The sequence below is a fragment of the Aethalodelphis obliquidens genome, unplaced genomic scaffold, assembly GCF_003676395.1.
Source record: "Aethalodelphis obliquidens isolate GAN/ISIS:26980383/991018 unplaced genomic scaffold, ASM367639v1 scaffold28, whole genome shotgun sequence".
Lineage (NCBI taxonomy): Eukaryota > Metazoa > Chordata > Mammalia > Artiodactyla > Delphinidae > Aethalodelphis > Aethalodelphis obliquidens.
This window is the reverse complement of record NW_020837972.1, coordinates 53,774-111,203: the sequence shown is the minus strand read 5'-3', so window position 1 is coordinate 111,203 and position 57,430 is coordinate 53,774. Positions and strand designations below refer to the sequence as shown.

At 49.6% G+C, this 57,430-nt stretch overlaps 1 protein-coding gene, 2 pseudogenes and 4 gene segments (V, D, J or C); all 7 read left to right on the top strand.

The window, feature by feature from the left end:
* Positions 1–15: 15 nt before the first annotated feature.
* Positions 16–7,097, top strand: LOC113629654 (uncharacterized). Its single transcript, XM_027124186.1, has 3 exons — positions 16–403; positions 1,493–1,660; positions 3,069–7,097. The coding sequence occupies exons 2-3, from the start codon at positions 1,519–1,521 to the stop codon at positions 3,800–3,802; spliced, it is 876 nt and encodes a 291-aa protein (XP_026979987.1). The 5' UTR covers positions 16–403; positions 1,493–1,518; the 3' UTR covers positions 3,803–7,097.
* A 2,475-nt stretch (positions 7,098–9,572) lies between these two features.
* On the top strand, positions 9,573–10,159 carry LOC113630071 (immunoglobulin lambda variable 1-44-like). The segment is given in 2 exon segments: positions 9,573–9,648; positions 9,777–10,159. Coding segments are annotated over 2 exon segments (429 nt in total).
* A 9,702-nt stretch (positions 10,160–19,861) lies between these two features.
* On the top strand, positions 19,862–20,387 carry LOC113630070 (immunoglobulin lambda variable 8-61-like). The segment is given in 2 exon segments: positions 19,862–19,964; positions 20,065–20,387. Coding segments are annotated over 2 exon segments (369 nt in total).
* Positions 20,388–24,674: 4,287 nt separating this feature from the next.
* Positions 24,675–25,553, top strand: LOC113629653 (immunoglobulin lambda variable 5-39-like). The segment is given in 2 exon segments: positions 24,675–24,762; positions 24,879–25,553. Coding segments are annotated over 2 exon segments (576 nt in total).
* A 1,874-nt stretch (positions 25,554–27,427) lies between these two features.
* LOC113630069 (immunoglobulin lambda variable 1-40-like) lies at positions 27,428–27,978 on the top strand. The segment is given in 2 exon segments: positions 27,428–27,534; positions 27,644–27,978. Coding segments are annotated over 2 exon segments (390 nt in total).
* Positions 27,979–36,158: 8,180 nt separating this feature from the next.
* On the top strand, positions 36,159–36,709 carry LOC113630068 (immunoglobulin lambda variable 5-39-like; annotated as a pseudogene).
* Positions 36,710–42,672: 5,963 nt separating this feature from the next.
* Positions 42,673–44,173, top strand: LOC113629652 (microspherule protein 1 pseudogene; annotated as a pseudogene).
* Positions 44,174–57,430: the final 13,257 nt, after the last annotated feature.

Here is a 57,430-nt window from a genome sequence, read left to right as displayed (position 1 = left end):
AAAGAGAGATCTGGATATGCAGACTGAAAAGTCTCCCGACCATCCTGACAAGTATCTTATGGGAGACAGGTGGGATTTCTAATGCTCCTGCTGGCCTTTAGGGTTTGCTCCACTCTGTGTCAATGTGGGGCCTTTAAGATCCCAGATTTGTGTCTCGTGTGGACTGATCTGGTGTTGGTAGCCGATCTCCAAGATGCTCTTAATGGTCACTGACTCCTGGTATTCTTGCCCTTGTACATACTGATTAGAGATGACCTGTGAAACTAATGGAATATTGAGGAAATGACCGTGTATGACTTTCGATGCTACATCATAAAGGACTTTCATTGTGCTGTCTTAGATCACTCGCTCCGGGGAAGGCAGTTGCCATGATGTGAAGACTCTCAAGGAGCCCTATGGGGAGGTTCATGTGTCAAGGGACTGAGACCTTGTGCAACCAGCCTTGTGACTCAACCAAACTGGAAGCTGGTCCATCAGCCCCAGTCAAGCCTTTCTATGACCATCACCTGGTCAAAATCTTGACTGTAACCTAATGAACAAACTTGAGCCAGAAACACCCTTCCAGGCTGTTGCCAACTCCCTGATTGACAGAAACTGTGGAATCATACATGTTTTTGTTCTTAGCTTCTAATTTTGGAGAAATCTGATGTGAGGAAATAGATAATGAATACATTACGAGATGGACATGGTGATGTGGAGAGGGTGTAGGCATTGGTGGGGTTAAGCCTTAATGTCTACTGTTAGTGAAATGTGATGAGACCACACTGGACTCCCTCGCTGCATATGATGTCAATGGATTGCCTAATGGCTTTTCCTTATAACCCATGGCTTCATTATAAATGTCCCACATGAATTATGCACAACCATTATGCCTTGTCAAGCTTCTTTGAGTAAATCTTTTTTTTTTTTTTTTTGCGGTACGTGGGCCTCTCACTGTTGTGGCGTCTCCCGTTGTGGAGCACAGGCTCCGGACGTGCAGGCTCAGCGGCCATGGCTCACGGGCCCAGCCGCTCTGCGGCATGTGGGATCTTCCCGGACCCGGGCACGAACCCGTGTCCCCTGCATCGGCAGGTGGACTCTCAACCATTGTGCCACCAGGGAAGCCCCTTTGGGTAAATCTTTGACTATAAAATAGTCGAAGGACACGGCCCTCTTCCACACTTTGATATTTCAGTATTGAATTCCTTAAAACAAGGTACCTGACCCTCTTTATTATCTTTATTTTTCACTCCCCCACCTTTATCAGACGTAAAGATTTATGTAGACAGTCACCTTATGTATTCCTTTGAATAATAAGAAGCATCTGTGTACATTTCTGCCCCTTAACTAAAAGACAGAGATGTTGCTTTAACAAGAGGGGTCACCCAATGGTAAAGATGAAAAAAATATATATATAGCACGTCCGAATTCAATAGAGCTAGGGAGTGAAGTGAACTTCCCAAAGTAGATTTTAGAAGAGACTCTCATCTTTTTGTCTAACTAATCAGGAGAGAGTCAAGTCCTGGATTTTGATGGAATATGTCCATAATAGGAGGAAAAAACAACACTTTAGAGCTCATCAGCCAATATGGCATTGAAGACCCTCTTCAAGCCAGGAGAGCAAAGGAAGAGGAAGGAAGAGAGAGCCTCTGGTGTTGGCAATCTTACCACAAAGACAATGGTGAGTTTCACCTCGTGAATATCCGGGGGCCTCACGAAGTGAACTGATGAAGAACATTCGTATTTTCTGTTGACAAAGGCTGGTGTTGCCCCTGGGAACATCTTCACCTCTCTGTCTCTTGTCTCAGCCACAGCAGCCTTCTTTCATCTCCCTCACATCTGGCACACTACTGGCTTGTTCCACTCTTTTCATAAGTATTTCTGGAATGGATGGAAGCATTTTTCTAAGTGAGAAGTATCCATTATGCTGATCTTTTAGGGTCCTTTGTCCAGACTGTGCTGACTCACCCATCCATGGTGTAGGAATGTTAGGAAGAACTTTCTGAAACATGCTGTGGCCTGACAACAAAAGCATCCAAAAAATGCCAGACCCAGAAATATGAGACGTTTTGCCATTTCCCAATACCCTACACTATTTTGTGTCTCTGAATATTTGAACACTCTGCTACACCTTCTGAGAACCCTGCCCTTCTCTAGAAGTGTTGCTTGCTTTGTTGCTCCACAAACAAGACCACTACTCTCCAGTCCATTCCGACCCAGATGACCGGTCACCTCCTTCCTGTTGCCCTCTTGAATGGGCTGCTCAAGTCTTTGTTCCCAAATCCATCTGCTTTCCCACCTCGCTACAGCCTTCGTCACGTGGTATGGTGGTCATATTTCTTTCACCTTAAAATCTAGAAAGAACTCAGTTGAGAAAGATGTTTCTTAATATCAATTATCAATGGACACTACAGGGTGTGGTCCACAGATATTTCTGGAAAGACAGGGACCAGGCTTTCAGACCAACGCCATTAACATAATTTCCACGGAGAAACTGAAGTTCGAATTCATTGCGCAGTAGGGGGCGCTGTGGGATTTCCCCAGGTCTGCACAGTGGGTGCCCTCTGCTGTGTAATCACTCACACTCTCCAGGGCTGGGGGTGTGTTTGCTGGTGGAGACTCAGCTACTGTGTCCTCTCTGGGCTGGGCAGGGTCTCCTGCTCAATGGTCTGTGTCAGGTCCCAGCAGCTGCTTCCTCCCTAGTCACTCCCATGGGGCAGGCTCTGAGTCTGACCCATCAGCCCCTCTGTCTAAAGAACCAAGTGCAGACCTCAGCTGGTCCTCAGGGTGGAACAGAGGTCTCCAGTATGGGAAACAAATTTACATGAATAGCCCCTCCTCCCTGAGGCCACTGGAAGAGATAAGAGATGTCTGGGCAGCCCAGCTCCAGTTCAGGTGTCTCAGGAGGGCTGCATTCACCATGGCCTGGACTCCTCTCCTCCTGATGGCTCCTGTCTCACTGCACAGGTGGGGACATTCCTCAGAGACACAGAGCAGCCCCACAGTCTGTGTTAGCCTCTCTGGCTCAGAATCTCAGGCAACTCAACTCTGGTCCCTGCCCCAGCACCCATATGTGTCTATGTTTGCAGGTGCCCTCGCCCAGCCTGTGCTGACTCAGCCACCCTCCCTCTCCTCAAATCTGGGAGCATCAGCCAGACTCACCTGCACCCTGAGCAGTGGCTTCAATGTTGGTAATTTCTGGATACGGTGGTACCAGCAGAAGCCAGGGAACCCTCCCAGGTATCTTCTTACTTTCCACTCAGATTCAGACAAGCACCAGGGCTCCGGAGTCCCCAGCAGATTCACTGGATCCAATGATGCATCAACTAATGCTGGGATTTTGCTCATCTCTGGACTCCAGCCTGAGGACGAGGCCGACTATTACTGTGCTACATATCACGGCAACTCAAAGGCTTTCACAGTGCTCCAGACCCATGAGGAAGTGAGACAAAAATCTCCCCACTGCTCTGCTCTGCTCACAAAGGAAGCCTGGAAGTTTCTTCCACCTCCCCCAGCATCGGGTGGGCCCTCAGAACTGCACAGACAGAACCTCTCAGACATCCCTCAGTCCTGGGCCAGAGACCCTCAGGTTGTGGCCACGTCAGGGTCAGAAGAGACCTTGGCCCACAGGTCCTATCCCCTTGATTCCCCCGGTTCACTTCCTAGCTCCAAAAAGGCCTTAATCTTTGAGTCCTCACCTGTGAAAGGGAGATCAGGACACTGTCTGCTTCATAGGGTTGGGAGAGGATTAAATGAAGTCACAGATATGAACTCATTGCAGTGTGCGGCCCAGACCAGCTGCTGTGATCACCGTCACCACTAATTCAGCCTAGTCTAGGACCAGATGCTCCCAGAATGTTCTCTTCCTATTCCCAGACTCCCGCTCCTCCCCTGCTCCCCATTCTCAAGACTCACCCATCAAGAGAGGGAATTTAAAGAGAACTTGTTTTTCACTTGGAAAAATCTAGATTGAAAACCTGGATCTTTCAAATATTAGACATGCATCATGGACCTGCTTCTGAATTTCCCAGTGTGTCAGTGTCATTGTCTGTAGCATGGACACAAAGTACCCACCTGATCAGCCTGGTGGGTAGAGTGCATGGGATGGGGTACACAGAGTAGTGACAAGAATGGTCAGTGCTATCTTCCCTTCATGACCTCAAATGTCCACTGAACAGTGCTCTTAACTTGAGCCAGCCCTGGCTCCACTATCCAGAGAGCCTGGAAGAGACACCTCCCAATCATACAGACACTTTGGACTCAAGAAAAGAGTCCCAGACCAGGTGGGAGAGGGCGGCAGAGTGTGGGTGCAGCAGGTTGGGGTGGGTGCTCCTGGGTGTTCCCTGTGCTTCACCTGCAGTGTGCACCTGGCGTGACGGGTTTCTCACCCCCAAGAACGACTGTGGGAACTGCAACCTGTTGATGAGAATTATGACCCGGAGGTTCTAAAGAGAAGAGGGCACCAGTGTGATTTCAGGGTTCCCGGCAGTATTTCCAAGGCTTAGAAATGGAACCTACAATGGTGAATCCTGATTAGAAAATCCAAAGAACCACCCCCCTCCAAATTATAGATTTTCTCAACAGCTGCACTGGCTTGTCCCAGAAAGAGTGTGTGAAGATGCCCTGCAACAAACGGAGTGCTGATAGCCTGGTCTTGTGGGGCTATGTGGAGTGGGCAATTATGCACAGGGGGAAATCTTGTGCCCTGACCTTCACTTCCTTGTGACTGTGACCTCTCAAGGTCTTTGTGGGAACAGAGTACAGGCTTCCCTTGGGCCACCATTTATCACAGATTGCTCCACAGAATAGAACCCTGCAAAGGGCCAGAAAAAGCAGAGTAGGACAGAGATTTGGGTAAAGGGCTGTGTATGATTTACGGTTCTCTTGAGAGACAGAACCAATGGGATGCAACTCTATCTATCTATCTATCCATCCATCCTCAAGTGGGTTGGGCTGTGGACAAAGTGAGCAGGGACCCCAAATCTCACCTCTTCCTATTTTTTATATCTTTTAGGTTTCTGTTTCTTTCTAGGCTCTGCGGACACATCCATCCATGATGTTGGAGTGAGATCTCAAAAACAAGTTCATTTATAGCAGAAAATCAGCAACATATAAATGAACAAGAAAAGCTTGCTATGGCCTGGCAAGAAAAGCATCAAGGCAAGAGTCCTGAACATGTGGACTGGGGAGTGCCATCTTGACTCAGTGCCATCTGAGACGGAAACTCTGGCTTCAGGTTGGCCAATGGATGGTTCCTGAGGGTCCCTTAGACCCTGTCCTACAAAAAAGCTGGTCATTAGGACCAGACATGGGATGATCTTGACACAGAGTTCCAGACCCTGGAGGACTGGAGACTCAGCCATCCCCTGTCCTCCCACCGTCAGGCTATAAACGTTGGCTGCCTGTGTGTAACATTACGTCAAGGGTGACCTTGCTCCTAACTATGCCACCACCACCTGAGGACCTGAAGACTTTTCAAGGACTTGTGGCTTTGAGGGTGGCTGGACCATTTCTCACCCTCATCACTGCTCCACAGGCAGAAACTTTAGCTTCAGGACACAGAATCCTTCAGGGCAATTGATAGAAGGGCCAGAGGGAGGCTGACACTGGCCGTGCCCAGCACAGGAGTTAAAAACTACTGGAATAGACCATAGGTCATCCATTCAACCAGTACCTGGTCTTCATCTGTTAAGAACCCAAAGCTATAACTACTTTTTCTTATCTGTACTCAAACCCTTCCTGGTGGCCCTCTTCCTGTCTTCCTGAGGCCACAAGCCTTCACCAACTATTCTGGTCTCCTGGGCCTGACCCTCACCTCTGGGTTAACATGTTCCTTGTAAGCTCCCCGCCCTTAGATGCCAGACTTCCTTGTGAAGACTGGCCCTCCTGCAGACACAGGAAACCAGGGGTGAGGCTACTCCGAGAGTCGGCTGGAGGGAAAGGAAGGGACTCTGATGGCTGCGGATCCACATCCTTAGGACCGTGTGTCCCTGATCTCTGGGCTGCCAGGACTGCAGATGTGTGGTTCTTTAATTAGATCAGGAGAACTATGCTACAGTTCATGAGGGCAAAAAGGAGACAACAGTCTCCTTATCATTCAACCAAGGCACTGGCCTCAGGGCTTTCAGTTCCCGGGAAGATTCTAGAAATGGAAGATGAAGGCTGTATAGCAGGAGTTGGGAATCAAACATGAGAATCAGTAAATGTTAAGCTTTATAATAAATCAAAGAGAAATAAAAGGGAGGATCAGTCATGAGGGCAAAATGAATGAATTTGTTTCAAAAACCACCTTTTTTGGGGCTCCTTTCTCAATGCATAAGATTTGAATAGAAAAACACACTTTCCATTTTCAATAAATGCTTTAGAACCTGCCGCTTAAATTCTATCACCATTTCTGCCTTTATAAAAATAAATATAGAAATGAAGAAATACAGGAAACTTCCTTAATGGCTTAATGATTATGTATCTTTAAACTGGAGAAGAGCATTGTTCCTCCAGGCGAAATGCTAGAATTGTTTCCATTTTAATCTGACCACACATGATGGCTGCTGGCCTCTCCTGTGAAAGATTTTAACCTGGGATTTGCATCAAATCAATAATAGAAGTAAAAAAATATGAACATATTTTAAAACAAAGAATCAATTTACACGGAAGCCTAGAGATTGTACTGAAAATTCATTGGAATGAATATAAACATTTTCAAATTCTCAATTAATAAAAATACTATATAATTTTAAAATTATATAAATTTAAAAGTACTTCAAAGTGTATGTTGTTCCAGTCCCAGTATTAAAAAAAAAGTAGAAACTTTGACCATATATGCAGGAAAACAAATAAAAATTCAGCAAGGAACATAAAGGAAAATTTGAACAAGGGGTAAAATATTTTCTTACAGGAAAACACTGAGTAAGAATGTCAGAAGTGAGTAGATGGGTTATACAAGCACTTCTATTATTTATATTATTGCTTATTTATACATGTTTTCCCTTGAGAAGGTGCGTGGGTGGGTGTAAGCAGAGGTGACAGTGCAGAGCCCTCCGATGTCAGAAGGAGGGATGGGTAAGTGATCAATGTCAGTAACTGACACCACACAGGGGTTACTGTACCTTCTGGAATGTAAGTCCTAATAAAATTTTATTGTTTTTTAAAATTTATATTTTGTATGAATAATTATTGATTATCATCTTGTATACGGAAAATCTTTTCAAACATAATAACTGTTTATCAAATTCAAAAACTCTAAGTTTAACTTAGAGGGAAGATCCACCCTCATTACTCAGGACCGAAGGGTGTCCTGGGACATGGGACTTCCAGTGGTGAAACCAGGAACATCCAGGGTAAACAGGGATGAGTTATTTACCATATTATAATTGAACATGTGTAATAGATCTTCAAAATGCTTTTCCAGAAATCTCACTTCTGGTTGGTGGAATAATTTATCTGCTGAGAATGATAAGGTAGGTGATATATTACAAGTTACAATTAGTAAGTTATAATTCAAATTACATGATCATCTTTATAGCACATGAGAAAGATGCCAATATAATGAAAACTGAATTGGGCTAGTGCTCTGTGGGGAGAGCTATTATGCTCATCTCTGCAGGTGCTTATGCACGATGAGAATTTCCTGAATGAAAACTTTGCACCATCAGAGAGCCACTGTCCAGGTCTGAGAAAAGAGCAGAGATGTGGTAGATTAGATGGATTATGGAAGCCAAGTGGGTAACTAGAATAGACCTTAGGAATTTTAATTAAAAATGTGTAGGATGCCTGAGTTTTAACCTGGCAGAGTGGAGAGACCCTGTATAGCACATGGACTAAACTAGTAATAGAGCTAAACTAGTCATTTAGTAACTCTCATTCATTTCTGGTAGTCATGGAAAACGATATTGGCCAACTACGGAAGACAGACGAGATTTTTTAGAAAGCTAAGCATACTCTCACCGTACGATCCAGCAGTTGAATTAGGTGTTTATCTACATGAGTTGAAAAGGTGTGTCCACGCAAGAAGCTGCACACAAATGTTTACAGGCAGCTTTATTCATAGTCGTTACAATCTGGAATCAAGCAAAAGGGCCTCCAATAGCTGAAGGGATAAATAAACTGTGGTACATCCACCCAATGGGACATTATTATTCAGTGATTAAAAATAAATGAGCTATTGGGCCACAAAAAGAAAGGGCGATACAAAAAGTAAATGCATATTACTAAGTGAAAGAAGCCAAATCTGTAAAAAGTAAAATACAGTTACTGTGTGATTCCAACAATATGATACTACGGAAAAGGCACATTTACTGTCTAGAGACAGTAAAATGATCTAGAGTTGCCAGGAGTTCGGGGATAGGAAAAGGCTGAACAGGTGGAGCAAAAGGGATGTTTAGGGCAGCGAAAATATTCTGTATGTTAATGGGATAGTGGTTAGGTGACATTACGCACTTGGTAAAACCCATAAAACTGTGTGACACCAAGAGCGAACTCCAATGGAGTTTAGTTGATAATAATGTATCAGTATTGGTTTATGCAGTTTTACCAGTTGCCCGAAACCAATGCAAGATGTTAAAATGGTGGAAATGTGGAGAGAGTAGGAGGAATATGTGGGAATGCTCTATAGAACTGGATTTTTATCTGAAGGAATTACACATCTCCTTGTAATTAAAACCCAGACCAAAATTATGTCAACTGTGTATTTACAGCTCTAACCCTGCTCTTGGTTTCCAGCCCCGGAAGAGGTGAAAAACTAAAGAGTGAGGCGGGGGAGGGGCGGGGAGTTGGTCTAAAGAGACCTAATCAATAGGAGCTGCATCTCATTTGGGATTTTCAAAATCCGAAAGGACTGAGACCGATGAGATGGTAGGAGTAGGGGGGAGGGAGTGTAAGAGGTAAGAATTCAAAGAAGGAGATATTGGCCATTCAAGTAACTGAGAACAGTTGCTTTTAGCCTGTGCTGTGGGTTGTTGGGGGTAGGGAAGGCTCCTAGGAGGAGCTCTTTGGAAAGTGGCCGGAGAGCAGGAGAGGCAGGTAGAGACCAGACCACTGTAGTGACCTCAGGGGACGTAGGGTCATTGTTGGACTGTAAGGTGGGGGTGACACGCTCCCGTTGGCCTTTCTACACTAACTCTCCAACTGCAATGGGGATAAAACGCACAAGTCAGGGAGATGGGTTTGTGGGTCTCATCCTGGGAGGAGAAGGTGGTGGCCAGATCCAGGTTAGTTTGGGTGGAAACCGGGGTGTGTGAGACGGGTCTAAAGGTGGTCTCACCCGCTGGGCTCAGCTCCGGAATGTCCATCCCAATCCTAAGGGAGCCTGGGTGTGGACCGCAGGGGACGCTGTGCGCCTGTCCCTGAGGGTCTGTGGGGGGACTCTCAGCTGGGAATCCAGGCCCTGGAGCCCTGCCTTGTGCCCTCTGCTCTGTGCTCACCGGTCTAGCCGCTGTGACCACGCAGGGCCCAGGGGAGGCTCCCCAGCCCCACTCCATGCTCAGGTCTCACCCAATTTCGGTCCAGTGTCCCCAGGGGAGGGGTCATTTGCATGGAGGGGTCCTCTGCTCTCCCATGAGGAACAAGGTAAGAGATTCTGTGCAGGTCCCCTGTGGGCTCAGAAGCAGAGCTGGGGTGTCTCCACCATGGCCTGGACCCTTCTCCTCCTCGGCCTCCTCGCTCACTGCACAGGTGAGAGGCGGTGGAAACCGGGAGAAGGGATTCGGGGACACCTGGGCCGCTTTATTCCTTCTTGTGGAGAACATGCTGTGGACAATGGCCCAGACTCACTTCTCTGTGTGTCCCCTCCTCTGTTCCAGGGTCCTGGGCGCAGTCCAGGCTGACGCAGGAAGGCTCCATGTCAGGTTCTGTGGGACAGACGGTCACCCACTCCTGCACCGGAAATGGCAACAACGTTGGAGCTAATATCGTGAACTGGTACCAACAGATTTTTCACGGGGCCCCCAAAACGGCGATGCTCGCAGGTTCTCTACCCTCAGGGATCCCAGACCTGTGCTCTGGCTCCACGTCTGTCAACACGGCCTCTCTGACCATCTCCAGGCTCCAGCCTGAGGACAAGGCTGATTATTACTGTTCAACGTGGGATGACAGCATCAGTGGTAACACAGCGCATCTGACCCACCGGGAACTGAGACAAAAACCCACCCCCTCCCCCCGTGATCACCCCCGTGACTGCCTGTGACAAATAAGGAGGTGACCGTGGCCCATCTTACAGCGTGAGGGTCTGACTGTCCAGCACCCACCCACTTTAAAGGGTCAGTGACACAGGCTCCATCTCACTGTTTTCATCATAGTTTCATTGAGATACACTGTGCATGCCAACAGGTTCACTGGTTTAATGTGCACAGTACAAGGGTGTTTAGCATATTCACAGAGTTGTGTAACTATCACTATATTCTATATTCTTTTTTTTGGCCTTGCAGCGCGGCATGCAGGATCTTAGTTCCCAAAGCAGGGATTGAACCCATACCCCCTGCAGTGGAAGCTCAGAGTCCTAACCACTGGACCACCAAGGAAGTTCCGGATCACCACATTCTAATTTTAGAACCTGCCCACATTCCTCAGAGAACGTCCCCACCCATTTGTGATCATACCTCATCACACCTCTGCTCAGTCCTAGGGAACCACTGCTCCACTTTCTGTCTTTACAGATTTGCCTATTCTGGACATTTCATATAGATGGAACCAGAAAATAGGTGTCCTTTGTGACTGTCTTAGTTCAGTTAATTCTTTTGCATAACATTTTGAAGTTCCAACCGTGTGAGTCAATATCCGTTTTTTATTGCCAAATAATACTCCATTGTATGAGCTGACCACCGTTTGTTTACCCTTCAGGGACATTTGAGTTGTTTTTTTCTTCTCTTGGCTATTATGCAAAATGCTGCCAGAAATATTTGTGTACAAGTAGTTAGGTGTTTTGTTTTTGGTGGAAGTATGTTTTCACTTCTCTTGGGTAGATACCTAGGAGTGGCATAGCTGAGTCCTATGGTAACTACGCTAACAGTACATTTTGAGATTTGAGGAACTGTCAGATGTTTTCCAACACGGCTGCCCTGGTTCGCATCTCTACCAGCAATGTATGTGGGTTCCAATTTCTCCCCGCCTTCACCAGCAACTGTTATTATCTCTCACTTTATTTTATAGCCCTTCTAGTCTGGGTGAAGCAATATGTCATCGTAGTTTGCATTCCCCTAATGACCCCTGATGCTGAGTCCCTTTTCATGCTCTGTAGGAGGCTCTGAGGCCCTCCCCATGGATCACTGACCTTAAGAACCTTTAAAATGAGTCAGTGCTGAAATCACACGCTCAGCTTGTTCCCCTGGACTCAGCAGAAAGCCCTTGTTCAGGGATAGGATCGCTCTCAGAGACCAGGGAATGGGCGGCATGAGGCCCCCTCCCATGTGAGGACCACTAGGCAGGAGTGTTCTGGGATCTGCCTGGGGGGCACTGCAACTTCAGGCTCACACTTTCCACAGGGCTGTTCTGGAGCCTCCCCTCTGAGCACGACTCTCCCTGTCACCACTTCAGGAAAACACCAGCCCAGCAGGCGACTCCCTGATGCCTCAACAGAGGCCCCTCCCCTGGGAACCAGGACTTGGACGCAGCTTGGACGCCCCTCACCTCCCCCACACAAGACCGTTGTCAGGAGCCACTCAGTCCACACGGACTCCGACAACCTCCTGACAAAGAAAACGTACAGACATCCCAGGAAAGATGAACATTCCATACAGGGGATAAAACAAGACTTGCATACATGTAGAAACAGATCCATTGATGCTTAGGATGGATTGCAATGAAAAAATCTGAAAATTATGCTTATTTAGCTTATCAATAGTTTCTATTTATTTTTAAAAATACCTGTCAGAATTTTGGAGAAACGAGACCTTTTTTCTAATATTTGTGTGAAAAAATTTAAATCCAGGAATAGTCTAGGACATTTTACAAATGAACAAAAATGAAGAGAGATATACATGACTAGATAGTGACACATATTTACAGCAAAAATAATTTAAAGATTGTGAGGCTACTATAGAAACCACACACAACAAACAAAAATCAATGTACACTGTGTGGGAATCCCAGGAACTGGGAACCACCCTGGATGTGTGAAAGGAGACAGGGACCAGGTGAGCTGCAGAACCTGCTGAGCCCTCAGGTCCTCAGGTCACCGCGAAGTTGTGCTCTGTGACCCGCAGGGGGCGCCATGGGACTGCCCTGGGGTCCCTGCACAGCTGCTCAGGGAGGACCTTTCGCTTCAGGAGCTGGGCCTGGGGGCGGGGCCTGTGCTCCCTGGTGGGGACTCAGCAGTGTGTCCTCTCTGGCTGGCAGAGGCCCCTGAGCAGGGACCTGCGTGGTCTCAGCAGGTGCTTCCTCTCAGGGGGTCCCAAGGGGGAAGCCGCCCTCCATCCCCCTGAGTCTGGGCTGTGAGCTGAGCTCCAGCACCAGGGCTCATGGAGGGGCTGGGTGGGCCCTGGGTGGACACCCATTTGCACGGGAGCCCCTCCTCTGGCAGAGGCTGGGGGAGAAAAGGAAGCCTGGGGCAGCCCAGCCCCACTGTGGGGACCAGGGGGGCTGTGAGCACCATGGCCTAGACTCCTCTCCTGCTCGTGTTCCTCTCTCACTGCACAGGGAGGGCCAGGCCGCGGGGACCAGGTCTCAGTCCCCAGCCTGCATCAGCCCGTGTGGCTCAGACTCCTGGAATCTTTCCTCCAGCTCCTGCCCCATCTCCCCACTGTGTCTGTGTCTGCAGGTGCCATCTCCCAGCCTGTGCTGACTCAGCCTCCCTCCCTCTCTGCATCTCTTGGAGCATCAGCCAGACTCACCTGCACCCTGAGCAGTGGGTACATTGTTGGCGGCTACCACATATCTGGTACCAGCAGAAGCCAGGGAGCTCTCCCCGGTACCTCCTGAGGTTCAAGTCAGACTCTGATAAGCACCAGGGCTCCGGGGTCCCCAGCCGCTTCTCTGGATCCAAAGAGGCCTCGGCCAATGCAGGGCTTCTGCTCATCGAGGAAGTGAGACAAAAACCCCTGAGCCCACAGACCTTGGCTCTGAGGCTCTTTTCAGTGAGAAGCTTCTGTGGAGGGATCTGCAAGGGAGGCTTCTCTGCACTGAGATCTCTGTGAATGGAGAGAGGAGAAACACAGGGTCGTGCCTGTGACCCGAGACAGCCCAGGTGTCCCAGGAACCCGCACAGAGCCCACCTGCCCCTCCTTCAGTGTCTGGAGTAAATTCACCAGAGTAGGTGCTGTGTCTGGACCCAGAAATGCTCCCAGCACAGCCACGTCCCTCCTCATTTCCTTCATCTCATCCCACAAATTGTGAGTCCCGGGCTGTACGGATGTCCCCACAGCTCAAATACTGACACGAGCTCTGCTTTCTGCTCCCTCCTCCCCCCTCAACCTCTTTACTGTGCTGTAAACAGGGCTGCATTTTCCTAAAACTCAGGGGTCATCCAGCCTCTGAGTAATTGCGTGGGGAAGCTATGGATTATTTCTTCCTTCAGAATTAACTGAGACCCCACACGAGGTGAGTCCTGAGGATTTAGCAGAGGAAGCCCTGGCTCCATCTCTCAAGACGGGCTGTGTTTTCTTCTGCCCCAGGTGATGTTTCCATGAATTCTCCAAAAGCACTTCAACTGCAGAAACATTTTCCTCAGGTCCCTGAAGTCCGAATCCTCCTCTCTTTTCCGAAATCAAACTAGACAATCTCCCCTGGTCCCCCAGCTGCAGACACCTGGACCCAGCAGGGCCCGCGAGCCTTGGCTCTGGTGAGGGCGCAGGAAGATGGGGCTGTGGCCCCCCTGCCCTGTGCTTCCTGGGCCTGCAGACCCACAGCTGTGGTGTCAGGGCTCCATCCTTCCCAGTCCTGCAGGGAGGACAGGGGACAGGCGTCTACACTCCACGTGACCCGGGCTTCTGTTCTGTGGAGTTGCTAACAGAAGTGTCACCCTGATTCCTCCTTCCATCTGAAGGAGATCCTGCTCCAGGGACGTGGCTTCCTGCCCATGTGGCTTCCTTCCTCAGCCCCAGCCCCGGAGCCTGGAGGCTCGTACAGAGAAGCCACCCCAGGGATGGGTTTGCTTGGAGACGCAACCTCAGGGGTGGAGAAGCCACAAGAGGGACAGGGGCCACTGGGGCTCAGGGTGGACTTTGAGGGAATGGCTTCCTGAGGACACACGGGCACAGCCTCTGTCACACACACACACACACACACTGTCCTGGATTCTGCAGGTTCCAGGCTTCTCTGTCCCTCCAGGAATCAGGGGTCAGTCTGTGCTCACCCAGCCTTCTTTAGAGTCAGGCTCCTCAGGAGTCAGGATGTCCCTCCACAGAGAACACCAGTGACAGTGACAGTGACAGAACCGGGTCCTGGGTCAGGGATGGCCAGGATGCCCGACCCCCTTCTCTGCTGGGATGAGTCCCAGGGCGAGTCTCTGCTCCCTGTCGGCCACTCACCCCCTGGACAGTCTCTGGGGTCCAGACGGTGCCTGAGGCTGATTGGGACAATTATTCTGGGACGGCGGCCTCAGAGCTGTGCTTCAGGCCCGAGGGGACATGAGGCACAACCCTCGCACCCTGTGCTGTCCAGCCCGGACGCTCACTCAGTCACCACCCCTGACACTCCCACCCAGGTAGAACCTCTGCTCACAAGGCTCCTGTCCCAGCCCAGAGTCACAGGGCCTGTCACCTCAGGGACATTGTCCACATTGTCTCCACTCCCCACGACTCAGACCTGGGACATCTGACAGAAATTCCTGGGTCCAGTGCGAGTGGGAAATAGAAATCCGTTCCTCTAGTGATCGGGTGTTTGGAGAAGGGAGTTCTGTCTCCCTCCTGATAGAGCTGGACACAGGGAGCAGGTGTCACAGATAAGAACAAACACAGTTCCATGCTGGATCTGGTCCTTTCGCTCCAAGGTCTGTGCTGTGTGGCCTGAGCATAGTCAGGCTGGCTCTGCATCTTGAAAAGGAATGCCACCTGCAGCCTAAAATATGCAGAATAGCCCTTTGTCAGGGCTCTGCCTCCCAGGCTTGACATGCGAGGTCAAGGTCTAACACTCTTCATTCATATAGATACAGAAAGGTGCAGAACCAAGAATAACCTTTGTCTTGTTGGAGGTTTCCAGGAACATCCTGACCGGACCTGCGTGGACAGCTGCACAAAGGGTCATCGCATCGCCTCCAGGGTCTGGTCTCCACCAAGAAGTTTGCAACAAGCAGCCACACCCTCTCCCCTTTCAGTTTAAAAGAAGCCTGAATTTTAACTCAGGTAAATGTCTTTGGGGCACTAGACCGCCATCTCCTCTGTCTGCTGGCTTTCCAAGTAAAGTCATTATTCCTGGTCCCAAGACCTCGTCTCTCCATTCATTGGCCTGTCCTGGGGTGAGCAGTATGAGTTTGACTGGGCACCAGTGCAAACAGAATCACCGGGTGCCCAGCTACGAACTATCCCTTGCCTGGTTGGTGGAATGACAGGGAAGTGGACATCCAGCACCTGTGACTGGGAGGCCCGCTGGTCCTCCAACCGCTCCCTGCAGGCCTCCTGCCCCTGGTCCAGAGTCTCTGATCTCTCCCTGATCCTGAAGGCTTAAGTGAGCTGAGCTGCTCTGTTTCTCTTGAGCTCTTGAGAAGCTCCTGATCTCCAGGTCCGGGAGACCCTCCTCAGTAAGGACGTGGCCTTCAGATCCTTCGCTTGCTACTTTCTCCAGTTTAACCCCACGACTTTAAATGCCATTCCCACTCTGTTGGGGATGATATTGGATAAATACCAGTTGTCCTGGCCTTGGACCTTATAAATCCAAACCACCATTAAATCCATGAAGCTCTTAACAAAAATCATTGATCAGGGACTTCCCTGGTGGTCCAGTGGTTAAGAATACACCTTCCAATGCGAGGGACACAAGTTCGATCCCTAGTTGGGGAACTAAGATCCCACATGCCGCGGGGCAACCAAGCCCGCACACTGCAACTACTGAGCAAGTGGGTCACAACCAGAGGGCCGTGCGCTACAACTAAGACCTGATGCAGCCAAAAATAATATAAATAAATGAATAAACATTAAAAAAAATAATTGATCAGAGGATGACGCAGATTAGGGAGCGGATCATGAGGGTTCCTTAGGTCAGAAATGCAGGAAGAACTTCTTAAAAAGGGTGAGAGTTGCATTTACAATAATATTCTTTTTATGTCAACCTCTTCTTGACAGAAATTGTAAATAAATGTCTATAAATTGGAAATGTATACATTTAGTACATTAGAGAGTCAAAAGAAATTAAGTACTGCCAGAATAACAGTCACAGGCCAAGGAGAACCCACAGATGTAATAAAGAACAATAGACATTGTTCCCCTAACATTTTGATATTCTCTGGGCAAAGACATAAATAAAAGTCAAAGAATGTACAGTGGGGACTGGGTGACCAAAACAGGGAACTGTATAACAACAACAAATAAACAAACATGCAATTGTGACCCACGTAGATTTCCTACCAGGTAGCTCCAGGCCTGCGGGAACCGAGACCAGGACTCCTTTCTCATCTGCGGGAGGTGGGGCCAGCAGCTTCCTGCTCAGGCTCTGGCTGGAGCTTCTGTTGCTGCTTCTGCTGCCGCCCTGGGTCCACGTTCATCCCTGGGGGCCTGCTGGGGTGTGGAGCCTCCTCTTTCCCCTCTGTCCTCAAAGTCCCTTCAGCAGCCCATTCCTAGGAGAGGGTCTCAAAGGAAACAGAAAGACCATGTGCCCATCGCTGGGGATGCAGCATTCTTTGCCCTGAAGCTCAGGGGCTGAGGTGGGGGGTCGGTGGAGGTCATCTCCGACCTGAACTCTGACTCGGGAACCCTGAGCCTCCATCATTGGGGTCATCTGCCAATTCCCAGGAGTTTCTAGGGCTATGACCCCCTCTCATCAGCCCTCAGGATGAACGGCTGTGCTTTGCTCACAGGGGAGATTTCTTTGCACACTTTTGCACTGACACCAGAGCATCTAAGGTGCATCACACATTTGGGTCTTTTGGAACAACTACCTCTCCATGCCCCTCAGTGATCCAACCATTGATTCTTCCTGTTTAATTGCGGTGTCTAACACTTGCTGAACGGTGCTGAATAACAATGGAGCTAAAAGTCACATTGGCTGCTCCTGATTTGTGGCGTTTCCACAACTTATCACCATCAGGCACCAATCGGAGGATAGTGGGTGCTCTTACCATGTATGTTTCACAAATCACTACATAAGTTTTTGATACATTCATGATGTTTTTCTCAAACTGAAAAGAAAAAGTGTTTTATGCTTTTCCTTTCCCCCATAATTAGTGGAGGCAGCGCTGGGCCATTTCAGTTCCTTAGATGGTCACACGTCCAGGGTCGCCCCTTTGTGTGGCTCATCTTACTGTCCACGGGCGGCAGACCCCACCTCAATATTCCCACCTCTCCATTGTTTGTTACCTGCCCTACAAAAAGGAGAAGAAACACTTATCACAAACCCTAACCGGACTCTATCTAGGGTCTCTCACAGGATTAAGAGGAGTAATGCCCTATAAAAAGCTGTTGGCTTTCTAGTTACTAAAAATGAAGAAGCACAAAGGATATTTTAAAAAATTCCATTCATGAGGGCATCAAAAAGAATAAAATACTTAGGACTAGGATTAGCCGAGTAGGTGAGAGGCTTACAAACTGAAAACTACAAAACATTGCTGAGAAAAATTAAAGCAGATGTAAATAAGTGAAAGGAGACCTGTTCATGGATTGGAGGACTTCATCCTGTGAAGGTGTTGATCAATCCTGCCCAATTGATCTGCGCGTTCAAAGCAACCCCATCATGTGCTCACTTCTCCCAGTTTAATCCCCAAAGGTCCACAGATCACCCCGCTCTGGTTCTTTGGGAGGAAGGTGGAAAAATATTTGTTCTTTTGGACCTAGATATTAGATACCCAACCCCTGGAATTCTACTCCATGGCAAAGACAGGCATCAAAAGGCCTGTGCCGCCCTACAATGACAGAAATATAGAAATCCATAGGCAGACACACTCCCAGTAGGGTGAAGAGCAGTCACGTCAAATTGGAGTAGCTGGTAGCCCTCCACCTCTGCACACACTTGGTGAGAGAAAGAGTTACCATGCTCACCCAGCCACATCTCCAGACCCCACCCATCCCCTTGGAGAAGTAAGTGTCCCAGGTGACTGACTACGTTCACTAGGAACAGAAAGCCCCCAGACCCAGAAGAAAAACTGGTATACTCCCCCCAGCAACACAGCCTAGCCTCTCACAATCGCTGGGGTCTGGCTGCAGTAAAACACTTCAGCATTCACATAATATTGACAGCTAGTATTTATTAATAACAAACACTTCATTATTCTCATAACATTAAAAGCTAATACTCATTGAGTGCTAGGGATGGGTAATATGGTAGGCTGCATTCCAAAACTTGGCACATGTTAGCCATTTAAAAAAAAAAAAGGCCTGTGCCAGGTGGGCTGAGGGGACCCAACAGGAGAATCTACAACCACCACCACAGTGACAACGTCAAACTGTAAGAGAACCACGGAGAATTAGGATGAGGTCTGAGCCACTTTGATACTCACAACCTTACACCTTTGACATGTCTTAAGGTGAAGGTGGACCCGTAATGACCCCAGACCCCCGGTAGGGGCAAACTCACCTGTCAGGTGATCCTGAAATATCTGAGAACAATCACTGTGCAATTATTCCTTCTAATTCTCCCTTTTTCTCTTACGTGTTAAATCCTCCTCATCTTCAAATCTGATGCACACAAAATTACATATCTTTCCCACTGTAGCAGAGGAACTTTGTTTAATAGGCATCAAAGCATCTAGTGTGGATCTCTGTCTGACAGGATTTGAGGCCTCAGACACAGATAATGAGAAAGGAACACAATTACCACACACATTGTGTGAAACAGACACTGTAGCAGCAACTCTGAAATGAATATGAAATCACATTTCATATCACACTGTGAGAACAAGAATTTTGTGGCCGTACTTCAAAACTTAACTGGAGAATTTTTCTCTTCCCACACTCCTCTTTCATCCCAACCCCCCTCGCCTGCTCTTACCAGCCCTTCTGCTCCATATCAGACCGTTTAGGGAAATTCAGATAAAAAATGCTCCATGATGTTCACACCAACGTGTTCAGATACAGTATAATTTTAATTTCTGATTATGAGTCATATGTTTTCCTATTTTTATCTGATGTTTTGGAAGAATCTCAAACTTTAATGGTTGTATTATTACTTTTCTTCTAAAAAACTGCAGGTACATTGAAGCCACCCTAGTTCCTTGATGGCTTCTCAGAGAAAAGGGGAGCTGCCCCCCACGTCTGGTGCTGGTCTGGGTGTCAGCATGCCCAGCCTGGAGGCACTGGACTGTTGTGACCAGCAATGGTGTCAAAGACTGTGTCGGCGGAGACCCCGGTCCCTCCACAGACCACACAGGACTCTGCGGGTCTGCACTGGGTTTCCTGCTGGAGGAAGCAGTGCTCACTGATACTCTACAAGGAGCAAGAAGTGATTCCACTGGGGAGGGAGCGAGGGTCACAGTCAAGGGATGAATGTGACGTTTGGGATGAACTAGATCCCTGGGGCCAGGAGGTGGAGAGCACATCAATTTATAACTCAGCCTTCAGGCTCTGCAGAGAAGAATTCAGGTTTGAGAAACGTAGGACGTGGGGGAGCTGATTAGGGGAAGGATGTCAAGCTCATCACTCAGTGTCTCATCCCTGTGCTGTCCCCGGTCTCTGTGAAGCCCCAGCATCTGCCTCCTTCAAGATCTCCCCCAGGGGACATCAGGTGACGCTGGTCACAGAGAGGCAGGAAGCTGATTTGCATGAGGCCCCTCCTCCTCCTAACAGGTCTGGGAGGTGTGAAAAGGCCCAAGGCCCCCACACTCCAGCCCAGGAGGCTGAGGAGGCCGTGTCCTTGGAGTGTCCCCACCATGGCCTGGACAGCGCTTCTGCTCGGGCTCCTCACTTATGGCTTAGGTCAGGCGCTGGGACTCTGCATCCTTGGGGGCACCTACAAGCAGGGCCTCAGGGGATACTGTCTCCATAACAAGCCCTGTCTCTCTCCTGTCGGTTTTAGGGGTGGATTCTCAGACTGCCGTCCAGGAGCCGTCAGTGTCAGTGTCTTCAGGAGGGACGATCACTCTCACCTGTGGCCTTAGCTCTGGGTCAGTCACTACTGGTTACTATCCCACCTGGTACCAGCAGACCCCAGGCCAGGCTCCCAAAACTGTTATCTACAACACAAACAGCCGCCCCTCTGGGGTCCCTGGTCGCTTCTCTGGATCCATCATTGGGAACAAAGGCGCCCTCACCATCACAGGGGCCCAGCCTGAGGACGAGGCTGACTATTACTGTAATCTCTATGTGGGTGGTGGTAATTACTATTGCACAGTGATATAAACCAATGGGGAAGTGCTACCAAAACCGACTCATGTGCTCAGAGGGCTCAGCCCTTAGAGGCAGGAGAGGCAGAGAGAGGGTGGAAATGGTCAGCACCCCGTGGGGAGTGAGGCTCTGGGGCCCCATCTCCTGTCCAGTGGTTCGTGGCCACATGCCTCCTCCAGTCTCTCCCAGGTGTGTCCATCTCTCCAAGGGGACCCCTCTCTGACTATAGATGGGGAGGGGGCCCAGCTCCCAATCATATCAACCAACAATGACACTGAGAGACCCCAGTATGACCAGCACGACTATTCTTGTCCAAAGAGAATTAACAGACATACCCAACTTCATTAATTTGATGATGCAGAATAAATTAATATTTATGATTTTTTCATATCTGTGCAACAGCTAGATCCATAGCACATTTGCTGATCTGTTCATATACCACATGCTTACAGTCATTGCATCGTGAAGCTAATGATGGAAAATAAGCATTTAAAAAATTCCATGTTCTGGGCTTCCCTGGTGGCGCAGTGGTTGAGAGTCCGCCTGCCGATACAGGGGACGCGGGTTCGTGCCCCGGTCCGGGAAGATCCCACATGCCGCGGAGTGGCTGGGCCCGTGAGCCATGGCCGCTGAGCCTGCGCGTCCGGAGCCTGTGCTCCGCAACAGGGGAGGCCACAACAGTGAGAGGCCCACGTACAGCAAAAAAAAAAAAAAAAAATTCCATGTTCGATGGTGTCCTAGAGACAGTTCCTGCTCTTTTATAGCCTTTTCCCACACTTTTTAGCTTTTCTGATTTTGAGCATCACTTAATTAAAGCTGACATAGTTTTATATGTAATTTTATATATAGTTCTATATTTTGTAATGTAATATTAAAGTTCTTTTACATTTTACTGATGACTACATTGGTAGATTTTTAAATATGTGTGTGTTTCATTTTGGAAAGTGTTGCTTTCTGAGAAACTGAACAATTAGTGTCTATCACTAACTGTGCTCACAGTACAGGGCGTGGTCGTGGATGTTCATGGACTGACAGTGACCAGCCATCAGCCCAGGGCCCCAGCATCACTTCCACCCAGAGCTGGACTTTGACCAGGAGCAGCAGGGGGCGCTGTTGGTCTCCCCAGTGTCTGCAAAATGGGCACCCCCTGCTGTGTGACCCCCCCAAACTCCCAGGTCTGGGGCGTTGGGGCCTGTGTGTGTGATGGGGACTCAGCAGTGTGTCCTCTCTGTGCTGGGCAGGGTTTCTGCTCACAGGTCACTGTGGGTTCCGGTCACTTCTTCCTCCTGCTTCCTCCCAGGGGTCAAACTCTGAGTCTCACCCATCTCACCCCAATTTCCTAAACTCACCTATCAAAGGAAGGGAGTCGAAAGAGATCCTGTCGGTACTTTAGAAAAGCAACGACCACAACACAACAGGACTGAAAAAGGGGCTCTGAGGCCATGAGGGACAGTGTGGGACAATCCTGAGATGGCCCCTCCCCACTGGAAAACTGCTCAGGACTCCAGGGGGTCCGGCCACCCGTGTGCTCACTGGGCCACGCTGACCTGCCAGGACCCAGGGGTCACCAGGAGCCAGGCACCTCCCCCCGGTCCCTCCTTCTCCCTGTGGGCACCCAGGGCAGGGAGGCCAGGAGCACAGACAGCAGGTCTATGTGCAGATGTGCTTCTGCCGCATGTGGATCTGGGGGATAGAAAGGGACTTCGGGGAGCACGGTCCCTACACCAGCGCTGAGGGCTCCGTGTCTGAGGCTTCACCGTGACCTGGGCGCCCCTCCTGCTCACCTCCTCTCTCCCCACATGGGGGGACGACGTCACCTGGGGGTGGGCCGGGGACCTCCAGCTCTGCTCCTCAGCCCTCTCTCCTGCACAGGGAGCAGGGTCCTGCTCTCAGCCTCCTCTCTGTCCCCTCACAGCGACCGCGTCCCCGGGACAGATGGCCACACTCTCCTGCCCTGGAAACAGCAACAACGTTGGCAGCGAGGCGGCAGCTTGTGCAGCAACAACCTGGCTGGGTCCCCAAAGTCCTGACCCGCAGGAGTCACAACCGGCGCCCAGGGTCTCAGAGAGGTTCTTGGGCTCCAGGTCAGGCGGCGGGGCCTCCCTGAGCATCTCTGGGCTCCAGGCCGAGGCCAAGGCTGATTATTCCTGCTCAGCCTGGGACGGCAGGCCGGCTCCTCACCCGGTGCTTCCTGCCAGGTGGGCGGTGAGCCCCGAGCCCTGAGCTCCCGGCTTCACCGGGCACGTGGGGCTCACAGAGCACCAGTTACTGTCCCCGGACAAGACCGGGCTGGGTTCCCACGGACACTGATGGGTGCAATGCCGGTTATTAAAAGTAATAATGTCAGTGAATGGAGCTGAGGCTGTATAAACATATGCATCTTCACATGCACTAAGACTTAGCAAAAACAGGATTTCAGGGTTTAATTAAGGGGATAATCTTTTCCCTGACTTTTCTTTCTGTTCCATTTGAAGGGGCTGGAGTCACAAGCTCAGAGGGTCCACTTCCCTGACCTCGAGTGAGCGTTCACCAACCTCACCAGGAGCCACCCTCTCCCTTCTTCTGACCTTGGCACATGCCCTCTGGCCCGAGGGCTCTGCCTGTCTCTGCAGGGGGATCACCTGACTCCTCCCTCACATTCCTGCTGACCCATTACAGCTTTGTTCAGGCTCCTTTGTCCCCACCCCTGAGCACAACCCAACCTGCACACAGGACACGTCACCATGTGTGTGGCCTGCTGCTCCCTGTCACTGTCCTTTCATACACACGTGCCATGTTTGCACAGCAGGCAGGGCTGGGCTGTGGGGCTACAGTTCACAGAGATGCACATTTTGGAAATATGGTCAGTTTCCATGGAGATGAGAGTCCCAGGGTGAGAGTATTCCTGTCTCCAGGGTGGACCTGGATAGGCCCCGTCACCCGACTCTCCTGGGAGTAACATCAGCAAAGCCTGCTGTACAATGGGACACTCTGCAAGGGGGCTGGGACATCCCAGTGGCTGGAGGAGGTGCCTGTGGCCAGCAGGGGGCGCAGTGCAGAGTCCCAGAGAGGGGGCTGGGCCAGACAGCGGGGAAACGACTCAGGGCTCCAGAGCGCTGGGCAAACTGTCCTCCCTGATGTGGGACCCTCCTTCCTGTGAGGCCCGGTCACCCAGGAGCTCCTGGTGGCCTCCCTGACCACAGGGTTCAGATTCGGGTCACCTCCTCCGAGTCCTCTGTGGAGTCTTTGCCACGTCTGGGTCAGGGAGGGGCTGTTAGAAGGTGAGGAGTCAGAAGGTGTCTCCAAGGAGGAGCGGGGCTCCTGGGAGCGTCTGTGCCGACGGTGAGACAAGCGTGGGGGGCAGAGGCCCCATAGGGTAACCTGTGTGCACTTAAGCATGTGTGAAGAGTGTGTATTAGCATATTACAAATGTGTTGTTTGATTCTATTTTATGTGGATTTGCTATTATTGGTGTTAAATTTATTTTTTAATGTCTTAATATAAAACACAAGTTGTATATTTGAAAAAATGACTTTTAGATTCAGTATCGATTTACTAAACCAGTATAAATATTTCTTCGTTGACATTTTTTTTGGAACATTTGGATCGATATTCATTGATAGTGGTTTGTCAGTGTTCCTCTTTGGTGTTCAATTTATGTGCTGTATGTATAACTGTTTTAACTGCTATCTCAAAAGAACTAAGAAATTTTACATCTTTTTCAATGTTTTGTAATAAATACACAAAGCAAATCTATTGGAACCATATGATTGCTGAAGATTTCTTAGCTATTCCCGATAAAATGTATATATCATATCTTTCAGCAGAAATTCAATAATAATTTTTTTACTTTGGAAAGTAGTGCATTTACGTATTTTCTCAAATAGAGCCAATGTTGTATCTTCATTGAAAAGCATGCATTTTAATCTCTTCTTTCCTACCAGTTATGTGTTATTTTTTCCATTTTCCACATGTTACAGCTGGCGGCACTGTGGGACTGCCCTGGGGTCCCTCACAGCTCAGGGAGGACCTTTCACTCCAGGAGCTGGGCCTGGGGGCGGGGCCTGTGCTCCCTGTTGAGGACTCAGGAGTGTGTCCTCTCTGGCTGGCAGAGGCCCCTGAGCAGGGACCTGCGTGGTCTCAGCAGGTGCTTCCTCTCAGGGGGTCCCAAGGGGGAAGCTGCCCTCCATCCCCTTGAGTCTGGGCTGTGAGTTGAGCTCCAGCACCAGGGCTCATGGAGGGGCTGGGTGGGCCCTGGGTAGACACCCATTTGCATGGGAGCCCCTCCTCTGGCAGAGGCTAGGGGAGAAAAGGAGGCCTGGGGCAGCCCAGCCCCACTGTGGGGACCAGGGGGCTGTGAGCACCATGGCCTGGACTCCTCTCCTGCTCGTGTTCCTCTCTCTCTGCACAGGTAAGATAGGCCTCAGAGACCAGGGCCCATCCCAGCCTGAGGAATTCCTTCTGGCTCAGGTCCCCAAGTAGCTGCCTCCTGTCCCTTCTCCTCATCTGATGTGTCTGTGTCTGCAGGGTGCCTCTCCCAGCCTGTGCTGACTCAGCCTCCCTCCCTCTCTGCATCTCCTGGAGCATCAGCCAGACTCACCTGCACCCTGAGCAGTGGGTACATTGTTGGCGGCTACCACATATTCTGGTACCAGCAGAAGCCAGGGAGCTCTCCCCGGTACCTCCTGAGGTTCAAGTCAGACTCTGATAAGTACCAGGGCTCTGGGGTCCCCAGCCGCTTCTCTGGATCCAAAGACGCCTCGGCCAATGCAGGGCTCCTGCTCATCTCTGCGCTGCAGCCCGAGGACGAGGCTGACTATTACTGTGCTACAGTTCACGGCAACACTGGTACTTACACTGTGCTCCAGACCCACAGGGAAGTGAGACTAAAAGCTCCCCTGTGCCCTCCCCCTGAGACAGTCACTGCTGCTCTGCCTGGACCACGTCTAACTCAGGGTGACCTTCTGTTGTCACTTCTGAATTTCCTGAGAATGACAAATCTGACCCTGTCATATGCTTTTCCTCCCCTCAAATCTGAGACTGACCCATTGCTCTGATACCTCAGCCGGCTCATGTTTTCACAGACAAAACTTCCATGCTCAGAGATAAAAATCTCCAAGTGGGGACTTCCCTGGTGGTGCAGTGGTTGAGAATCTGCCTGCCAATGCAGGGGACACGGGTTTGAGTCCTGTTCTTGGTAGATCCCACATGCCGTGGAGCAACTGAGCCCGTGCGCCACAACTATTGAGCCTGTGCTTTAGAGCCTGTGAGCCACAACTACTGAGCCCACGGGCCACAACTACTGAGGCCCACGTGCCTAGAGCCCATGTTCCGCAACAAGAGAAGCCACCGCAATGAGAAGCCCGTGCACCGCAATGAAGAGTATGCGAGCCCCCGCTCGCCACAACTAGAGAAAGCCCACGCGCAGCAATGAAGACCCAACAACGAAGACCCAATGCAGCCAAAAAAAAAAAAAAAAAAAAAATCTTCCAGTGGAGATGTTATGAGTGGCAGAGAGAGGTTGGTTCTGGCCCTGCCTCACTCAGACTCCTTTTTCACTTGATAATAAATAAAATTTCATAGGATACCTGTTGTGTCATTTTATTAAAATGTCCTTGATAAAAATACAGTATTTACAAAGATAAATATAGTATTTCAGAAATGTTACACTTGTCAATGCAAAATTAAAATAGAACATAGGTTTTCCTTCAGTTAAATTCATGCACTAGGGCTTCCCTGGTGGTGCAGTGGTTGAGTCCGCCTGCCGATTGAGGGGACATGGGTTCATGCCCCAGTCCCACATGCCGTGAAGCGGCTAGGCCCGTGAGCCATGGCCGCTGAGCCTGCACGTCCGGAGCCTGTGCTCCGCAATGGGAGAGACCACAGCAGTGAGAGGCCCGCGTACAGCAAAAAAAAAAAAAAAAAAAAAAAAATCTTGCACTAATTTTAAGTAATGACCTTACATTTTGGCAACGCATTTTGGTAAATTGAAAATCTCACAGTCACACACCATCTGTGTAACACACACACGCAGTGCTGGGCAAACTTCAGTCAGGCTGTTCTCTTCCAACCAAACACTCCCCTAACTATGTCTTTTCAAACCCACTATTGGGGCTCTGTTGATCCTAACAGCCCCACGTATCAGGCTCCCTGGGAACAGATGCTGCTCAAAGCCCTTCAGAGTCTCAATAAAAACTGCCAAGAACATCACTAGGCCCTGTTCACTGCAGCCTGTGACGTGTGCCTGCAAGAGAGATTCCCAGGAGGGAGTCACTTCGTAAGACACGACACGGGGGACGGTGGGTCTCGTGTGTGGAGAGCTTCACACACAATAAAGACTGAGGCGTTTAGGAATTCAGGGTCACCCCCAGGCTTCTCCCCACACCCTCACCCCCTCCACAGAGAGGAGCTCCCTCCTCCTCAGGGCTGAGGGGACACACAGAGGAAGGGGGGCTCTGGCCACCAGGGACAAGTCACACAGAGGAGAGGACCCGCTGTCCTGCACAGAAGGGGACGGGCCTCCACAGGGCCAGCACTGCTCTCACTTGATCCTGATCTAAGAGGAATTTGGGTCACAGACGCCCCCTCAATCCTGACCCCTGGGCAGCCAAGGGCGCTGTGGACAGACTCACCCTGAGGGGTCTGAGGGGAGCCCACAGATGGCTCTGAGGTCACGGGGGACACTGAAGGGGCACCTGGAATGGCCCTAAGGAGGGGACAGTGCACAGAGCAGGGGGCAGGAGCTGACCCTGAGGGGCTCTGGTCACCAGGGCACATGGTGTGTGTTTCAGGGCCTGGACACCAGGGGCCGCGCGGGGGCCATTCCTGAGGGTCTGGGGGGGATGAGAGCTGGGACCAGCCCCCCAGCACTGCCTGGTGGTCTCTGCTCAGGGCTGCCTGCTGTGACCTCCCACCCCTGGGCCCCACCCAGCCCCGCCCCTGCCCACCCCCTGGCCACGCTCAGCACGGGGACCTGACCCAGGGCCCAGGGAGGGACCAGAGAGCTGGTGGGGGGGGTGTCATTTGCATGAATGGACCCTCCCTCTCTCAGAGTATGAAGAGGGGAAGGAGAGACTTGGGGACGCTCTGCTTCAGCTGTGGGGACACAGAAGGCAGGACCCCGTTACCATGTCCACCATGGCCTGGTCCCCTCTGCTCCTCACCCTGGTCGCTCACTGCACAGGTGACTGGATGCGGGGACAGGGGAAGGGACCCCGGGAAGACCATGGGCCCTGCTTCCTGCTCTTGTGTCTGGACCCCAGAATCACCATCTCTGTCTCTTCCACTTGCAGGATCCTGGGCCCAGGCTGTGCTGACTCAGCCGCGCTCTGCGTCTGGGGCCCTGGGCCAGAGGGTCACCATCTCTTGCACTGGAAGCAGCAGCAACATCGGGAGCAATTATGTGAGCTGGTACCAGCAGGTCCCAGGAACGGCCCCCAGACTCCTGATCTATGACAATAGCAAACGACCCTCGGGGGTCCTGGATCGCTTCTCTGGCTCCAAGTCTGGCAACTCGGGCTCCCTGACCATCACTGGGCTCCAGGCTGAGGACGAGGCTGATTATTACTGCCAGTCTTATGATGACAGCCTGGATGGTCACACAGTGTGCAAGGCAGGGGGGAAGTGAGACAAAAACCTGCTGCCCCCAGCACTGGGGCTCCCGGGGCAGAGCCATCCTCTACCAAGTCAGCTGCTTCCGTTGTTTGTTTGGCCTAAAACTGGGGTCTGAGACCCACACCAGGGAACTTGGTCCAGAAAATCTGTTTACATCTTAATTCTGTACCCCGCCCCCTCTGCCGCCCAGGCTTTTCCTAGGCAGCAAAACTGTCCAATTTTTCTCAAATTGAGAAGAATCCCTGGATGCCAGGGTAAGGTGCCCTGGGGACAGAGTCCATGATGGGTTAGGTCAGAACCAGGGGCCAGAGTCCAGCTGTGTCCGAATCAGGACACATCAGACTGTCCAGTACGTATCCTGGGACCAGCAGCTCCCAGGATTGGGCCCCAAGCTCCTCATCTCTGATGCTAGTGGGGGACAGACAGTGGTCCCTGATCAGTTCCCTGGTCCCAAGTCTGGCATTTGGCCTCCTTAGCCATCACTGGGCTGAGCTGATACCAGGCTGCTTCTCCCGCCTTTCCTGTGACAGCCTCTCAGGCTCACCCAGAGCTCCAGGTGAGCAGTAACCGAGACCAGGACTCCTTTCTCATCTGCGGGAGGTGGGGCCACCAGCAGCTTCCTGCTCAGGCTCTGGCTGGAGCTTCTGTTGCTGCTTCTGCTGCCGCCCTGGGTCCACGTTCATCCCTGGGGGCCTGCTGGGGTGTGGAGCCTCCTCTTTCCCCTCTGTCCTCAAAGTCCCTTCAGCAGCCCATTCCTAGGAGAGGGTCTCAAAGGAAACAGAAAGGCCATGTGCCCATCGCTGGGGATGCAGCATTCTTTGCCCTGAAGCTCAGGGGCTGAGGTGGGGGGTTGGTGGAGGTCATCTCCGACCTGAACTCTGACTCGGGAACCCTGAGCCTCCATCATTGGGGTCATCTGCCAATTCCCAGGAGTTTCTAGGGCTATGACCCCCTCTCATCAGCCCTCAGGATGAACGGCTGTGCTTTGCTCACAGGGGAGATTTCTTCGCACACTTTTGCACTGACACCAGAGCATCTAAGGTGCATCACACATTTGGGTCTTTTGGAACAACTACCTCTCCATGCCCCTCAGTGATCCAACCATTGATTCTTCCTGTTTAATTGCGGTGTCTAACACTTGCTGAACGGTGCTGAATAACAATGGAGCTAAAAGTCACATTGGCTGCTCCTGATTTGTGGCGTTTCCACAACTTATCACCATCAGGCACCAATCGGAGGATAACGGGTGCTCTTACCATGTATGTTTCACAAATCCCTACATAAGTTCTTGATACATTCATGATGTTTTTCTCAAACTGAAAAGAAAAAGTGTTTATGCTTTTCCTTTCCCCCATAATTAGTGGAGACAGCGCTGGGCCATTGCAGTTCCTTAGATGGTCACACCAGGGCCGCCCTTTTGTGTGGCTCATCTTACTGTCTACAGACGGCAGACCCCACCTCAATATTCCCACCTGCTCCATTGCTTGTTACCTGCCTTACGAACAGGAAAAACAACTCTTATCACAACCCCATACCGGGCTCTAACTAGGATCTTCCACAGTGTTATGAGGAGTAATGACCTACAAAAATTTCTTGGTTTTCTAGTTACTAAAAATGAAGAAGCAAAAGGATATTTAAAAAAATGCCATTCATGAGGGCATCAAAAAGAATAAAATACTTAGGACTAGGATTAGCCGAGTAGGTGAGAAGCTTACAAACTGAGCCAGAAGGAGTTCCTCAGGCTGGGATGGGCCCTGGTCTCTGAGGCCTGTCTTACCTGTGCAGAGAGAGGAGCATGAGGAGAGCAGGGGTCCAGGCCATGGTGCTCACAGCCGCTGCTCACGACACAGAGCTGGGGCTGGGCTGCCCCACTCCTCTCTTATGCCTCCCCACTGGCGCCACAGAGGAGGGGCTGTCACGCAAATGTGTCCCCACCCACTGCCGCTCCCCCATGACCCCTGACAGGGTCTGGGGCCCTTGCAATTTTTCTTTTTGCAGAGAAAAATTAAAGCAGATGAAGATAAGGGAAAGGAGACCCGTGTTCATAGATTGGATGACTTCTTACTGTGAAGGTGTCGATCAATCCTGCCCAGTTGATCTGCGCGTTCAAAGCAACCCCATCATATGTCCCCGGACACTCGGGGATGTGGCCTGTCCTGTGGGGTGATGTACTCCAGGCGTCATGAACATTGGGAGATCTTGGAGTCTCTGACCTGTGCTTCCTTAAAACTCTGACATCTCAGGGTCTTTGCGGGGACCCGGGGTTCAGACCCTAGCGTGTCCTCCGGGATCACCTTCACCCCTGCTGGCCTGGCTCCCCCGCTCCAGGGACCCGGCCCCTGCCCTCGATCCCCATCCTCCCCCTGTGTCTGGTACACGGGAGACAGTCCTTAAATATCCTCTAGAGAATGAATGGCTGGCTGGCTGGATGAATGAATGATGCAGCTAAGTCCCTCATCGGGTGGTGACTTACAGCCCCTGTGTCCTTCCTCTAGCGGAGGACATGAGTCCCTTGTCCTGAGTTTTACTAACATGTTTCCAGGCTTTCCTACCATGGGTCTAAATGTGACAAATGTACACACACCCACCCCCTAGTCCCAACCCCTGCCCTTGCAGCTGCCCTCACCTGTGTCAGTCGGGCATCCACCAGACATCTGGACCACCCGTTCCTGTCCCACGGCCTGGGGTCAGCTGGTCACCGCCCTGTGTCCCTCCTTAGGCCACATGCCATGTCACCCCTTCCTGTTTCCTCTGTGTCCTGTTCGTCCAGTCTCCCCAAATGTCCCCTGGCTGGGTCTCTCTGTCCCAAGTTCTGTTCTAGAGTTTTACTCAGAGCTCGATCTCTATCTGGCCCCACTGAGGACCAGCACCGCCGGGATTAAAGATCTCCCAGCACACGGGGAGGTGGCAGGACGGCCCGAGGGGGTCCCTGCTGGGTGCCCAGGCCCTGCTCCATCCCCAGCCCTGCGCCCCAGGGTGTGTGCAGTCTTCCCCCTGACTTGCTCTGGAAGGACCAGCGTCCCCTCCTTCTGTGTCCTCCTCTGTGAGCGTCCTTGTCCCCTGGAGCTCCTGCTCACAGCACCAGGGCCAGCCCGCCTCCTCTGAGCCCCCGTGTGGGCAGATCCGCTGTGCTCCCTGTTCTCTGAGTCCAGTCCTCAGCTCCGCAGCTGTTCCCATGCCCTCCTGGATCAGGATGTCGCGTGTGCCTCCCGCTAGACCGCCGCCCGCGGAGAAGGGACCCGAATCAGTGAGGCTACACCAGGACCACACCTGCCTCGTGCCCCGTAAGGAGGAGTCACGTGTGGGAAACGCAGGGGTCAGGGACACAGGTGACCGTGAGATTGTGGACCAGAGCGAGAGGAGGAGAGGTTGGCCCTGGGACCAGCAGGGGGCGCTGTGCGGCCATCTCTGGTGGATCGGGCAGGACAGGGGCGCCCAGCTGGGCAGACCTCCTCTGCCGGAGGCCCAGCTCTGCTTCCTTTGGGGAGGGGGCAGCTGTGTCCTCTCTGGGCCTGGCCGAGTCCCCTGCACGTGGCCCGTGTGTGGTCCTGGAAGCTGCCTCCTCCCCGCCCCGACTCATGGGGGAAACTAGTACATCAGGCAGGTTCCCTGGGTCCAAGGGCCCCAGACCTGTCAGGTGTCATGGGGGAGAGGCAGTGGGTGGGGACACATTTGCGTGACAGCCCCTCCTCTGTGGCGCCAGCGGGGAGGCATAAGAGAGGAGTGGGGCAGCCCAGCCCCAGCTCTGTGTCGTGAGCAGCGGCTGTGAGCACCATGGCCTGGACCCCTGCCCTCCTCATGCTCCCCTCTCTCTGCACAGGTAAGACAGGCCTCAGAGATCAGGGCCCATCCCAGCCTGAGGAATTCCTTCTGGCTCAGGTCCCCGAGTAGCTGCCTCCTGTCCCTTCTCCTCATCTGATGTGTCTGTGTCTGCAGGGTGCCTCTTCCAGCCTGTGCTGACTCAGCTGCCCTCCCTCTCTGCATCTCTGGGAGCATCAGCCAGACACACCTGCACCCTGAGAGTGACATCAGTGTAGGTGGTAAAGGCATATACTGGTAACTGCAGAAGCCAGGGAGCCCTCCCCTGAGGTACCTCCTGAGGTTCAGGTTAGACTCTGATAAGCACCAGGGTCCCCAGATGCTTCTCTGGGTCCAAAGATGCCTCGGCCAATGCAGGGCTCCTGCTCATCTCTGCGCTGCAGCCCGAGGACGAGGCTGACTCTTACTGTCAGGTGTATACAAGTGGTGCTGAGCACCGTGACAGAGACAGATGGCGAATGGGACAAAAACCCTGGGCCCCTCGTTTCCAAGCTTTGACACGTTTATTGAGGTAGTTAATAGCTTTACTGGTAAGATCAACAGAACATTTCTGATGTAGACTGGTGCCACACTAGAACTCTCTACTGTCTATGGAAAATGTGACAACTCTAGAAAGTTTAAACGAACATACTAAAATTTATACCAAAACTGATAATTGAAAAATGACAGTCACTTACATGCAGAATTCAGGACATGTTTCCAATAGTAAAGAGCAATGGAACAGAAGGTGAAACCCATCCAGAGGGCAATCCATGGTACCACACATTTCCTAGGAAAGATGTGTGTGTGTGTGTGTGTGTGTGTGTGTGTGTGTAGAGAGAGAGAGACAGAGAGACAGAGAGACAGAGACAGAGACAGAGAGAGACAGAGAGTAACCCCGTGCTCATCCTGGCCCCCAGGCTGTGCTTTCAGCCTCCAAATGAGAAGGCCAACTGCAAACATAAGGCGTTTGACATGTCTCTACTGCAAGAGTGAGATTTCACCAGGGATCAGTGTCAGCGCGGCAGGAACCAGCAATGAACCTGAATGTAGAGACTGCGTGGTGTGAATGTGTGGCTTTGAAAATAAAATGGCATCAATGGGTCAAACATGGATGTAGCCTTGGGACCTCTGTAGATGGGCACTCAGACATTTTTTTAAGTGTTGTATTCCTTCATTTTTTCAGAGTCCAGCAAAGTATCCATGTTGGTAACAGAATTCTGATGGTTCACCCCAGTTGGAAATGTATGTATTTCTTGTAAAGAAATATTAGAAGGATTTTTAAGAGGCTTTTTTTGGACATTGCATCACTCTGGATCCCAAAATAAGTCTCCTTGTCCCTTATGAGAGCTTTCTGAATCATGATGTTAATTTCAAAATAAACTGTGCCAAAAACCTTAGAACGGGAGAAGAATAAAGTTTTATAAAATTTCTCGGTACCATAAAATGTGCTTGAAATGTTACACTCCTTTTAAAAGTTTTCCAGCTTAGTAATTCCAGACTCTTCCCTTGTGTTGAATTTAAAGGTGAGAGAGTTTGCGTGGCCGTTTCACCCTTTTTGAAGTGATTTTCCTTCAATAATCAGTGTATAAACGTCATGATGCAGTGACCCACAGCGTGGCTCTAGCCAACTGTCAAAAAGATGCTCACTGAACGTGCATCTTTCAATCTGTGTTACTGCAGTTTCACATTCTGACTCCTATTTTGTTTCAAACAATTCACCAGTGTAGATGTACGACCCATGGAGGGAAATGGATTCAGTATTTGTTTATTTTCATACCAACATCACCATGGGAAATTACCCGTCGGGTATTTTTTTCACTTACTAGAATTTCATTTTAGCCACGCCCATAGATACGTAGGGGCATCTCATTGTTGCTGTAATACACATTCCCTGATGAGAAACGATGCTGAGCCTCCTTTCCTGTGCTGATTTGCCACCTGCATACTTGGTTGGCTGAACTATCCAATCTTGAGAGGCTGACTTCCTTTCCCCGCTCCCTCTGCTCATAGACAGACGTGGGGACCAGTCTTATACGCCAGGTCTGACACGGACCCCTCTTTCACTGTCTATTTCTCCACCACAGGCATCCTTCAGGCCCTCAGGTGCTCTTGTTGGCTGATCTGATTCCAGGTTAGTCCTGAGACCGAAACCGTGTACAAGCCCCTGTGTCCACGTCTTTTGAAGTAAAATGCTGACTCAGGAGTGAATGATTGGGAAACGTGAAGATGGAGAGACAAAGAATAGCTGTTGGGCTGGGGAACTGGTATCAATTTAGACTATAATTCTGCCACACCGCAGAATCACCAAACTCCCAGTTCTTGCAGAATCACCGAAATCCCAGTTCCCTGAAAGATGAAGGTAGATAAAGGCCTGACACACATTCCTAAGTTGTTTGTACAGGAAGCAGACCCCCACCAGATGAAAACTGCTGACCACAAGCACATAGACCCTAGACTGGTTGGAACCAGAAGGTTGATGATGCTTGAAACGTCACCTTGATGCCAACCAATCCAAGAATTGTCCACGAGCTGATTATGCCCTGATCCTTGAACACTATAAAACTCCTCACTACCCCCTCCAGGGTGGGTCACACAGTCTTGAGGGCATTAGCCCGCTGTGGCCTCCTTGCCTGGCAAAGCAATAAAAGCGACTCTTTTTTACTTCACCCAAAACTCTGTCTCCGCGTTTCTATTTGTCACTGGTGAACAGAGGCCGAGTTTCAGCAGCAAGACGTTGGCTCAAGACAAGTCGTCTGCTGTATGTCACAGACCTTGTCTCCAGGGTCCAGAGTCCTGCACGGGGCAGAGTGAGTCCCCAGCCTCTCCCCAGTGCCCCCGTCCATAGCCCCCCTGGGCCCATCACACCAGATGCCTCTTCTGGGGTCCTCGCTTTTCTGCGTCTGCAGAGATGTTCTCATTCTCTTCCCCCTTGAGGACCCCCCATAAAGTGAGGATTGACGTGACTCAGGATGCAGCCTGAGTGGGAGGCAAACTATGCTTCTCACCTTCCAAGGCTCTCTTCACCCTGGGCAGGTGGCCCAGACTCCCCTCTGCCCCCCTGGCTCCACCATCTCTACTTGGTCACCAGCTGTTACCTGTACTAGTCACAGTCTGCAGCTAGTCCCTCAGTGGGGAGACCTCTGCCATCACTTCTGCACCAGCACTGGCCTGTCTGAGGCTGAAATGTCCTTTTGGATCTTTAGGAAGAACTGCTGGTCCTTCCCATCAATGCTACGTCCTCACCATTGACATCATTTCATTCACTGACTTTCTACTACTTGCAGAATAATTGAATAATAATGGAGCTAAGGGTCACCTTCGCCTGTTCCTGATCTTTAACCACCCTAAAATCCTGGCTTAGGGACTATGTTATCTGTGTGTGTGTGAGATAGAATGTATTATCATATTATAAAGGTATCTGTCTGTTTGTATTTTTATGTGGATTTTTTTAGGAATTGCTGTTAGGTTGGGTCAAAGTTTCTTTCGTGATCATTTAAGACAATAATATATTGTATTATTATTGGTATTATATTAAAGTATTTCATAATAGGGAACCCAACTTGTATCATGGGAGTAAAAGTATCAATTTATTAATCTAGTAAGAAATCTCTGTTCATATTTTATTTAGAACATTTTCATCAATATTTAATGTTACTATTCTGTAATAGTTTTGTGTAAGGAGTCAGGTGCTTTCATCACTGTTATATGTTTTCTATAAGAACTAGGAAATTGTATATTTTCTCAAACTTTGTGAAAAAATATGAAGCAAATAAGTCGGAACCATCTGATCTCTGAAGTTCTGTTCAATGTTTCCTGTGAAACTACCTGTATCTTATGTCATTCTTTGGAGCAGTTCCATAAAATTTTCTATTTTCTAAGGAAATCGGTCTGTTGCTCATGTTATATCTGATGCAGACAATGTTGTACCTTACTAGGCAATGATGCATTTTATAGGTGTTTTTACTTTACATTTTCTGGGATTCTTTTTCCCACATAAAACCAGCAGGGTGAGCTGTGGGACTGCCCTGGGGTCCCTGCACAGCTGCTCAGGGAGGACCTTTCGCTTCAGGAGCTGGGCCTGGGGGCGGGGCCTGTGCTCCCTGGTGGGGACTCAGCAGTGTGTCCTCTCTGGCTGGCAGAGGCCCCTGAGCAGGGACCTGTGTGGTCTCAGCAGGTGCTTCCTCTCAGGGGGTCCCAAGGGGGAAGCCACCCTCCATCCCCTTGAGTCTGGGCTGTGAGCTGAGTTCCAGCACCAGGGCTCAGGAAGGGGCTGCGTGGGCCCTGGGTGGACACCCATTTGCATGGGAGCCCCTCCTCTGGCAGAGGCTGGGGGAGAAAAGGAGGCCTGGGGCAGCCCAGCCCCACTGTGGGGACCGGGGGGCTGTGAGCACCATGGCCTGGACTCCTCTCCTGCTCGTGTTCCTCTCTCTCTGCACAGGGAGGGCCAGGCCGCGGGGACCAGGTCTCAGTCCCCAGCCTGCATCAGCCCGTGTGGCTCAGACCCCTGGAATCTTTCCTCCAGCTCCTGCCCCATCTCCCCCCTGTGTCTGTGTCTGCAGGTGCCGTCTCCCAGCCTGTGCTGACTCAGCCTCCCTCCCTCTCTGCATCTCTGGGAGCATCAGCCAGACTCACCTGCACCCTGAGCAGTGGGTACAGTGTTGCCAGCTATGTTATAACCTGGTACCAGCAGAAGCCAGGGAGGTCTCCCTGGTACCTCCTGTCCTACAACTCAGACTCCATTAAGGACCAGGGCTCCAGGGTCCCCAGCCACTTCTCTGGATCCAAAGAGGCCTCAGCCAATGCAGGGCTTCTACTCATCTCGGCTGCAGCCCAAGGACGAGGCTGACCATTACTGTGCAATCTGGTACAACAGAGTCACAGGCAGATGGGAAAGTGGAACAAGAACCTTAGCCTGTCAGAACCTTTTTCATGACAACTTTTAAATTTCACATTAAATTGTATATATACAAAGTGTACTTGGAAGTACATTCTGGTTTGTAATGGATCTACTCCCAATTCTTAATTCAACCCTTCTTAGTTTCCTGAAAACTTAGAACAAAAATAAAACAAAATAATTCATGATGGCACTGAAATACTGCCTGCTTATCCATGTGTAAGCAACCAGAGAGGTAGATCTGGCCTTTCTTCTCACTATAAAGAAATGAGTCATTCCTCGTTTTATCTTCAGCAGAGCCCGGGGACCAGCCCAGCAGGTGGACCGTCCACTAAAGCGTGGACTCTGCTCCTTGAGGGTCAGAGCAGAGAACTTGAGGTGTCAGGGGTACAGCTGACACCTGTCAGGACCCAGGGGACTCCCGGGAGTGGGTTCTCTTGAGCCGACAGGTGCTGGCTGTGTCCTCCTCTCCTCTCTACCCCACTGGAGGATTTCCAACACTGCAGGGTGGGGGTGGGGCTGGGGACCGTCAGGAGCAGGGACTCCCCAATACATGCCTGTGCCCCTCCCCCTGTGACGCTCCTGATGAGCCCAGATCCGAGAGCACCTTCTCCTGCACAGGGAGCAGCAGGGACATGGGGGTTATCATGGCAACGGTGACAAGAGATCCCAGACAGAGCCCCTACCTTTGTGACCCAGGACACAGGTGAGTGACGTTGGGGGTTCAGCGCTATTCTCTGGCTCCTGGCTTGTCCGCACGGCCTCCTTGGTCACCTCTGGGCCCCGTCCTGATGAGGAGGCTGGTTATCACATACCTAATCACTACCCACCACCACAAGGGACTCCTGTGCTCTGGGGAAGTGAGATAAAAATCTGCCCTCCACACCCCTGTCTGACCCTGACTGTGACCGACGCCAGCTCAGCTTTGGCCTCTGCTGTCACTTGTGCTGTTGAATCCCGAGACTCATGCTTTCATCCTGGTCCATCTTTATGGCGTCAGTGAAAATGTCTCTATTCCTTACTGGTCTCTCAGTACAAACACAACGACTGTGGGCCCAGATACGAATGATCCACCACAGGTACGGGGCAGGATGACGAGGAAGCAGAGGTCCAGCATCTGTGCCCTGGGAGACCCAGGGGGCCTCTGCCAACCCCCTGCATGTCCCTCTCCTGGTCCAGGCTCTGTGCTCCTGCCCTGAACCCTGACACCTAAGCAAGCTGGGTTCCCCCCTTTCCTGGAGCTTTCACTCTGAGGAGCTCCTCGTCTCCAGGTCCTGGGAGACCCTCCCCATTAAGGACACGGCTTTCAGACCCGTCACTTGCTTACTTTCTCCTCTTTCGCTTCATGACCTGTCATACCTTTCCCCCTCTGGTCCTTTGTTTGGGGTGATATTGGATAAATATCACTATTTTGGACACAGACCTTATATACCCACCCCTATTAAATCTATGGAGTTTAACAAATGAACTTGACCCGGATCCAATAAGTTCAGGTAACAGGACATAAGGGTTTCTAAGTCCAGCAATGCAGGGGGAAGCCCTGGAAAGGATGAGAGTGCCATTTATAGTCACAATCTTTTTTTGGTTTTTTTGTGGTACACGGGCCTCTCACTGCTGTGACCTCTCCCGTTGCGGAGCACAGGCTCCGGACGCGCAGGCTCAGCGGCCATGGCTCACGGGCCCAGCCGCTCCGTGGCATGTGGGATCTTCCCGGAGCAGAGCACGAACCCATGTCCCCTGCATCGGCAGGCGGACTCTCAACCACTGCGCCACCAGGGAAGCCCTGTAGTCACAATCTTTATATCAAACATTTTACTGAGAAAGATTATGAAACTAGACTAAAAATATCTTAAATACATCAGAGTCGCAAATAAATACTGTCAGTATCATTCAGCAGTTAACGAGACCCATGGAAGTAATCAAGAAAAAGACACGTTTTCCGCGAGAACATCATATTCTCACAGCAAAGGCAGAAATGAGAACAGAGACGTGCAATCAGGGCTGGGACGCTACCTGGAGACCCTACAAACACAACAGCAACCGCACATCAACCTGGGAAGGTGACTCAGACAGAATCATGACCAGGTATGACCCACGGGTACGCTGGGAATTTTAAGCCTGACACTTGGTTCAAGGTGGTTATGTTCTGGTAATGAATCCGGGAGCAGGTCAGATCAAACTCAGACATCAGGGAATCCTGAAATTCCTGGCACATCAGCATTCCATTTAGGGGTATGGAGGTCATTAGTGACCTGGAGAAATTAATATCTCAGCCCCAAACTACACAGAGGGGACGCATTCTACTGCCCTGAATGGTGACATCAGAAAGATCCAGCTGCCCGTGTCAGAAAGCCCTTCCAGGAGGCTGCATGTGTGAACTGGGGAGGATGTGGGTCTGAGTCCAGCAGCGGGCACTGCGGGCCTGGTCCTGAGAGCTCAGGGTCCTGGGCCAGGCAGGCTGGGAACACCCTCCACTGGCTCTTGCCCATGTGGGCAGCAGTGTCCTCACTGGAGGGTGACTTTCTTGCACCTGGGCCCCAAGGGGACATGAGGGCTCTCAGCTCTGAGTAACACGCTGGCCTCTTATTTCCTCCTCCTCTGTCATGCGGTCAGTGCCCAGACCTGCCGTTCAGGTAAAGACAGACGGACAGTCACACAACAAAATAAACTTGCTTCAATAAACTTGACCTCCAGTGATACCTGGACAGAGGCTAAGAGACCCCTCAGGGGGGAACTGTCTCCGTGACAACATGACCCCCAGTGTGTTCACGGCAAAAGTGTGATGAACGCAGGGGCCCTTTGTCACTATTTATGTTTTTTTTCATTTTTTCACTAATGTGTTATTTGTTATTTTCAACATCTTAAGTGAATTTTGGAAACTGAAACTATTTGTGTTTTTGTTCCTAATTCTTTGTTTTTCTTTTGTGTTAATAATCCGTCTCTTTTAAAAAACATGATAGATATGAATTGCCTATTTTCCCTATGCTATCATCAATACATTGGTATAATAGCAAGATAATTTAGTATGAATATTTTTCTCCTCTATGAGTTGAGGTTCTCAAACACATGTGAAAACAAATCATGTGAATTTTATTAAACAGCTAATTTACCAGCAAACCTAATACGAATACCAAATAATAATTTTATTAACAGTGAGTTAAACATGATTTTTACATTCTCTTCCCCAAATACTTAAGAAATTTGAACTCCCTGTTCATCCTCCTTACATCCCAAATCGCTTCTCCACCCTTCCTAGTCCTTTGGCTCCACAGCAGAATGTAAAGGGAAGGGAGTTTTAAAACATCCCATGGTGCTCACACATACTTGTTCACACACAGCGTTATTTTTAGTTCTGGTTACGTGACATGTATTTCAACTCTGTTTTCTATGATGTTGTGAGTTATCTTAATTTCTACGTGACATTGTGAATTTTTCTCCTAAAATTGGCAGTTACATTGAAGGGATGTCATATAATATATGCTTCTTCAAAAACGGAGGCTGTCATCCCAAACCTGGCTGTGCAGCTCTACGTGTTGGCCCTCCCGGCCCTGGTCCCCACACCGCTGCTGCTAGGACAGGGTCCAGGGCTGAGTCAAGGGAGTCCCCTGTCCCCTCACACCCCAGACATGGGCTCTGTGATGTCACAGTGGACTCACTACTGGAGGAGGAGTGACTGCTAAGCTCCTCCAAAGAAGACAAGCAGGGGTTTCACCGAGGAAGGAAGAAATGACCCAGGAATGGGGTGAGATTTGGGATGGACTAGATTCTGGGCAGGACGTGAGGACACCACATCTCCTCCTTTAGCTCTCAGACTCTCCAGGGAAGACATGGAGGACCAAGGTCACCAGGGTCTTGGGGAGAACATTTGGTGAAAGACGTCACCCCCATCACTCAGTGTCTCATCCCCACGCTGTCCCTGGTCTCTGTGAAGCCCCAGCATCTGCCTCCTTCGAGACTTCCCCCAGGGGACATCAGGGGACACTGGGCATAGAGAGACAGGAAGCTGATTTGCATGAGGCCCCTCCTCCTCCTAATGGGTCGCGGAGGCATATAAAGGCCCGAGGACCCCACACTCCAGCCCAGGAGGCTGAAGAGCTGGCGTCCTGGGAGTGTCCCCACCATGGTCTGGATGATGGTTCTGCTCGGGCTCCTCACTTACAGCTCAGGTCAGGGGCCAGGACTATGCATCCTTGGGGGCACCTACAAGTAGGGGCTCAGGGGACCTTGTCTCCATAACAAGCCCTGTCTCTCTCCTGTCAGTTTTAGGGGTAGATTCTCAGACTGTGGTCCAGGAGCCGTCACTTTCAGTGTCTCCAGGAGGGACAGTCACCCTCACCTGTGGCCATAGCTCTGGGTCAGTCTCTACCAGTTACCACCCCAGCTGGTACCAGCAGACCCCAGGCCAGGCTCCCCAAACTGTTATCTACAACACAAACAGCCACTCCTCTGGGGTCCCTGGTCACTTCTCTGGATCCATCATTGGGAATAAAGCTGCCCTCACCATCACGGGGGCCCAGCCCAAGGACAAGAACAAGTATTATTGTGCTCTATATGTGGGTAGTATGTTCATGTAGTGATTTATATCCATGGGGAAGTGCGAAAAAAAATCCTCATATGCTCAGAGGGCTCAGCCCTTAGAGACAGGAGAGTTACGGATTAGAAAAAAAAAGAACAAACTAAACCCAGAGCTAACAGAAGGAAGGAAATAATAAATTTTAGAGCAGAGAAAAACCAAATAAAGAATACAAAAACAATAGAAAATCAAAACAAAACTGAGTAGGTTCCCTGAAAAGATTTTTTTAAAAATTAGACAAACCTTTAGTCAAACTGACTAAGAAAAAATATAGATGACTCATATAACTAAAATCATAAAGAGTAAGCATTACTGCCAATTAAACAGAAATAAAAAGGGTTACATGAGAGTTCTATGAACAACTGTACACCAACAAATTAGATTCTGTAGATGAAATGGACAAAATTCCTAGAAATGTACAATCTACCAAGACTAAGTTATGAAGAAATAGAAAATGTGAATAGGCCTCAAACAGGTAGAGAGGTTAAATCTGTAATCAAATCCTTGGCAGTCCAGTGGTTAAGACTCCATGCTTCCACTGCAGGGGGCACTTAGTTCCTGGTCTGGGAACTAAGATCCCGCATGCAGCACAGCACAGTCAAAAAAAAAAAAATCTATAGTAGTAGGCCTATAGATAAATAGAATCAAATAAAGAGCCTGGAAATAAACCCTTACGCACATGGTCAAATGATTGTCAACAAGGGTGCTGAGGCCATTCAATCAGAATACGACAGTCTTTTCCACAAATTGTATTGGGAAAACTGGATATCTACATGCAAGAGAACGAAGTTAGACCCTTACCTTACACCAGATACAAAAAACTCAAAAGAAGATCAAAGACCTAAGATCTAAGAGCTAAAACAATAAAAATCTTAGGGAAAAAAATAGGAAAAGTTGTTACGATATTGGATTTGGCAATGGCTTCTTGGGTATGGAACCAAAAGCACAGGCAAAATTTAAAAATTAAAAATAGATAAATTGGGCTTCCCTGATGGCACAGTGGTTAAGAATCCGCCTGCCAATGCAGGGGACATGGGTTCGAGCCCTGGTCCGGGAAGATCCCACATGCCGCGGAGCAACTAAGCCCCTGTGCCACAACTACTAAGCCCCTGCACCACAACTACTGAGCCTGCGCTCTAGAGCCCTCGAGCCACAACTACTGAGCCTGAGGGCCACAACTACTGAAGCCCGCGTGCCAAGAGACCGTGCTCTGCAACAAGAGAAGCCACCCAATGAGACGCCCGGGCACCACAATGAAGAGTGGCGCCCGCTCGCTGCTTACCCTGCGCCCAGCAACAAAGACCCAACACAGCCAAATAAATAAATAAATTTATTTTTAAAAAAATAGATAAATTGAACTTCATTAAAATTAAAAATGTATGTTAGGCCCTGCGGCTGCTGCCGTCGCCACAGAGAAACTGTTGGAGCTGGCGGCCTAGGAATGAATCTCTTCTCAGCCTCTAAGCTCACCTGGTCAGAATCCTTGCATGAGCCTGTGGGACCCTTCCCTCTAGCCCTGTGGTTTGGAACCAGTGGCTTTGGGACTGTAAGAGGATGGACAAAGACTTTCGGGGGCTGCTAGATTCATCCCTGATGGCATCAGGCACTGCCAGCCGCTCAGAGGATGAGGAGTCACTGGCAGGGCAGAAGCGGGCCTCCTCACAGGCTTTGGGCACCATCCCTAAATGGAGAAGCTCCTCCAGGTTCATCAAGAGAAAGAAGTTTGACGATGAGCTGGTGGAGAGCAGCCTGACTAAGTCCTCTACCCGGGCGAAGGGGGCCAGTGGGATGGAACCAGGGCACTGTTCAGGGAGTGAACCCTCCTCCAGTGAGAAGAAGGTGTCCAAGGCCCCCAGAACCCCTGTGCCAACCAGCCCAACCCCAGCCCCTGGACTCATGAAGCGTGTGAAGAAGAGCAAACAGCCACTCCAGGTGACCAAGGATCTGGGCCACTGGAAGCCTGTGGACGACCTCCTGCTCATCAATGCCGTGTTGCAGACCAATGACCTGACATCTGTCCACCTGGGCGTGAAGTTCAGCTGCCCCTTCATCCTGCGGGAAGTCCGGGAGTGCTGGTACACCCTGCTCTATGATCCTGTCATCTCCAAGCTGGCCTGCCAGGCCATGAGACAGCTGCACCCAGAGGCCATTGCCACCTTCCAGAGCAAGGCCATGTTTAGCAAGGCTGAAGAGCAGCTGCTGAGCAAAGTGGGATCGACCAGCCAGCCCACCTTGGAGACCTTCCAGGACCTGCTGCACAGACACCCTGATGCCTTCTACCTGGCCCATACTGCCAAGGCTCTGCAGGCCCACTGGCAGCTCGTGAAGCAGTATTACCTGTTGGAGGACCGGACAGTGCAGCCGCTGCCCAAGGGGGACCAAGTGCTGAACTTCTCCGATGCAGAGGACTTGATTGATGACAGTAAGCTCCAGGACATGTGAGATGAAGTCCTAGAACATGAGCTGACAGTGGCTGACCGGTGCCAGAAACGAGAGATTCAGCAGCTGGAACAGGAACTGCGTAAGTGGCAGGTGCTAGTAGATAGCATCACAGGCATGAGCTCTCCGGACTTTGACAACCAGACCCTGGCAGTGCTGCGGGGCTGCATGTTGCAGTACCTGTTGTGCTCGAGAGAGATCACCGTAGGCAGAGCAACCAAGGATAATCAGACTGACGTGGACCTGTCTCTGGAGGGTCCAGCCTGGAAGGTCTCCCAGAAACAAGATGTCATCAAGTTGAAGAACAACGGTAATTTCTTCATTGTCAGTGAGGGCTGGCGACCCATCTACATTGATGGACGGCCTGTGCTGTGTGGCTCTAAATGGCGCCTTAGAGACAACTCTGTGGTGGAGACTGCCAGCCTGTGATTCATCTTCCTCATCAACCAGGACCTCACTGCCCTTATTCGGGCTGAGGCTGCCAAGATCACGCCACAGTGAGAAGTGGTGGCAGGACCCATGGGCTCTCTCTGGCCTCAGTTTCCCCTGCCATCCCAGAGCCCTGGAGCTGGGAACTCAGGCTCCTGGAAAAACCAGAGGAGGCTGCGGGAGACTCAGCTCCTGGCCCCTTGATCTGAGCCTCTGCGGGAGGGTAGGGCTGGCCCTGGGGAAGCCCCTAGAGGCTGGGACCCTCAGGCTTCCTTAGTGCCAGAGCCCCTCCCCTTCCCTCTCTGCAGAGGACCCTCCCCTTTCCCCCAGATTCCCACCTTTGCCCCGTGCCTACAGCTGATTAGCTTCAGACTTTTCCTTTATTATTTTTCTTTTGTAAATACAAAGCACTGAGTTCCACCCCCCCAAAAAAAATGTATGTTCACTAAAGGACATTACCAACAGAGTGAAAAGGCAACTCACAATGGAAAAATACATATGTGTGTGTGAGTGTGTGTGCGTATAAAGCTTATATCTGATAAGGGATTAATATCCAGGCTATATAAAGAACTCAGCACCACCAACAAAATAAAATATGGGCAAAGACTTGAAGAGACATTTCTCCACACAAATGGGCAATAAGCATGTGATAAGATGCTGAACACCACAAATCATTCAGGGAATGCAAATCAAAACCACAGTGAGATACCACTTTATATTTACTTTTTATTTATGTATTTATTTTTTTTGCGGAGCACAGGCTCCGGACGTGCAGGCTCAGCGGCCATAGCTCACGGGCCCAGCTGCTCCGCGGCATGTGGGATCTTCCCAGACTGGGGCAAGAACCCGTGTACTGTGCATCGGCAGGCGGACTCTCAACCACTGCGCCACCAGGGAAGACCCCCCACTTTATATGTAGTGTGGTATTACCAAAAGCATAGAAAATAACAAGTTTTAGAAAGGATGTGCAGAAGCTGGAACTCTTGTGCATTGCTAGTGGGAATATAAAATGGTGTAGCCACTGTAGAAGACAGTATGGTGGTTTCTCAAAAAATTAAACCTAAAATTACTATATGATCCAAATTTCACTTCTGAGTAAGTGCCCGAAAGAATTAAAAGCAAGGTCATCAAGAAATATTTGTGCACCTATGTTAATAGCAGCATTATTTGCAATAACTAAAGGGTGGAAGCAACCAAGTACCCATCAACGGATGGATGTATAAACAAAACGTCGTATATACAAACAATGGAATGTTATTCAGCCTTAAAAAGGTAGGAAGTTCTGACACATCCTACAATGTGGATGAACCTTGAAGACATTCTTCTACGTGAAATAAGATGGTCCCAAAAAGAAAAATCTTGTATGATTCCCCTAAAAGAGGTACCTAAAGCAGTCAAATTCATAGATACACAAAGTAGAATGATGTTTTCCAGGTGCTGGGTGAGGGGACAATGGGCAGTTACTGTTTAGTGGGTATGGAGCTGCCGTTTGGAAAAAAAGAAGGTTCTGGAGATGGGTGGTAGTAATGGTTGTTCAATAATGTGAATTTACTCAGTGCCACTGAACTGTGCACTTAGAAATGATTAAAGTGGTCAATTTTATGTTATGAATATTTTACCACAATAAAAAATGAGGAAGGTCTCTATTGCGTGCAGTTTCCAAGAGCAGTGGAAGAATACAGGACTGGGAAGGTGTGCATAAGTATCCAGGATATCCTTCCTTTTATGCTGGCCCTGTGGCACCTTAACAGGCCAAGAGACTTGGAGTTGCCTCATTACAGGTGACTCAGAATGATGCCGTCAATGTGATAAACTGATGTGAGTTGGGATCCTGCAGAGTCTGAGGGTACCTAAGAACACCCTCAATTCTGACACCAATTGCAAGTTCAGTTTTGATAATTCCCTAGCATAACTCACTCAAACTCATATTTGTATTCATAAATATGGTTTATTACATCAAAAGGGTACAGATTAAACTCCATCAAAGGAAGAGGCACTTGGGCAGGGTCCAAGAGAATTCCAAGTTCAAGCTTCCAGTTATCTTCTCCCAGGGGAGTCAGAGACAGTGCTGGCTTCTCCCAGCACCAGTGTGTGATCCTGTGCAGGGAGGACTGCAGACCAGGAAAGCTCACCCAAGCCTGGTGTCCAGAGCTTTTTGGGGGGTTGGTCAAGTATACTTTGTTGACTTTAGTCTCCACTGAACTGGCAGAAAAACCTATAACCCTCAGGTTTTGGTCATTTTTTAAAATTCTCTAAAGTAAATTATTAAAATAATTCTGATTTAAGCCAGCTGTTTATTCAACTTGAGATTCTAAATTAATAACTCCAATAGAGTGAGTTGTTCATGAAACAATTCGTTTAGTCATTCAAAACACTTAGATAAGAAATTAAGATCGTGTAACGCTAAAATTAAATTACAGACACTGGGGTGGGATTTCAACAACAGCTAGAAAAAAGAAGTATTTACAAACAGGACCGAGCAAGGAAGAGACAAACAATGAATGTGGATTGGCCTGGGAAATACAGTTGCAATGTCAAAAATATAAATCAACAGTTACTAGTACTTGTTAAAGGAGACCACATGCCCTCAGCATGGGGAGGCCACTGGGAGGCGCTGTGAGTCTTCTCAGAGGACTTGAGAAAACCCCAGTGATTCAGATTTTTTTAAAAAACATTTTTTAAAATTTATTTATTTATTTTGTTTATCTATTTTTGGCTGCTTCGGGTCCTCGTTGCTGCGCGCGGGCTTTCTCTAGTTCCGGCAGGCGGGGGCTACTCTTTGTTGGGGTGCGCGGGCTTCTCATTGCAGTGGCTTCTCTTGTTGCAGAGCACAGGCTCTAAGCGTGCGGGCTTCAGTAGTTGTGGCACATAGACTTAGCTGCTCCGCGGCATGTGGGATCTTCCTGGACCAGGGCTTGAGCCCGTGTCCCCTGCCTTGGCAGGAGGATTCTTAACCACTGCACCACCAGGGAAGTCCCCCAGTGGTTCAGATTTAATGGGACCCTGAACCAATTGTTCACTGGCCCGGGGAATATCTTAGAGCAGCTGTTTCCTCTCACAGGGTAAATCCACAGCACACAGCCACCCCAGGCTACCCCTGACGGTGCAGCTGCTCTCAGGGCTGAGGACCTGGGTAGTGGAGAGCTGGTAGAGGGCTCAGATTTGCATAATGCACCACTCAAACACACCCGCTTCATGCGGGAAGCTCAGTAGGGGATAAGGAACCATCAGAGTCCAGCGCCCGCTCTGGGGCAGGGATCCTTCCAATGTCTGCGCCATGGCCTGGATTCCTTTCTTCCTCCTTCTCCTCACTCACTGCCCAGGTCCACACAGATGCAGAGACCAGCCTTTGGAGGGATCCCTCTGCCTTTGTTCCTCACTCCTAACATGTGTCTGTTTTTGGTTTCAGGGTCCCAGGCTGTGGCGACTCAGGAGCCCTCAGTGATCGTGTCCTCAGGAGGGACAGTCACTCTCACCTGTGGCTCCAGCACTGGAGCAGTGACCAACAGTCACTATCCATGCCGGTTCCAGCAGAAACGTGGCCAAGCCCCCAGGACACTGATTTAGGACACAAGCAGTAACTGTCTTGGACCCCAGCCCGGTTCTCAGGTTCCCTCCTTGGGGGCAAAACTGCCCTCACCCTTTCGGGGGCTCAATCCCAGGACGAGGCTGAATACTACTGTTGGCTGGTATACAGTGGTGCTCGCCGCAGTGACAGACCCAAAGGAGGAACCAAGACATTAACCAGCCCTTGTGGTAAGGTCTCAAGTACAGTATTCTTAACTTCACAGTGAATAGAACAGGAAACAGGGAGCTAACTGCAGCACACATTAGTTGGAGGCAGAACAGATTGAGGCATTTGGGACAATTCACATCCAAAATCACACCAGTGCTTTCGAGCATGCGTTAGACCAGTTTCTCTCAAACTTTAATGTGCACACGAATCATCTGAGCATCTCGTAAAATGTGGATTCTGATTCAGTGAGTCTGGAATGAGGGCAGATATTCTATATTTCTAAATGCTCCTTGCCACACAAAATCCACATGTATGTTTTAGTAATAGCAAATCCGTAAGTACAGTATAAAATTAAAACAAGAATTGTTGGCAGGGGACTTCCTTGGTGGCGCAGTGGTTAAGAATCCGCCTGCCAATGCAGGGGACACGGGTTCTATCCCTAATCTGGGAAGATCCCACATGCCATGGAGCAACTAAGCCTGTGTGCCACAACTACTGAGCCTGTGCTCTAGAGCCCACGCACCACAACTACTGAGCCCACGTGCTCTAGGGCCTGCGTGCCGTGACTACTGATCCCGCGTGCTGCAACTACTGAAGCCTGCGTGCCTAGAGCCCGAGTTCCGCAACAAGAGAAGCCACTGCAATGAGAAGCCCACGCACTGCAACAAAGAGTAGCCCCCGCTCACTGAAGCTAGAGAAAGCCCGTGCATAGCAACGAAGACCCAACACAGCCAAAAAATTTAAAAATAAATAAATAAATAAAAACTAAAAGAAAAAGAATTGTTGGCAGATGAGAACCTAAGAGAGGTCTCTGACATCAAGAACTGATGAGTTATGAGGATTACGGAAAAATGCCAAGCAAACACACATGAAAAGACCTCTTCTCTCCTGCACTCCCCTCCAGCTCCTGCCCAGGCCCATAGGCGCAGAGCAGATATGCCCCAGGCCTATGGTCACTTGTCTGACATCCCAGTAGCCATTTCCTTTTCAAGTAACTAAATGTACTGGCCTGGGGAGATTATTTGCATAATTTCTCCTGTAGGGTTTAGGGACTGGCAATCCCTGGCCGGCCAGAGAGTTGTCAGGGCTCCAGAAGACACACCTCTTGGGGTGTATACCCCATGGTCCAGACAACTTTGCTCCTCTTCACATCCGTCGCTCACTCACAGGTCAGAGGGAGACCCTCTGAGCTTTGCTAGCAGAGGACCATGGAGGTAGTTCCTGTCCCATCGTGGCCCATGACTGCTCCCTGACATTTCCATCTCTGTCACTGCTTGTAGGACTCACTTTCCAGGCTGAGGTGATCAGGAAACCTCACTGACCACAATCGCTGGTGAGAAGGTCACACTCATCTGTGGCTCCAGTGCTGGGGTTGTCACCACCAGTAACTATGCAGATTGGGTCCAACGGAAGCCTTACCAGGGTCGTCTGGTGACCACACTCACAGAGACCCAAGTGTCCTCAAGCTGTTCTCCGGTGCCTTCCTTGGAGGCAAGTCTGCGCTTACCATCACAAGAGCCCAGCCTGAAGAGGAAGCATTTCACCACTGTGCAGCCTGGTTCACGGATTACCACCACCGTGACAGCTCAACAGAAAAGCGACACTTGAACCTCCTGGCTCAGCTCAGCGCCCTGCCCCGAGCCCCTTCCTTCTTCTTAGTTCAGAGGCTGGTTCTTGGTTTGGGGCCTCAGGATGGTCAATGATCATGCCTCAAAAGAAGTGGGTCACACCTAGTGTTTGAGCTTCAAGGCTATAACTGCTGAACAGGGAGAACGGTGTCCCACTTCCTTTCTCTCTCTGGGTTGCAAGCACTATTCTCTTCCAACATTATTTCTCCCTCCTTCCTTAGCAAGGAAAGCTCAGTAAAGCTTTGACACACAGACCTGTGGCTGCCTTTCCCTCTCCCGAGCTCTTGGTGGGCATGGAACAAAGTCCTAGTAAATAACATATAATCTAAACTCTGTTGCAGGACTTCTGGAAGTCTTCTTTGAAAAGACAGGATAGCTCTGCTTTGGGTATATCTGTATAAGCTCCTACTGAACAGAACCCTATGCAGATATCAACTACATATTCTGGACAAAGTATTGAAAAGCAACTATCTGAACGACCTGGACAGTGAAGAAAAGCAGGAAGATTCTGGTTGGAAATTGATACTTTGAAGAAGGGTATGGTGAAACAGTTTCCCAATTTTTATGGCTTTTAGACTAGAGTCAGCAGGAATTGCCATGGCTAAGCCCCTAAAGAAAACTCACAGTCTGTCTTTCTTGAAGACGTAATCCACAGAGTCCGGAGAAACCACAGCCGCTGGGAAAGAAGGAGGAAATCCTAAAAACAGAAGAGCCACGGAGGGGAAACCTGAAATTTTTGTATAATTTCTGCCTAACTCTCTGACTCATATCTGAACTGGGCATGTGGTAGGCAGTTCCCAAGAAGCCTAAAGAAGAACAAAGGGATTGACTGGATTTGAACGACCTACTGTCCAAGAGGCAGGGTTTCCAGTGTGAACCCAACAAAATTACTGCCTGCTTTAAAAAATCAAAAGTACTAGGAGAAATATAATGGAACCCAAATCAATATGATATAATATTCATAAAGTTCCAAATACAATCTCAAATTATTTAGCAGCAAAGAAATGTGAAAATGTGCCTATTTCCTATGAGACTCAGGAGATAAATCTTGAGATGACCCAGAGGTTGGAATTAGCAAACAAAAATTTTAAAGAAGCTATTATAATTACATCAAATGAAATAATGTTCCTTAATTATAAGAGGACCTCCGTGCATTGTAGAATTTCCCTATAGCCCCTTCTTGTTTTTACCTAGTTACAATCTGTCCTCCAGCAGCTCTGACGCTCTGCCCCATCTCCTCCAGATACCCTGTTGGTCCTTCCGCCTCTGGCTGCAGGAGCCCCTGAGATGTGGAGCTACTGTTCTGTCTACTAGTGACTCACCTTCCAGACCTGGGGCTCCTTGAGCAATGGTCATTTTGAGCATGGTGGGAGGTCCAGGATTCCTGACCCTGGGGGTCAGCAGTGAATGAGCTGTCAGGCAGTGCCCTGTTGAGCCCAGGCAGAAGCCTCTGGACCACCTGGACTCCTCTGCTGCACATGCAGAAGCTCAAAGAGCCTCAGAGGGGTGACAGGCTCAGCCCCACCTCTGGTGGTTCCTCCCACACCATGGGGACCAAGAGATCTACCACAGCCTTCCTCGTGGAGAGGAGCGGGGTCCATCTACACATACAAAATTTGCAAGGAGCTCCCATTTTCTGATACTCATTCTTTTATGGATCCTGCCTGTCCCCAAGTGCCCTTGTACTTGGAAGGAAAAAAGCTCTGCCTTGTGCTTTTCCTCCAGGAACCTGATGTATGGGCTTGAAAATGTGTCACCCAGTGCCCTCCTTCAGAACCAAGACTCTCTTCCCTCCAACTTCCAGGAGTATTTGCTGCTGATAGCTAACAGCTACGTCTCTCTCTGGTAATTCCCTGGCATTAAATGAGCTGACCTGCATGAAATTACACCCCTCACCCAGGGGCACCCACATCAAATGATTGCTTGTTGCAGGAGCACAGAGGCCCAGTCACCTGCCACAATTTGCAATAAGTCTGAAGGACCCTCCCACCTACACAAATCCGCAGGGCACCAGCTGAGGCCTCTACCGCTACTCCAGTGCAGATCGGCTTCTCTGCTGTGCCATCCCCTTCCCTCACCCCTTTATAGGTCACTTACAATAAAACCCTGCAGGAGAACCTTCAGCTCACAGATATTTTCCTGAGGAAGCCACCATAGAAGAGTTACATTTTACATTGCCATTGATCTGGTGAGTGCATACTTTTCCATTTCTATCAAGAAAAAAGATTGAAAGCAATCCATAGTCATAGGATGGACTAACAGTATAACATTGATGTTTTGTCCCAGAGCTACACTAATTCTTCTACTTTAAGTATCCCAAGGGACCTGGGCCATCTGGACATTCCACAGACCATCAGGCCAATCTGTTCTATTGAAGACATGGTATAAGATATGGCAAATACAGTAAAAACCTTGGTATAATAACTGCTCTAGACAAACCCTGTAAATTTTAGAGGCCCATCATTATCGATGAGCTTCCTAGGGGAGCATTAGTCTGTGACATGACAGGACATGCCCTCCAGAGTAAGACCAATTACTGCATCTCACAGTTGCCACCCTTAAAAGAGAAGTACACACTTAGCTGGCCACTTCAGCTTCTGGAAGTCTATATTCCACTGTTGGGAATACTGCTCCATCAGCTTACCGGGTTATACAGAGGCTACTAGGTTTAAGGTGGCCCAGAGCAGACAAATGCTCTGAAGCTATGAGGCACACAGCCCTGCCATTCGAGTCCTGTGACCCAGCCCCTCGACCCCAAACACACAAAGTATTTGGCAAGCCTAAAAGAAAAATCATAATGTAGCCGTCCAGTTTTCTGAAGCAGCAGAGAACTAAACACCATTCAGAAATCAATCCTGTCAACTCTACCTCAATTTTTAAAATTTTAATGTTTTTAAATTAAAAAATAATTTTAAAAAGAAATTGAAAATTCTGGTAAGAGAAAGAAAGAAAGAAGAAAGAAAGAAATCAGTTCTGAAATGCTACCAGGCCCTGGTAGAAACCAAGCATCTGACCACGGGACAGTCAGCTGCCTATGTACTCACGTTCCTGAGTGGGTCCCTGAGGAGCTGAGATAGCAGGAGAATCCTGGACCTCGGCTCCTGTACTCCCCAAGCAAGTCTAATGTGTGTGAATTGGAGTAAAGAAGAAACAGAGGTGGTGATTCATTCAGGCCTCCTCTTCCTGAAATTCCTCCATCCAGTTCCTGCCTGGGGCATCCCAGGCACTGACCTCAAAGAGACCTAAAAACTCCAGACCTGAGGGAAGAGGGGTTGCGGAGAGGAGCGCATCCGTCAGTGATATTTTCAATATGGCCACTAGAGGGGGCTGTGATCCAGAGCCTGGGAAAGCCGACGGCTGTGAACCGGTCCTCCAGGCTCCCACTAACTCATGGTCACAGGTGGGGAGCAGATCAGCAGCTGTGAGCTGGCCGCCTTGCGGACTGTTCCCAGGAAGAAAGTGCATCTGCACGAAGGCCCCGCCCCACAGGCTGGTGGGAGTTATAACAAGAGCTGTGGAGGCTGACTCTGCTGAGGGCTCTGGAGAAGCACAGCCCGCGGCATTTACACCACGGCCTGGGCTCCTCTCCTGTTCACACTTCTGGCTCACTGCACAGGTCAGGGGGACATTGGGCTTGGAGGAGGGGGTTGTAAGGTCGGATCTGAACAAACGGCACCGCGAAACAAAGGAAAGCTTCAAGTGAGCTTTATTAGGGAGCGCTCCCGGGCGAGGTTCACTGGTCCGAGAGAAAGGGGCCAGAGAAGTCGCGCCCAGTACTGGATGAGGGGGATTTTTATTGGGGTAAAAGCAGAAGGCGGCTTGCAAGGGGAGGGGGTGGTTTGCTATACAGGGTAATTCCTTATTTGGTGAGGATACAGCAGGGCCAGGTGTTGGTTGGTCTGTTGTGGGGCGTAAGCCCATTTTCCCTTCCCGTCAGCCCCATTGTTTTCTGGGCAGGAAGTTAGAGTCTCTTGTTGATTCCCAGAACAGGTGAGGTCGTTATGTCCCAATGCCTCTCCTACCTCATACTGGTCGATGTTTTCTCTTACCCCCGGGGCCTCCTTTCACCCGGGCCAACGGACCTTACAGGGGTGGGGGTTCACCTCCATGCCCCTGTCCCCTCTCCTGACTTTTGGTCTCTCACCTCTTTTCAGGGGCCACTTCCCAGGTGGTGACTCGGGAAACTTCACTGTCCACAACTCCTGGAGGGACAGTCACACTCATTTGTGGTTCCAGTTCTGGGGCTATCACCACCAGTAACTATGCCAGCTGGGTCTAACAGAAGCCGTGTCAGGCCCCCTAGGGTCTAATAGGTGGTAGCAGCACCCGGGTTCCAGGGGTCCCTGCCCAATTCTCCAGCTCCCTGCTTGGAGACAAGGCCGCCCTCACCATATCGGAGGCCCAGTCCAAGGATAAGGCTGAGTATTACTGTGTTCTGTGGTTCAGCAACCATTTCCACAGTGACAGATGCAGGTGGGGAAGGGAGACATAAGCCCCCGGGCTCAGCCTCACCCTCTGCTGTGTGCAAAGCTGAACATGGGAAATGTGTCTGGTGTGTGAGAGGGACGTGAATCTTTGGCGGCCAGAGGGCAGACTGTGGGGGGCATCCACTGAGATGGCTGCAGTGATCCCCACTTCCTGGTATTCCTGCCCTGTGTGATCCCCTCCCTCAAGTGGGGGCGTACCAAGTACTGGGTAGTGAGTTTGAGGATTTCAGGCTGATCAAGGAAAAAGACAAAAAGTATGGTTACAAGATGGCAGTAACACATAGAGAGCTCTGTTTGGGCGACACAGAGAGGTGGACCTTTCAGAAACAGTAAACCGTCCAGAAACAGTGGTGCAGGGCCAAAACTAGAAGAGGGCAAAGAACTCCCAGGTAGGAAAGGAATCAGAGAGGGACTTACAAATCTAGGATGAATCATTCAGCAGCACAGCCAGGAATCTCCTGGTCAGACAGCTACAAAGGGCAGAGCAGTTTGTGATCCTTTATAGCCCAAGGACTTCTCTCAGTTATGAAAAGCAAATATTAAGTGCAATTTCATGGGGTATGCAAAGCAGGCAGGCTCTAAATGGCTATACATATGCTTATTGGGTCTATATTTAAAGGAAATGGGCAGGTGAAAATTTTATTTTGGTGCAGGCAGGCTTAAGCTCATGGCTACAGGCTTCCGTGAAGAAGTAAACAACACAGGGACCAATATACAGAGGCCGTCTTTAACCACTATGTATAACAACTGGATTCTAGCAAGTAGAACACAGAAATGATGGACGTCAGCTCTGATACTAGGTTACAGAAAGACAGGGGTCTGTCTTGGTTGCCCTCTCTTGCTTTCTCTTGGATCGCTGACCCTGGGGGAGCCTAATACAACCCCACAGAGAGGCCCACGTGGTGAGAAACCAAGGCTGCTCCAACCAAGCCTTCAGGTGTATGTAGCCCCTTACAGACAGCTCACCTGCAACTGAACAGTAAGCGCTGTAGCAAGCTCTCAATCCTTTTTGGTCCCACTCCCAGTGCCCACTCCCCAGCATCCTCACTCCATCAATATCATTTATTATTTTAAGTCCAAGTTGATACGAATATGTTATTTTATTCTTCCTTTCTTCCCTCCTTTCCTTCTTCCTTTCCTCTCTCTCCTCCTTCCTTCCTTTTTACTGTTTGTCCTTGCTTCTTTAGATAATAAATCTATAGGTTAATTCCTTATCCGGAATTCCCATATCTCTTGTACTTCTTCATTTATTGATCTAGTTCAACAAGTATTGATTGATTCAATACCCACTAAGAGTTAGGCCTCATTCTAGGTGCTGAGGATACAGACAAATGACCTCACAGAGAACTCACTGTAAGTGGGAGAAACAGCCTAGAAAGATAAATTGTGTGGTGTGTTAGGTGATAAGTGCTGTGGATAAAAATAAAGCAGAGAGCAGGAATAAGGATTGGCATGGGGATACGATTTTAAATTATCTAGTCTGTTGGCCACATGAAGATGATATTTGTGCAAATATTTGAGGAGGTGAGAGAGCAAGCTATGCAGGGCACTGAGGACGACTGTAACTCGTTTGGTGCAAAAAATTCTCTTAATAGTTTATTACTGGGTTGGCCAAAATGTTCGTTCGGGTTTTTTCCGTACAATGGCTCTAGTAGCACTTTGTTGTCTTTAACTTCACTTGAAACAATTTTGTTAGATTGTATGTGACAGCTGTCATATCAGCGTGCATTTAAAAAAAGACATCAAAATCGGTGAATTTTTGTGTAGCCATTTTAATACTGAAGATGGAAGGGAAAAAGCAACATTTTTGGCATATTATGCTTTATTATTTCAAGAAAGGTAAAAACGCAACTGAAATGCACAAAAAGATTGTGCGGTGTATGGAGAAGGTGCTGTGACTGATCAAATGTGTCAAAGGTGGTTTGCGAAGTTTCATGCTGGGGATTTCTCACTGGACGATGCGCCACGGTCGGGTAGACCAGTTGAAGTTGATAGCGATCAAACTGAGACATTAATTGAGAACAATCAATGTTATACCACGTGGGAGATAGCTGACATACTCAAAATATCCAAATCAAGCGATGAAAATCATTTGCACCAGCTTGGTTACGTGAATCACTTTGATGTTTGGGTTCCACATAATTTAAGTGAAAAAAACCTTCTTGACCATATTTCCACATGTGATTCTCTACTGAAATGTAATGAAAACGTTCCGTTTTTAAAACAAATTGTGACGGGCAATGAAAAGTGGATACTGTACAATAATATGGAACAGAAGAGATCGTGGGGCAAGCGAAATGAACCACCATCAACCACACCAAAGGCTGGTCTTCATCCAAAGAATGTGATGTGTATATGGTGGGATTGGAAGGGAGTCCTCTATCATGAGCTCCTTCTGGAAAACCAAATGATTAATTCCAACACGTACTGCTCCCAATTAGACCAGCTGAAAGTGGCACTTGATGAAAAGAGTCCAGAATTAGTCAACAGGAAATGCATAATCTTCCACCAGGATAACGCCAGACCGCATGTTTCTTTGATGACCAGGCAAAAAGTGTTACAGCTTGGCTGGGAAGTTCTGATTCATCCGCTGTATTCACCAGATATTGCACCGTCAGACTTCCATTTATTTCGGTCTTTGCTAAATTCTCTTAATGGAAAAAATTTCAATTCCCTGGAAGACTGTAAAAGGCACCTGGAACAGTTCTTTGCTCAAAAAGATAAAAAGTTTTGGGAAGATGGAATTATGAAGTTGCCTGAAAAGTGGCAGAAGATAGTGGAACAAAACAGTGAATACGTTGTTCAATAAAGTTCTTGGTGAAAATGAAAAATGTGTCTTTTATTTTTACTTAAAAGACAAAGGCACTTTTTGGCCAACCCAATACCATTCTTCTTCTTTATATCTTTGATAACATTACACTCATGTAAATATTCATGTTCTGTCTCGTTGATTCTAATTCCTGTGGCTATAACGTTGAGTTGATGCCTTCTTACAGTGTGCTTCTCTATGGGTACCTGTTCACTTTGTTACCATCCCACTGGTGTATCAGCGATTCAGGCTAGAAAGCACCAAGGAGAGGGCATTAAACTCTGAGGCTTAACCTGTGTTACTCCCACTGAATTTAAATGGAGAGGTGTGATCTGCCCAGGCTTTATAAATGCGGTTGAGTCCCTGCTCTTCTGTTGCTTTCCCCCTGCTAGGTGACTACAGCCCCACCACTTTATCTCCTCCTAAGATTGATTTTATCTTTTTTGTCCTGTAAATCTAGGGCCTAGAGGGGGTTGAGGAGTGAAGAAACACTCCCGCAGTGGCCTGCTGTGCTGTTGATCCCTGCTGCCCTAATGTTAGACTGCAAAATTCAGTTTGGCGTGAGCTAGGTTTGTTTAGTTTTGTTTTTCAGTCTCTCAGTGGTGATAGCACAGGCAGCAATACAGCCAGGGCAGCAAGGGAGAGAGGAAAGAGCCAAACTCAAAAGCT

Bases quoted from the DNA above. Each gene is read 5' to 3' on its own strand.
- LOC113629654 (XM_027124186.1), top strand. From the start codon at position 1,519: ATGTCCATAATAGGAGGAAAAAACAACACTTTAGAGCTCATCAGCCAA. The intron at 1,661-3,068 runs GTGAGTTTCACC...CTATGTTTGCAG, and splicing joins ATCTTACCACAAAGACAATG to GTGCCCTCGCCCAGCCTGTG.